The 72,089-nt window shown below is 44.1% G+C and overlaps 3 protein-coding genes across 4 annotated transcripts; 2 read left to right on the forward strand and 1 right to left on the reverse strand.

Moving 5' to 3' along the window:
* Positions 1-8,381: 8,381 nt before the first annotated feature.
* mtch2 (mitochondrial carrier homolog 2) lies at positions 8,382-48,309 on the forward strand. 2 transcript variants are annotated; one of them, XM_054735274.2, is made up of 13 exons: positions 8,382-8,508; positions 10,299-10,383; positions 22,229-22,335; positions 22,462-22,488; positions 22,606-22,662; positions 22,743-22,800; positions 22,890-22,941; positions 23,015-23,074; positions 37,951-38,044; positions 47,201-47,248; positions 47,312-47,379; positions 47,449-47,524; positions 47,782-48,309. In XM_054735274.2, exons 1-13 carry the CDS (start codon positions 8,422-8,424, stop codon positions 47,866-47,868), a joined length of 906 nt encoding a protein of 301 aa, XP_054591249.1. In that variant the 5' UTR covers positions 8,382-8,421; the 3' UTR covers positions 47,869-48,309. The 2 variants fall into 2 exon arrangements, with proteins under 2 accessions (XP_054591249.1, XP_054591250.1); XM_054735275.2 differs by lacking the exons at positions 8,382-8,508; positions 10,299-10,383 and adding an exon at positions 22,009-22,147.
* Positions 48,310-48,576: 267 nt separating this feature from the next.
* On the reverse strand, positions 48,577-50,706 carry LOC107395948 (zinc finger protein 414). The gene is made up of 5 exons (XM_015975416.3): positions 50,432-50,706; positions 50,092-50,202; positions 49,770-49,875; positions 49,269-49,702; positions 48,577-48,966 (listed from the first exon to the last, which is right to left on the reverse strand). The coding sequence occupies exons 1-5, from the start codon at positions 50,481-50,483 to the stop codon at positions 48,809-48,811; spliced, it is 861 nt and encodes a 286-aa protein (XP_015830902.3). The 5' UTR covers positions 50,484-50,706; the 3' UTR covers positions 48,577-48,808.
* Positions 50,707-63,958: 13,252 nt separating this feature from the next.
* On the forward strand, positions 63,959-66,440 carry LOC129155102 (uncharacterized). The gene is made up of 3 exons (XM_054735278.2): positions 63,959-64,042; positions 64,807-64,960; positions 65,545-66,440. The coding sequence occupies exon 3, from the start codon at positions 65,685-65,687 to the stop codon at positions 66,312-66,314; it is 630 nt and encodes a 209-aa protein (XP_054591253.2). The 5' UTR covers positions 63,959-64,042; positions 64,807-64,960; positions 65,545-65,684; the 3' UTR covers positions 66,315-66,440.
* The last annotated feature ends 5,649 nt before the right edge of the window (positions 66,441-72,089 follow it).

Here is a 72,089-nt window from a genome sequence, read left to right on the forward strand (position 1 = left end):
GTGGCCGACTCCAAGTTTAGGTCCTCCACTACCTCTCTTACCCATGGTGTCCCACAAGGTTCTGTGCTGGGGCCTCTGCTCTTCCTCCTCTATCTGCGTCCTCTTCAGCACATCCTGAGCTCCTTCAAAGGAATCTCCTACCATCTTTATGCAGATGACTTCCAACTGTACATCTCCTTTAAGCCCCATGAGATGTCTAAGCTGCAGCTGTTACACACCTGCTTAGACTCTATCAAAACCTGGATGGCTGGGAGCTATCTACAGCTGAATGAAGATAAGACTGAGATCCTCATCTGTGCCCCAGACAAGCTGGTTCCCAAAGTCAGAGACTCTCTTGGCCAGCTTGCTTCTCACACCAGACCTTTGACCCAGCTCTCACCCTGGATTCTCATGTCAGTTCTCTTGTTCGCTCTTCCTTCTTCCATCTCAGGAACATTGCAAAGCTGAGTCCCATTCTGTCTCGCTCTGAACTTGAGACAGTTCTCCACATCTTCATCTCCTCACGCTTAGACTACTGCAACTCTCTTTTCACGTGTCTGAGCAGAACCTCCCTGAACCTTCTACAGGTGGTTCAGAATGCCTGTGCTCGGCTTCTGACCAAGTCCTCCAAACACACCCACATCACCCCGCTTCTCCTCCAGCTTCACTGGCTGCCAGTCAACTTCAGGGTTCATTTCAAGAACTTGGTTCTGGTCTATAGGGCCTTACATGGACAAGCACCATCTTACATTGGTGATCTTCTTAGTCCCTACACCCCCAGCAGGTCCCTGAGGTCCAGTAATCAAAGCCTACTGGTTGTGCAGCACCAGGCTAAAGACCAAAGGTGACAGATCATTTGCTGCTGTGGCCCCCAGACTCTGGAACTCTCTCCCCCTGAGCCTGAGATCAGTGGACTCAGTGGTCTCCTTTAAACTCACCTGTTCAGACTGGTTTAGGTATGACCTTCTTCACCCTCTCTTTATTCTGCTCTCCCCACCTATTCCACCTTCCTCAGGATCCACTAATTTCCCTCTTTCCTATTCACTCTCTCTCTTTCTTAACATTTTTTAATCACAATTGTCTATTATTTGCTGATTTAAAATATATTTTTAACCATTTTCTAAATTTTTTTTAATATTTTACATTTTTTGTTTTCGTGAAGCGCCTCATGATTTTTATCTTGAGAGGCGCTACAGAAATGATCTTTTCTTCTTCATCCGCTAGCACACTGCTGCTAACCACTTAAACATTCTCCCTCTCCCGATAATAACACTTTACTCTCTTTGACCTTGAATGTGCTACTACTAGTTTACCCGTTTAATTATAGATCCACTAGGATAAATAAAACAAAGTTTATCTCTCACCAAATGGAATATTTACTAAGACATCACAATGTAACCATAGAAACACTACTTGGTAGGTATGTTGTGTGTGTGTGTGTGTGTGTGTGTGTGTGTGTGTGTGTGTGTGTGTGTGCGTGTGCGTGTGTAGGTGTGTGTGTGTGCGTGTGTGTGCGCGCGCGCTTGTGTGTGTGTGTGTGTGTGCGTGTGCGTGTGCGTGTGTGTGTGTGTGTGTGTGTGTGTGTGTGTGCGTGTGCGTGTGTAGGTGTGTGTGTGTGCGTGTGTGTGCGCGCGCTTGTGTGTGTGTGTGTGTGTGTGTGCGTGTGCGTGTGTGTGTGTGTGTGTGTGTGTGTGTGTGTGTGTGTGTGTGTGTGTGTGTGTGTGTGTGTGTGTGTGTGTGTGTGTGTGTGTGTGTGTGTGTGTGTGTGTGTGTGTGTGTGTGTGTGTGTGCTGTCTTCTCCATCCCCAGTGAGTCGTGGAGGATGGCTGCTTATACTGAGCCAGGATCTTCTGGAGGTTTCTTCCTGTTAAAAGGGAGTTTTCCTCTCCACTGTCGCTGCATGCTTGCTTAGTATGAGGATTGCTGTAAAGACTCTGACACTAGTCAGTGACTCGATGCAACCTGCTGGGTTCCTTATATAGGAAACTTTGTACTGATTGGCTTAATGACCTGACCTGTGTTGGAATGTTTATTATGTGAAGGTCCTTGAGACGACTTTTCGTGATTTGGCGCTTTATAAATAAACTTGTATTGAATGCAACTCATTATCAGAAACTGCCTCTTCCATGTTGGACTGTAACATCTGTGGTATTCTCACAGGTGAACCTGCTGAGTCCCACGTTCAGATCTGAACCAGCTAGAAGCTAATCTCCACCAGCGTCCTCAGCTCCATATGTCAGAGTTTGTCCAGCTGCTGAGAGGATCAGTCAGGCTGTGTGTGTGTGTGTGTGTGTGGCCTCTGGTTCTGGTGTTTTATTTTTTTCTCATGAACATATTTTTAATCGCTTTTTGAAATCTTGTTTTATGTCTGAATATTGTTTTTGTGAAGCGCCTCGTGATTCTCATCTTGAGAGGCGCTATAGAAAAGATAGTTGTCTCTCTTTCAAACACAAACACACTGGACGTGTAAATGGCACAGTAGACCTTTAATAGTTATAGTTTTGCATTGGGCCAAAGAGCAGCTCTTCACGCAGCGGTTCTGAAGCTTCTGTTCCTGTCCCATCGGATCAGAACAAAGCTCGGAAATCAGAGATTCCATCTGTGGGCAAGCCATGGAATAAAGCACAGCGATGTCGTCCCAGCTTCCTGTTGGTGACACAAACACAAAATAACAGAAAAGAGGGAATCTTCAGCTACTTGGCACTGAAACCTCCAACAGAGGAAAACAGGAGGCCAAGCTCTCTGGTGTTCAGGCTTCACACACGCTGCAGCGCAACGCTTCACGGGAAACAGGAAGCATCGTACGAAGGCAGAACCACAGGGTCAGCTGTTCAGGTCCAGATGCACTTGTACTAAATGTATCAGTACAAGCTGCCCCACCCAGAACCTGAACTGGTACCAGTGTGAAGTTACAGAAACACTTACTAGTGATTCCTGTAACCCCGGAACATCTTCAAAGGTTTCATCTGAGGAACGTTTGAATCTGGAAAAAAACGTTAAAAGGCTTTTTGATGTCTCCTGTTAGCTGGTGATCCGGGCAGCTGAAGCACTGAGATCCTGGACCAGGCTTCACCGCTTCTGTTCCCATTTCTCTGGGACGGCTAGTTCTGTATTTCTACTGGGACTCTGAGACCTACAGATGCATTCATTCCCTCGGTTTCTTCATGCTGTGGTTCCTGCTCCAGGCCACAGGGAACTGGTCCTCTACCAGGACCAGGGTCCTGACCGGGCAGGTCTGTGACAAATCTGAATGTAAACCAGGGAGGAGGGGGCATCTCTGGGGGGTGTTGAGTGACTTTTACGTAAACCACTGAAAATGGAAGTCTTCATCAAGACTGAAGTGTGGTACGTTTCAGGTATTTCCACTGCTTAGTCTTCACCATGGGCCCTGGCCTGTGGGCTTCTGCCACGCAGGTGTTCTCCTTAGTCGGTCGTAGTTAGAAGGTACGTTCACTGATGCGTCCCAAGCCTCACAAGGACACGAGAACTTGAAGTGATTTAAATAAAGAAAAAGCAAACATAAGAAAACATTCTGTTAATACAAATCAGTTGACCGAGTCCAGCCTCAGAACCATCAGGTCCACGCTCCCTGCAGCAGAGTGCCAGGTGATGGACAGAAGTCCTCCACCGGTGGAAACAACACCGGTCCATCCAGCTGATCCTTGGTCTTCACACAGGTCTGGAGTTCTGGGAGCCTATAAAACCTCAGAGACACTTCCCTAAGACAGGCTGGTGTGCTCCCATCACCAATCTCATATTCCATCATAAATATTCCAGCTCTGTTGCCACCATGCTGCTCTTCTCTTGGTGTTGTGTGGTCCTGGTGCTGGCGTCTTCCTGCTGGGCTGAGGTAAAAGCCTTCAGAGCCAAGTTGTTTACAGGTAGAGGGTGTGGACTTAGAGCAGAGGGGTCTGGAACCTGCTGACCTGCTCAGGGTTAGGGTTAGGGCTAGGGTAACCCTAACCTAAGCCAGCACAGATGGGAGTAGCGACCCTGAAGGTTGTTAATGAACAGATTCTCTAGGAAACACCGCCACTTTGAGCTTCTAAAACATGCTTCTTTTTCTGTCCTGCTGCTGACGGAGCATCAAGGTAAGGAGTCTGGATTCTTAGATGAGGTTGTTTTTCTCTGAATTGTCCTTTTGTGTAGTTTGGTGAGTGGTAGCTGACTACATCCTGACAGAGCTTTAAGGCAGTCTTGTGCAACCTGTTGGAGCAGTGGATGATGGTTGGAGAGCACAGCTTCACGGCAACCGGGAGAATGCGCCATGCAACTTTCCTGGAAGTCATCAGATGGTTTGACAAAGCGTGGGCGTCAGTGACAACCGAGACCATCCTGTCGGGGTTCAGGAAGGCCGGTATAATTGGACCTGGAGCTGATGCCGAGTCTGTCGACAGTCATGCAGAGGAAGAGGTGCTTCGTCTTCCTCCAGAGTTGGCCGAGTTGTGCAGAAGTGACACCGAAGATGAAGAATTCAATGGATTTTAGTGATTTGGAGTTAGATGAAGATTTTGGTTAACTTGTTATGTTTTGTATGCTACAGTTATCTTAACAACTGTTATGTCAGACGCAATTCAGTCTGTTGTTTATGCCTTGTGCAGCTGAACAACAAATGTTGTTCTGTTATTGTTACTTGCCTTGCAACGTGAAATGCTTGGTCTCAGATTTAGTACAAAAAAATTAAAAATTTCCCCCAAAATGCGACTTATATGTGTTTTTTTTCTTAGTTTTTTTTACAAGTAAAATTAATTCTATTAGAAACAAAATCTTTAGCATCCTCCCTAATGCGATTTCTTCTTCCTCAGTAAGTGAGGCAGCATCAGAGGTGACTGTAGAACCTCATCTGTGCTTGAACCGTTTTGATCCAGTTGAGTTTTCAGTTATCAAAAATATTAGCTTCATCTAAACCTTCCACTTGCATTTTAGATCCAATCCCAACCAAATTATTTAAAGATGCATTTCCTTTGGTTACTGCTCCCATTATAGATATATTATTATTATAGATATAATCAATCTATCCTTAGTAAATGGATATGTACCACAAGATTTTAAGGTTGCTGTAATCAAACTTAAGAAGCCTTCTCTGGATCCAGATGACCCAATGAATTATAGACCAATATCTAATCTTCCATTTTTATCCAAAGTCAGTTAGGTAGATTACAGGCTTGTCTTGAAGACATAAAAAATTGGATGACTCAAAACTTTTTGCTTTTAAATCAAGACAAGACTGAAGTTCTCATCTGTGGACCTGAAATTCAGAAAAGGAAATTGCTTAGCCAATCACCTGACCTGAATGGCATTAAATTAGTCTCAGAGAACAAAGTAAGGAACCTTGGTGTTATCTTTGATCAGGACATGCCATTCAAATCCCAGGTTAAACAGGTTTGTAGGATTTCCTGTTTCCACCTTCGGAATGTTGCTAAGATTAGAAGCATCCTTTCCAGGAGTGATGCTGAAAAACTAGTTCATGCATTTATTACATCAAGACTGGATTACTGTAATTCATTACTCTCAGGAAGTCCACAGAATGTAGTTAAAAGTCTTCAGCTTGTTCAAAATGCTGCAGCTAGAGTTCTGATGAGAATTAAAAAGAGAGATCATATCTCTCCTGTCTTAGCTTCCCTACAATGGCTACCTGTTAAATTCTGAATAGATTTTAAGATCCTTCTTCTCACATATAAAGCTCTTAATAATGAAGCCCCATCATACATCAGTGATCTGATTGTTCCATACGTTCCTAACTGAGCACTTCGCTCTCAGACTGCAGGTTTACTGGTGGTTCCCAGAATATCTAAAAATAGAATGGGAGGCAGATCTTTTAGTTATCAGGCTCCTCTCCTGTGGAACCAGCTCCCAGCTTTAGTCCGTGAGGCAGACACTTTGTCTACTTTTAAGAATAGGCTTAAAACATTTTTATTTGATAGGGCTTATGGTTAAAATTTGATGTTAGTCTAGATCTGGACAAGTGGGGGAGTAGAGGGAGGTGAAGTGTACAGTCTGTAAAGACGGCTCTCCCTTGCCCTGCCTCCAACATGCCTCCATCTAAATAGGATAGATTATCCAGAGTTATCTCTGAAGTTATGCTGCTATAGGCTTATGGGCTCGACACACGGGAGGCGACAAACGACCGCGATCAGCGAAATTTGTCGCAGTCGCTTTTATTACCTGACACACGGGAGGCGATCTGCGGTAGCGGCCAGCGGCAAAGCCGTCTACGCGTTCTGTTCCATGGCGAAATCGAAACTTCCGTTGTTTTGTTTGGCTGTGTCAGGTTGGAGGGAATTAAGGTTATTTAAGCGGTTCAGAGTTAATAAAGTGGTAGATATGATGTTTCACAAGGTGCTGCTAGAGTTATGTGAAATCTTACTTCAGATTTTACTATATAAAACATAATAATAATCAACTTCTCCTTCATGTTTGCTCGGAGATGTGCGGAGCATTATGTCCGCTCATTGGTCAGTGAATGAAACCTCCGCTGATTGGTCCTCGCCCGAGCGACAGCGATGAAAAGTTGAAAATGTTTCAACTTTCTGGGATCGCGTCACTGGGTCGTTCGTGCACGACACGTGCACGAGTGCAAACTTTCACACGCACGTTTTTTGCGTTTCGCTTGGTAGGAGAGAGACCCGCGATTATCGCTTTGTCGCGCATGTCTCATTGAAAATGAATGGAGGAGAGGCGATGTCGTCTCCCGTGTGTCGAGCCCATAAGACTGCTGGAGGATACACTGACCACTTCTCACACTCTACTACTTTCTTCTACTATCTGCTCTTTAACTGTACTATTTTCTGCAATTTCAGCTGTTAACTTTATTTTTTCTCTAAGTGTTTTTCTCCCCAGAAGAAGCTACAATGATGTTCTGCTGAGCTGTGGTGGCCTCATGGAGGGGGCCATCGTCTAGCACACTGCTGCTAACCACTTAAACATTCTCCCTCTCCTGATAATAACTTTTTACTCATTTTGACATTGAATGTGCTACTACTAGTTTACCCATTTAATTATAGATCCACAAGCAAATACAATAAAGTTTAGCTCTCACCAAATAGAATACTTACTAAGGCTTGTGACTATAACCTAATTTATGTTACTAGTTTGCAGTGTAACTGCCTTTGTACTTCAATATGCATATTTGTTCATTTAATAAAAAAATGGCCACTTTGACATTTATACCCCATTGTCTTTTTTTTAACTATTCAGAAGAGCCCGTCCTTGCAGTCAAAAAAGTAACTAAGTAACTTTTACTCTGACTACATTTGAAATAAGCTACTTTTTACTTTTACTTGAGTACATTATGAGGTAGGTAATTTTACTTGTACTTGAGTAAAATTTCATGAAAGTAATTATACTTGTACTTAATTACAACATTTTAGTACTCTTTCCACCTCTGCGGACAACAGTGTAAGAAAAAAACTCTGCCAGGCCTGGCTGAGTCTTAGTTTCTACAAATGATTTGTTTATGTGTATGTTTATGTATTTAGCAGACATTTTTGTCCAAAGCGACTTACAAGTGATAATCGCCATGTTGCCCTTGAGGCTAACAACAACAATAACAACAACAACTTGACATCGATCATGGAGAGGAGGGAATAAGGAGTGGATGGTAGAGAGCGGGACGGGTGCAGGGAGGGTGCTAGTTTAGAAGATGCTCTCTGAAGAGCAGGGTCTTCAGGAGTTTCTTGAAGATTGAAAAGGAAGCTCCTGTTCTGGTAGAGCTTGGAAGGTCATTCCACATTTGTGGAACGATGCATGAGAAGAGTCTGGATTGTCCTGAGCGTGGTAGGCACTGCTAGCCGACGATCCTGTGATGACCGGAGCGGCCGGGCAGAGACGTACGCCTTTGCAAGAGGATTCAGGTAGATGGGAGCCGTACCATCTCGGACTTTGTATGCTAGTGTTAGCAATTTGAATTTGATGCGTGCTGCTAGCGGTAGCCAGTGGAGCTCAAAAGTTTTGAATTTTAAATGTTATTAAAATAGCATTTCATACTTGTTAGAGTTATTTGTTCTGCTCAAATTCATCTGGTATTTTCATTTAATTTGACATAAGTAAACAGAAGACGAGAATATATTGTGATATAGATCGTTATCGCACCTGCTTTAAACTATGTGGCGATATGGATTTTGCTTTTTCTGACTTTACTAATTTACCGTTTGCTGTCATAATGTTAAGAGCATTTCATGCAACGTCGTAAGAATGCTCTACAAAACTATCTCACACCCCACTCTTTGTTTCTGTGTCTGGTTGTTTTTCTCCAGAAATAATAACGTAATAAATAGTTTTAACCCGATTCTGCGGTCTCTGTTTACATCAGGGGTTTTACACGAGGAGGTCTTCTTGACCTTACCTGTGAATAACTCCTATGAACGATAGAGGGCAGTACCGGTTCACAACACGTCTCTGTTTCAAGAAGAAACGCATTTCCGGTTTCTGCTGTCTCCAAAAATGGCGGACACGTGCGGCCAGGTCTTGCTGGGATCGGGGCTTACCGTCCTCTCCCACCCTCTGATGTACATTAAAGTCTTGATCCAGGTGAGAGCAGAGACCAGCCAAGCGGAACCGTGATGACTGGGTCGGTCCCGGTCCCACTGTCTGTTAATGATTTAGTGGCCTGAGAGGAAAGTACCGTCAAACAGCGTCTACTTTTCTCTGCCCAGTAGACACCGGTTGTCGGACACCTTACAGTAGTTACTTGTCGGGTCTGTGATTTTGAACGTGTAAATGCACACGTGCCGGTGACCGTGAGACGGTTCTGGTTAATAATGTCCCCGTGACCTTCTGGTTCAAACACCGAGCTTTGCGGAAGTGGCGTTTGGACCGAAGTTCACTGAGCTGCGCTGGTGTTGTGAAAGCAGACACACGGAATCATCCGATGCCAGACCCAAGAGGTCTCCCGGACTAGTCGCTCCCGCTCCCCCAGAGATAGCTAATTCTGCTAACTGTGGTCATTAGCTGCCTCCAGCGTAGCTAGCTAGCTGCACTAATGTTTACTGTTATTATGACGTTAGTGGCCCTACATCCGGGTTTGTTAGGGATGTGACAGTGTGAGCATCCTGCCACAATGTCCCGATTGATCATGCGCCCTGGCTACTTGGCCAAGGGGATGTCCCTTTGGCTGACTGGTTAGAGCGTATGACTCTCACCCGGAGTCTGGGGATCGAATCCCGCCCGGGCCCTCGTTTCTCCACCCTGCCACAGGGACGTGGGAGTATTCCAGAGAGCGAAATTTTCCCAAAACCAGGTTTTTCTTGTGAGATTTCTGGTGTAACCGCCCCTAAATCGGTTCTCAGAACGTGGCTAGACTGAAATCCTCCCAGTCACCATGGTAACACATGATGGAGAACACACCTGGTCCGTGGGAGGCTAGAAGCTAGGCTTCAGACGCTTTGTGATTGGATGAGGCCAGTGACGTCACCCCTTTTCTAGTCGGTGGCCCACAGCGGTAGCAGCAGCTGCAGCTTTGTTGTTGGCTAAATAATTAATAAATGTGGAGTTCAATCATGAGCTCTAATTGGATTAACATTTATCAGCTTTAGTCTGGGATGGGCCCATATCATTAACATGCTGTCCTCTTTATAAATTTGTTAAATAGCCTTAAACTACTTACAGCTGCTAACCACACATGTACAAGGAAATACTTTATTGGTGTGACATATATTTACTCTGGTCACACGTGTCAGACTAATATTTATTTATACGTGATGTTTTTTCCTGGGTGTGTAATATGTGTACTAAACGGTTTCCAGCGTTAATTTTAGGGTCATGTGACCACCACGAACGTCTAATCTTAAAACTCACTGCTGCTCAGCAAACACAAAGTCCTCCAGTCTCTAAACATCCAGACTCTGGAGCAGAACATGAAAACGACATATAAATGATGAAAGTTGGATAAAATAAGTGGAGAGACAAGAGCTGAAGCGGACTTCCGGTGTTGCCATGGAAACATGTAAACTGTGTGTTCTAACTGAACAGCGCCGGCTACACAGATTTAATCAAACAGCTCATGGTCTCTATCTTAGTTCTGATATCTCTGTAATCCTCGTGGACATGAATGAATAACTATTGCTCCGTCTGGATGAAGAAGGAGGGTCTGTCCTTTACTTCCATTCTCATTTATCTAGCATCGATTAATGGGGTCTGCCTGTGGACGCGTGTGAGCCTCGATTCCTGATAGAGGATCGGAGCCGGCAAAACCTGGAGGGGAGCGCTTTGTCAAGCAGGGATTTATCAGGAGGTCCCCGATGGTCTAAACTCGCTTTCTGGAATACCCCTGGTTAATCCACAAACTAACAGTGTGTGTGTGTGTGTGTGTGTGTTATCAGGTGGGACATGAGCCGCTGCCCCCTACCTTGGGTCGGAACCTCTTTGGCAGACCGGTCCACCAGCTGCCCGGCCTGTTTGCTTATGGTAAGTATGTCCCCGCTCTCATGCCCCAGTGTGCTGAATGTTCTGGTTTTGGTGGACGCACGCACGCACACACACACACACACACAGGTCAGTTGAAGTGTAGAACCGGTCCAGTCTGCTGTTGATTCTTGGCGGTATTCTTGGGCCTGGTCTGAAGCGAACACGGTGCTGGTGGAGCTAGAGGAGCTAACTGGTACTAGAGCAGCTGTGAACCTCAGCTGAAGGGCCTTCTGCAGACCCACCTGGAGGTGACCACTGCTTCACCTGTAATCCTCGGTCTGGTTTCCTGAAGGCTGTTCCACAAAGCCGTGTAATTCCAAAAGCCAGGCTCTATTTGAAAATCTCAGCTAAATTTCTCCAATTCTGTTTCCATAAACGTGGCTAACCCGAAGCCCCTCTCAGTCACCATGGTAACACATACTGGAGGACAGACCTGCTCCATGGCATGCTAGCAGCAAGGCTGGTTGAAGATTGGTCAATATGATTGGACGAGGCATGTGACACATATTACATCCCATTTTCTCGTCAGTGGTTGGAAGAAGTAGCACCAAGTCATTGTTTTGCAAGTCTCAAGTTATTATCCTCTAGTCCGCGTGAAGTTAGAAGTCATATTTTAAAACGTTGCAATAATGTGTTCACTAAGTTATAGACCATGTGTTCTTTTGGAAATCTGTATTTACTAACTGAACTTGGTTAAGTGAAACTTAGCTGATGAGCGTGGTTTTCCTTTAACGGTGTTGCGTGTGCTGTGGTCTCTAGTAGGAATGAATGCCTTGTCCTCTGGGTACAAAATCCCTGATGCTGTTTCAGGATCTAGATCAGGAAGAGATTCACACAACAGGATTCTTATTTCCTGGTATTTTGACATCTTGCCTCTGATTGGCTAACAGAAATGCGACTCTACCACAGACTCTTGTCTGCTCTGCAACGTTGATGTTTGATCTCTACAAATTAGTGTTGTCAAAAAAATCGATACGACTTTTAGTATCGATTTATATCTAGGTATCTAAATTAGATATTCCATCCCTGTGGTATTGATATTATGGACTATTATACACAGCCTTCTTCAAGTACACCGACACGCACGACAGCCAGATGCAGCCTCCGCCTCCCGGACAAACAGAAGAAGAAGACGCCGCATGGCTACATAGCAATTTCCCACGCGAGTTGTCTTCGATCCAAGTTTTGTCTGCCAAGTAAACAAAAACGTAAACAGCGAATTTGGGAGGCGCTTCACAGCCCAACTTCATTAGCATACCAAGTCCGACATGTAGTTGTATATTCACGCTTATGTGCTTAAAGGAAACTCCCGTTTATTGCAACCCGGACTTAATTTCTAGCATGCAGTACGTTTGTTTACTCACACTGACAACTTTGGTGCTACTTGGATTCCCCGGGGTATTTAGATCCATCGGCGAATCGCCATCAGTGTACATCCATATAACGGGTGCGGACGGGAACCCATGGTGCAGCCTCGAAATAAGACATTATCTGCACCAAAACATCTCAATGTCGAAAGGTTTTGTTAGGAATAATTAACATGATTCCCCTGTTCGTTTGGAGCTAGTCTGGGATTTCTAGGCGTGAACAGACTGGCCGCGGCTAATCTAACCAGCGCTTTAAATGACGTCACTGCCGTGCGCCAATCTGTTTTTATTAAGATTACCGGTAGATGTACCTTTGTCCTACTGTGGAGAAATGTGTTTTCTCCCTTTATTGACCAACAGAGTTGTTCAAAAGTACAGAACAAAACATTTGGCATTACATCTTATGACAAAAATGCACCTTAAACAGAGTTTAAGCAGCAGAACATCACTCTGCAAATAGTGTATATATAGTGAGACAATTCATGATTTAAAGTGTTAACTTTTGCCAGTTTTTGTATGCACGCTTTAAAAAATGCTGATACTTGAAATGTTTAAGCACTTTACACACTTAATTCTTAACATTGAATTTTTGCAATATAAATTGAGGAATGTTATTTTTTTAATATACTTGTTCAATAAATTGGTGTTTTTAAATAGTATCGAAATCGAGTTTGAAACTTTAGTATCGTGACAACCCTACTACAAATTACACAAGGCTGAAGGAGTTTTGCTGTGTGGTGGGCTTGCTAATGCTGATGCCGTGTTGGTTTTGGCAGGCTTTTAGTTTTAATCTTAGTCTTAGGTTTAGTCGACTCAAACTTGACCGGTTGCCATGGTAACCAGAGTGAATGACAGCTAAATCAAATCAAATCAACTTTATTTATAGAGCGCTTTCACATGGCCAGAATGGACAAACAAAGCGCTGTACATCAATAAAATGCCACACAATAGGACAGAGATATGACCATTAAAATACATTAATAAATCCATTAAAATACACTAAAAAATCCCTGTAAAATACCGTAATAAATCCTATAAAAATACAATAAGAAATCCATTTTAAAATACAGTACAAAAACCTGAGTGCCAGTTCACAGTCCATATCCGGCCTACTTCCCCCAACTTCAACGTCCAAAAGCCAGCGAGAACAGATGTGTTTTCAGTCTTCCTTTAAAGGTTTCTAATGACTTGGCCTGTTTTACATCGGCTGGCAGCTCATTCCAGAGACTTGGTCCAAGTACTGAAAAAGCTCGACTACCACGAGACTTCAGGCTGTACCTAGGCACAGTTAGTAATCTCTGGTCAGCTGACCTAAGGGAACGCACCGGGACATGCTGGTGGATGACATCGGAAAGATATTTAGGAGCCCCTGTGTTTAACGCCTTGAACACAAACATGAGGACCTTAAACCTGATGCGATAAAAAACATCTAAGCTAAGAGGCTGCACTCTCAGACAACATGTCCAAATAAAACTAACTCCATCCAGAACGACTCCTTAATGGTAAATGAAAACCCGTTACTCTGTGATTTATCAGATGAAAGTTTTTATTTATTCCCGACAGGAACCTCTCCTCTGTCCCGACTGCGTTCGTAACCTCTGCACTTTGGCGGCCAGTGTCTCAGTCTTGCAACAGAGGTTTTTTTTCTCTCTGGGTAGAAAGCAGGGAATCCCTCACGAGCTCAGGACATAGCGTGACCAAATATGGGTAATTGAGGGAGTTCCTGTATATAAACGACTGAGAACGGACACGAGCTCCTGGGTATGCACAGGTGAGATTTATCATCATACGAGAGGCCACCGCAGGTTTCATACGTCAGGTTTTTGACATTTTACATAAAATCGCTGATCCATACATGTGAAATCATTTTCACCCAGACATAACTTTGTTTTAGAATAGAATAGAGTTTATTCATCCCACAAATTCACTTACTAGGGATGCACCGATCAGGTTTTTTGCTGCCGATCACCAATACAGATATCAAAGAATGCTGATCACCGATACCGATCACGTGGATTGGCCAGAAATTTTCTACAACATTATAATGAGTGCTACAAACTACATAATCTGGGAATAAAGGAAATGTAACCTAATCTAAAATGGTCCGTATTAGGGTTGTCACGGTGTGAAAATTTAACCTCACGGTTATTGTGACCAAAATAACCAAGGTTTTCGGTATTATCGCGGTATTTTTTTAAACGTGCTACATTTTCACACAACTAAATAAACCCTGTATGTCAGGAAAAATTGTCCTCAGTTTGTGTCTAAATTTAGCCTAAAATGTGTTATTTTGTAATTATGTTGTTTATTTGTTTACATTTTTCCCCTTTAGTCTTTAAAATACCAATATTTGCCCATAACCTCTTATTTTATGGCTGTTTGATGTCATCATTTAAAAATATTAGATCAGATGATACTCAGTACTCAAGTAGCCTTCTAATCAGATACTTTTTTACCCTTACTTGAGTAATAAACCCTATATCAGGAAAATATTGTCCTCAGTTTGTGTCCTTCCAGTGAGCTTTGCAGATGTGGGAAAATGTCATCAGGCAGTAATCGTTGTTAAATTCATAATTATTCTCGGAGAGAGACCAACTCTTATCTGCCCCTGGGAGCCCCATAATGCATAGCGTCATTTCAACATGGCGGTGTCCGCGACACGGTTTATATGCAGGTAGCGGCGCTGCGGCTGCTTTATATAGCGACTCGTTGCGTTCTCCCTCAACCCAAATCCTCGGATCACGCATTTTAACTAAAACGCTAACGTTAGCTTGCCTTGCGTTGACTGCAGAGTTGTGGGTGATGGTCACGCAGATGTGTCATGAGATTTGAAGCGTTGCGGCCTTTCACAGACACTTTTTGCCTATATGAGGATTGCTGTATAGTCACTGACACTAGTCAGTGACTTGATGCAATTTGCTGGGTTCCTTATAAAGGAAACATTATTTCTGATTGGCTTAATGAACTGTGAATTAGAATGTTTATTATGTGAAGTGCCTTGAGACGACTCTTGTCGTGATTTGGCGCTATATAAATAAACTTGAATTGAATTTTTCTGCACGTGCTGCAAACAGGATAGTCGTCTTCTATCAACTGTCCCTCGGCATTCTTCAAATATCCAAAAGATGCCCGTACTTCCCACTTTGTCTTCTTTGAGGGATAAAAATTGTCCTCCTTAGCGCTGCCGTCCCCTCCTTTGGTCATTATTTCAGCTTTAGCTTCAAGAAAGTTTTGGTTGTAAACAACAAAGTGCACATGTGCCGCCGGCAACTTCAGCAGATGATATGGTGGCTGGTAAGGGTCACCGCGCCTACACCGCAGCCACGGTAAACCCACCGAGATAATATAGTTTTTGTAAAAACAAGATGTTTATTATTATTGTCAACTTTTTTACCGGGGTTTACTGCTACACCGGTTACCGTGACAACCCTACCTGATCGGTCTGCTTTGATCTATTTTGAAAACTCCGAAGAAAACCGATAGGGGCGCTATCGGCCGATTGGGATCAAATGCCGATCCATCGGTGCATCCCTAATTTTGTGTTTAGTATTCAGCCAGCCCTCAAGATCATCTGATGTCCATCATTGCTATGTGAAGTACGGACCGGCCATCTGTACGTTTTACTTTTAAGCCACAAACTGTCAAGCTGGAAAATCCTGTCTTTGTTACCAACAAAACAATGGTTCCTTCAGAATAAAAGCTGAACTCGCTGACCCAAAGTGGGGGTCACCTGCCGTTTTTACCTGGAGACTATCCATAGACTGGCTTGTCGTGCTGAGGACGCTGCTTCGTTCGGTTCCAGTACCAGAGGGTCCGTGGACGTGGCAGCCTGATCTGTACGGGAGTCTCCCTGACGGGTAAAGTAGAACAGCACAGATAGCGTCTCATGTCTTTCCTAACTAAAGTTCAAACGTCGTTCAGTTAGGAACAAAACAACATCTCCCACTCAGACTCGCTTCTCCAGACGGAGGTTCTGATCCGACATCGCACCAACACACACTCCACCTCATTACATTCCATTCGCATCCATCTCTAGAGATTCCTGTTAATTGTTTAAAATTACTTAGATAATACATTTTTCTTAAACGTTCCAAGGTCTCTCTCTCTCTTCTCTTGTCTCTCAGTGCATGCAAAGTGTTTAATTTAAATTTCCCCGTAATAAAAAGAACCACTCTTCTGATTTAAGAAAGGCCCAGTGTCCAGAGATGGGACCCATGCCAGGTATGGATCATTAATATCTCTGGGCATTAATTAAATTGTAATACCCTTCATTTCCATTACAACTGCGACTCTCTATATCATGGGCTCGAGCAGTCGTCAATTCACCGCTTGCAGGTGGCTCAGCCCGTTTGCTGACAGGTAGGAGGCGCAGGGATCACATAACACCAGTCTTACAAGCTCTTCACTGGCTCCCGATCACTTTAAAGTGCTACTGATCTGTTTTAAGGCACAATACAATTTGGCCCCTCCTTATCTGTCGGAACTGTTAAACACTCATGTCCCCAAACGAAACCTCCGATCATCCTCTCTACATCTACTTTCTGTTCCCAAGTCTAGGCTGAAGTCCAGAGGCGACAGAGCCTTTTTTGTGGCCGCTCCTAAGCTCTGGAACAGCCTTCCCCTACAGATTAGGTCTGCTAACAGCCTTTCTGCTTTTATGTCTCTTTTAAAAACCTACCTTTTTACCCTTGCTTTTAACTGATTTTAACGTAAAGTAATTTTATGGTCAACTGGAAGGCTCTCGGTGTTTTATCATTTTACTTTTTACTGCTTGTCTGTGTACAGCACTTTGTGCAGTCTCTGATTGTTGGAAATGTGCTTTATAAATAAACTTGACATTGACAAACTAATAAAATCTTTTCAATTCAATTCAAATTTACTTATATAGCGCCTAATCACGACAAGAGTCGTCTCAACGCACTTCACATAGTCAACCACAGCTGGCGGACAGCTGTTCAGTGTGAGGAAAAAGCAGTGTGTATACAGTGAACAACTGTCAGCCTGTGTGTGTGTGTGTGTGTGTGTGTGTGTGTGTGTGTGTGTGTGTGTGTGTGTGTGTGTGTGTGTGTGTGTGTGTGTGTGTGTGTGTGTGTGTGTGTCCCACAGCAGCAGAGGAGGTTTTGAGGACACGCCATCGACATATATAATGGACAATGCATGTCCATTAGCTTGAATTATAAGGTTTTGTTTCCATTTGGGAGGTTACCACCACCGCCATTTTGACCATTTCACACGCCCAGACAATCCAAAAATGGGAAAAGAGGTGGAGCTGGTGGTTGGGCTGTTACGGTTGGAACAAATCAACAAATGTAGTTACTTTTAATTCAATACAAGTTTATTTATAAAGCGCCAAATCACGACAAGAGTCGCCTCAAGGACCTTCACATAATAAACATTCCAATACAGGTCAGTTCATTAAGCCAATCAGTACAAAGTTTCCTATATAAGGAACCCAGCAGGTTGCATCGAGTCACTGACTAGAGTCAGAGTCTTTACAGCAATCCTCATACTAAGCAAGCATGCAGCGACAGTGGAGAGGAAAACTCCCTTTTAACAGGAAGAAACCTCCAGAGGATCCTGGCTCAGAATAAGCAGACACACACACACGCACACACACACACACACACACACACACACACACACACACACACACACACACACACACACACACACACCAAGTAGTGTTTCTATGGTTACATTGTGATTTCTTAGTAAATATTCTATTTGGTGAAAGATAAACTTTATTGTATTTATCCTAGTGAATCTATAATTAAACGGGTAAACTAGTAGTAGTGCATTCAATGTCAAAGAAAGTAAAATATTGTTATCAGGAGAGGGAGAATGTTTAAGTGGTTATCAGCAGTGTGCTAGCCGATGGTCCCCTCCATGAGGCCACCACAGCTCAGCAGAACATCGTTGTAGCTTCTTCTGGGGAGAAAAACACTTAGAGAAAAAATAAAGTTAACAGCTGAAATTGCAGAAAATAATACAGTTAAAGAGCAGATTGTAGAAGAAAGTAGTCGAGTGTGGAAAGTGGTCAGTGTGTCCTCCAGCAGTCTAAGCCTATAGCAGCATACAGGTGCTGGCCAGTAAATTAGAATATCATCAAAAGGTTGAAAATATTTCAGTAATTCCATTCAAAACGTGAAACTTGTACATTATATTCATGCAATGCACACAGACCAATGTATTTCCAATGTTCATTACATTTAAATTTGATATTCATAAGTGACAACTAATGAAAACTCCAAATTTGGTATCTCAAAACATTAGAATATTCTGAAAAGGCTGAATATAGAAGACACCTGCTGCCACTCTAATCAGCTGATTTACTCAAAACACCTGCAAAGGCCTTTAAAAGGTCCCTCAGTCTTGTTTTGAAGGCACCACAATCATGGGGAAGACTTCTGACTTAACAGCTGTCCAAAAGACAATCATTGACACCTTGCACAAGGAGGGCAAGACACAAAAGGTGATTGCTAAAGAAGCTGGCTGTTCGCAGAGCTCTGTGTCCAAGCACATTAACAGACAGGCGAAGGGACGGAAAAAATGTGGTAGAAAAAAGTGTACAAGCTCTAGGGATAACCGCACCCTGCAGAGAATTGTGACGACAAACCCATTCAAAAATGTGGGGGAGATCCACAAAGAGTGGACTGCAGCTGGAGTCAGCGCTTCAAGAACCACCACGAGGAGACTCATGAAAGACATGGGATTCAGGTGTCGCATTCCGTGTGTCAAGCCACTCTTGAACAAGAAACAGCGCAAGAAGCGTCTCGCCTGGGCCAAGGACAAAAAGGACTGGACTGATGCTGAGTGGTCCAAAGTTATGTTTTCTGATGAAAGCAAGTTCTGCATTTCCTTTGGAAATCAAGGACCCAGAGTCTGGAGGAAGAGCGGAGAAGCACAGAATCCACGTTGCATGAGGTCCAGTGTAAAGTTTCCACCGTCAGTGATGGTGTGGGGTGCCATGTCATCTGCCGGTGTTGGCCCACTCTGTTTCCTGAGGTCCAGGGTCAATGCAGCCGTCTACCAGGAAGTTTTAGAGCACTTCATGCTTCCTGCTGCTGACCAACTTTATGGGGATGCAGACTTCACCTTTCAACAGGACTTGGCACCTGCACACAGTGCCAAAACCACCAGCACCTGGTTCAAGGACCATGGTATCCCTGTCCTTGATTGGCCAGCAAACTCGCCTGACCTTAACCCCATAGAAAATCTATGGGGTATTGTGAAGCGGAGGATGCAATACGCTAGACCCAACAATGCAGAGGAGCTGAAGACGACTATCAGAGCAACCTGGGCTCTCATAACACCTGAGCAGTGCCACAGACTGATCGAGTCCATGCCACGCCGCATTACTGCAGTTATTGAGGCAAAAGGAGCCCCGACTAAGTATTGAGTGCTATACATGCACATTCTTTTCATGTTCATTCTTTTCAGTTGGCCAACATTAGAGAAACAAACATTTTTTCATTGGCCTTTAGAATATTCTAATTTTCTGAGATACCAGATTTGATGTTTTCATTGGTTGTCACCTATAAATATCAAAATTAAACGTAATAAACATCGGAAATACATTGGTCTGTGTGCATTGCATGAATATAATGTACAAGTTTCACGTTTTGAATGGAATTACTGAAATATTTTCAACCTTTTGATGATATTCTAATTTACTGGCCAGCACCTGTAACTACAGAGATAACTCTGGATAACCTAGCCTTTTAGATGGAGGCATGTTGGAGGCAGAGCAAGGGAGAGCTGTCTTTACCGACTGTACACTCCACCTCCCTGTACTCCCCCACTTGTCCAGATTTAGGCTAACATCAGATTTTAACCATAGACCCTATCAAATAAAAATGTTTTGAGCCTATTCTTAAAAGTATACAAGGTGTCTGCCTCACGGACTAAAGCTGGGAGCTGGTTCCGTAAGAGAGGAGCCTGATAACTAAAAGACACCACCAGTGTCATGGGTGGCACACTGATGCAGCAGGCCGTTTCTACGTTGATGGAGATTGAAGTTCCCTAAGTTATAACGAGGCTTTCTCTTTCTGCTGATAACAAGTGTAGACTTTAGTTAAATTCCTGAGGTTCGCCGGTAACTAACTCTTACAATAACATACTTCCCATTTAAAACATTAGGGTTCCAGAAAGAGATTCCACATCATCCACATCTGCTTTTAAAGCAAGGTTGTCTCTTAAAATCAAACTGAGCATGAACAAATGTACACTCCTCCCCCACATCTAGTTGTTGTTTAACGGTGTACTGAGTTATAGTTTGGGATATTAAATATTTCTTTCAAATTCTCTGAAAGCCAAGATTCAGAACAGAAAATGCATCATTGCATGATGAAAGAAAATAGATCTTGCGCTCCGTCTTTCTCTCACTTGTGAACAAGACCCAGAGATACTTAAATTCCTGCACTTGAGGCAGGACCTCATCCATGACCCGCAGAAGGCATTCTACCTTTTCTGATTCAAGGCCATGGTCTCAGATTTAGAGGAGCTGGTTCTCTTCCTAGCCACTTAACACTCCACTGCAAACTGCTTCAGCAAAAGCTGGAGATCACTTTCTGATGAAGCCAACAGGACCACATCATCTGCAAAAAGCTGAGACCCAATCTTCAGCCACCAAAACAGATCCTCTCCACACCTTGGCGGCTCCTAGAAATCCTGTCCATAAAGGTTATGAACAGAATCTGTGACAAAGGGCAGCCTTGGTGACTTTAGGCAACTCCTTACCGGTTCATGTTGCCCATTCTGTGTGCATATTGACTTTCCCACGACTCAGTATCCCTTCCAACACCATTTAAATAATCCCTCTCTTGACAGCCAGCATCAGGTGTTGCGGTTAGCTCAAAATTATATGGTTGTGGTCCTTCAGCACCGAAATTGTGGGCGAATTCCTGCTCCGATTCTGACGACATCTCCCGTTAAAGCTCCGTGTAAACAGCCACTGATAAAGCCAACGTCTTCTCCCTCCTATTGGCTCGGTTCGAAATCTCAGGGGGTGGTGGTATCTGCATGGGCGAGTTACCAGACTGTGCAGAATTAAACAGAGGACGAGTCTGGCAGGCCAGGCTAGAAAAGAGCTGCCCAGCAGAAGTAAAGGGCTCAAGTCTCTAAACATCCAATAACATAAAAATGAAAAAGACACAAACTATGAAAACTATAAAATATGTGGAGAAACAGAGCTGATGCGGACCTCTGGCATTGCTATGGAAACATGTAAGCGCTGAGCATTCTTACTAAATGGCGTTACACAGCTTTAATCAAACAGGCAGTCTCTGTTGTAGTTCTGATAGCTTTGTAGTCCTCGTAGGCACGAATGAATAATTCTTCCTACATCTGGGAGATGAACGAGGCTCTGTCCTTTCCTTCCATTCTCATTTATCTAGCATCGATTAGCAGGGTCTGCCTGTGGATGCGCCCAAGGCTCGTCACTCCTCACTTGACTCGGTGAGGACTGAATCCGCCTGAGCTTCGTTTGGGAAACCGAATCAGGACACCTGCAGTGAACTGGCACACAGATTGAAGTAACAAGCCTCGGTTTTCTGAGCTTGCTTGTGGAACAGCCCTCTGGACCACATAGTTTAGTAACGCATAGTGCGACGCTCGTTACATTGATGATTGAAGACGTCTCGCCGGATGATGTTTTCAGCTCAGGTTGAGGTTCTGCTGGATCCAGTCATCTGTTTTAGAGTAGAACCAACGTTGTGGTCACGTTACACTGAACAGCTTGTCAGCGGCTGTAGAAACCTGATTGTGTTTATTTACTTTGCTGAGCCATCTCATACTTGGTATTTTCCAGGTCCAGGTCTAAGAGGCAGCAGCCCTAGCAGGCAGGTCCAGGCTGTCCTCCCCTCCACCAGCTCCTCAGGTGGTGTCCCACAGCATTTCCTGGCCTAGGTTGAGATATAAGCCCTCCAACATGTCCTAGGAGACTTGGGTTCCTGCTGCTGACAGCAAAAGCCTGAAACACTTCCCCAGACCTCGACGTGGAGGAGGAGCGACTCTACTCCAAGTCTCCCACTTGTCTGAGCTCCTCGCCCTATCTAAGGCTAAGCGCAGCCGTCCTACAGACAAAACACATTTTGTTAGCAATCTTTTCTTTGGGTCATTACCAAAGGTCGTGACCATATGCGATGGCTTGTGGTTGGACCTCTACCCTGACCTGGAGTTGGCAAGTAGTCAGTAGCCATGGACTCTGATTTGGAGGTGCTGACCTTCATCCCAGCAGCTTCACACTCGGTTCTCAGAACGAGCTGAAGGTCACAGACTGATGGAGCTCAGAGGAACTTATCATCCACAGATCTTCTAGCCACTAAATCTGGGCCTAGAAACTCTGTCCTGTGGTTCTGAAGAGAACCCCGGTGGAGTCCGACCCTGACCTGCAATAGGTCCGATTCACTGCTGGCTGCACAGCTCCCTGTGCTTCACGACCGTTCCGACCTAACCTGTGGTTTCTGTTTGTGTTCCAGCAAAGCACATCGTTAGGGTTGATGGAAAAGGTGGTCTCTTCAAAGGACTCAGCTCGAGGCTCTGCGCAAGCGCCATTGGCACTGTTGTACACAGCAAAGTTGTGCAGGTAGGCCAGGGTGGATTAGACCTTAACGGGTGTAGGTGTGTGTATCAGCTGAGAGTGACTCGTTCCAGCTTTAAATAAGTAATCACATTACATAAATGAGCTAATGTTTTTGTTTGCTTCTTACAGAAGTGTCAGGAACATGGCACACCTCAGGTAGGAGACCTACCCGACTGAAGCAGTGTCACTAGAGAATCCTGCAGTCGCCTGCTGGGTTTCCTCTCCACTTACCTCTGACCTTTAGACCCTGCTGAGGTTTCTCTCTGATTTCAGGTCCTGGGGGGGCAGCAGAAGGCTGTGGATGGCTCCCTGCAGCACGTGATCAACGAGGTAATGTTGTAACCAGGTCCCAGGAGAGGATTTTTGTAGCTTTGTGGTGTTGTCTCGGCTGATTTCTCTAGTTTTTTCAGACCACCAGAGAGATGATCGCCCGTTCCTGCGCCGCCGTCGTCACACACCCGTTCCACGGTACGCCCAGCCTGCTCGGGTACTGGTTCTGGTTGCTCGGGTTGAATCCAGCCAGCATGTTGAGTGTTTTTCTCTGACTTGTCTTCTAGTGATCACTTTGCGATGTATGGTCCAGTTCATTGGGAGGGAAACCAAATACAGGTGAAGACAGACTCTAGTGTGTTTTTAATGTTTGGAGAGTGTAACCGGTGTGTAACGCTGAGTTTGTTCCCAGCGGAGTGTTTGATTCCATCGTCACCGTCTACAGAGAAGAAGGCCTCCTGGGTTTCTTTGCGTGAGTGACTTCAATGTTTGTCTCATGTTTGCTATTGAAGTTCCTGTGCTGCAGGATGTTTGCTCCTCCTGCTGCATGTTTCTCTGCTCCAACCAGCGGCGTAGTCAGACACTCATCTGCGGCTGGGCTGAAGAAAATGCAATTAAAAGCAAGTGTGTGTGTGTGTGTGCGTGCGTGCGTGCGTGCGGGTGCAGGGTCCGAAATAAAATGTTTTACTCACAGGCCAAGTTGGCCGGTAGATGATGAAAATCTACCGGCCAAGCATATTTTTTACCGGCCAAAATTCTAAATGATTTAGATCTACCTAAAGCATGTAATTCTATATTATGTTGATTCCAAACAGAGTGACAAAATAATTAAAACATCAATTAATAAGGAAAACAACTCTTTTGTCATTTTTACTATTTATTTATTTATTTATTTATTTTTAGAGATGTTTTTATGAACTCTTTCATTGAAATCTAGTCAGACTCCTTGTTTTCTCTGTCCATGAAGTCTGGCCTCCTGCTTCTGACACCGTCTTTGTGCCAAAGCATTACAGCCTCATTTGGGTCCTAGTCCTTGATCTCTGGAGAACACAGCTGCACCATGAGAATATCTGAAAGTGTGTCAGGGCTAGGGTTGTCACGGTAACCGGTGTAGCGGTAAACCCCGATAAATGAGTTGACAATAAATAATAACAGTCTTGTTTAAATATATATATATATATATATATATATATATTATCTCAGTGGATTACCGTGGCTGCGGTGTAGGCGCGGTGACCCTTACCAGCCACCGTATCATCTGCTAGAAGTTGCCAGCGGCACATGCGCACTTTGTTGTTTACGACCAAAACTTTCTTTAAGCTAAAGCTGAAATAATGGCAGGAGGAGACGGCAGCACTCTGGACATTTATTATCCCTCAAAGAAGACAAAGTCGGAAGTACGGGCATTTTTTGGATATTTGAAGAATGCCGAGGGACAGTTGTCTGTGAAAGGCAGCAACGCTACGTGGCCATCATAATGTAGCCTGTCTCACGACTCCGCCGTCTCCAGTTCACCACTTTTCACAAAATCTTCTGGTTGCCACTGGTCCTGGTGGTTTTTCTTCCAGTTCGACGAGTTTTCTTTTGGAAGGCTGGCTGACTCCAGTTAAAAACCGCCACATTTTACCGCTAGTTTTAACACGAAGCTAACTGCTAACTTGATAAACTGCTTGAATGGGATAGGTGGAAATGTCGTTGGATGCGGCGTTCACGTTTCGCGTACGTTTGTGTACGCTGCATGCAGGCGGGAGGAGTATCAGAAATCCATGGAAGATGACTGATAAACATAACCAATTTGGTGCAAACATTTACTCGCCAGGTGGCAGGTAGAGCTCAAAAATTTACTCGCCAAATGGAGCAATTTACTCGCATTTGGCGAGTGGCGAGTGTTAATTTCGGACCCTGTGTGTGTGTGTGTGTGTGTGTGTGTGTGTGTGTAATCTCCTGCATTTGCTCTTGTGTCTTAATTCTGCATCCTAACAAGTTTCTGTTGCACCTGTGAACCACAACTGTTCTCCGAGCTTCAGCGCTCTGACCTGTGCACGCTGTCAGTTAGCAAGATTTAGTCGTTTTTTCTAACGGAGAAATCTGAAGGCGTTTGTCATTTTGACCTGTTGCATTGAAAACCCCCGACCCATGCACGTGTGCAGACATTGAAAACGTCACATACAGAGAACGTCGTGGAGGTAACAGATGAATCAAGAAAAGATTCCCATCTGAGCATTGCTACATTAGCACACTGGTTGAAATAGAACATTAAATGTTCTATTTCAACCAAAGTTGCAAAATCACTTCTTTAGAGGGAAAACCAGAACACCGCAGACCACGGCCTCGCTGTGTGAGGATCTAAACACATTCTATGCCACAGCGAACACCATGAGACCGGACAGTGAGCGCACCGCGGATGACGTCAGTGCGCACACGGTGTCTGAAGAGGATGTGCGGAGGTGCTTCAGGAGGGTGAACGCACGCAAAGCTACTGGTCTGGACGGGATTCCCGGCGGCGTCCTCAGGTCACGCGCGGCTCAGCTGGCTGGAGTGTTTACACACGTCTTCAACCTTTCCCTCTCTCCGTCTGTAGTCCCAGCCTGCTTCAAAATGGCCACCATTGTCCCTGTACCCAAATCCTCCGCCATCTCCTCACTGAATGACTGGCGACCTGTAGTCCTGACACCCATCGTGAGCAAATGCTTCGAGAAGTTGGTCAGGGACTTCATCTGCTCTGCACTGCCCGATTCACTGGACCCTCTACAGTTTGCATACCGCCACAACAGGTCCACTGATGATGCCATAGCCCTGACACTCCATGCTGCCCTGTCACGCCTGGAGAAAAAGGACACGTATGTGAGAATGCTGTTTGTAGATTACAGCTCAGCATTCAACACCATTGTTCCCTCGAAGCTGGACAGGAAACTGCAGGATCTAGGACTGAGCAGCTCCCTCTGCAGCTGGATCCTGAACTTTCTGTCTGACAGACGCCAGGTGGTCAGACTGGGCGGCACCACCTCATCCCCCGTAACACTGAACACTGGTGCACCGCAGGGGTGTGTGCTGAGCCCTCTCCTGTAGTCACTGTACGCCCACGACTGCACGGCCACGAGAAACTCCAACATCATTGTGAAGTTTGGGGACGACACCACAGTGGTGGGTCTCATCACCAACGGCGATGAGACGGCCTACAGGGAGGAGATCAGCGCCCTGACCCACTGGTGTCAGGACAACCGTCTCACCCTCAACGTCACAAAGACAAAGGAGATGATAGTGGACTTCCGGAGGTGCAGAGGAATACACATCATCATCAACGGCGACGCTGTGGAGAGGGTGAGCAGCTTCCGTTTCCTTGGAGTTCATCTGGCTGAGGATCTTATGTGGTCAGTGCACACGAACAATACAGTGAAGAAGGCACAGCAGCGCCTCTTCTTTCTCAGGAGACTGAAAAGATTTGGCATGAGCCACCGCATCCTCAGGACCTTCTATCGCTGTGCCATTGAGAGCATCCTCACTGGATGCATCTCCGCCTGGTATGGCAACAGCACCGCTTACAACCGCAAAGCTCTCCAGAGAGTAGTGCGGTGTGCAGAAAGGATAATTGGAGGTGAGCTGCCCTCCCTCCAAGACATCTACAGGAAGCGGTGCCTGAGGAAAGCGGGGAGGATCATCAAGGACTCAAGTCACCCCAGCCATAAACTGTTCAGACTACTTCCATCAGGAAGGAGGTTCTGCAGCATCCGGTCCAGAACCAGCAGACTGACAGACAGCTTTTTCCATCAGGCCATCAGACTGCTGAACACTTCGCAGACACCTCACCCTCACTACTGAAACTCCAACATTACACACTCCATACTGTACATTGATGCCACTGTTTTACACATACCAGCCTCTGTATATTTTATATCTCATCTTATTGTTTACTTTATTCATTTGTAAAACATGCATATACACACTATACACACGCTCACACACGTAGAAAAAAAAAATACTAGCACACACATTAGTAATGTATATACCTTACATACTATACATATTATTACTTAGATTAGCCATTTTTTATTTTATATTTTGCTTGTTTCTACGTTACTATATTTTTTCACAACTCTGTTGCTGTGAAGCTCGCACACAAGAATTTCACTCGCATGTACTGTACCAGTGTACCTGCCCATGTGACGTGACAATAGAAGTGATTTGATTTGGGACGGCATTATCAACGCGTCACTCTTAACAGCGTGCTGAAGATCTGGAGTTCAGAGTGCGTCTGTCACAGATGCGTTCCAGCGGACACTTGGCCCACGGGCACACAGGAGCGCATTTGGGAGTGAGTGATTTTGTAACTTTGGTTGAAATAGAACATATAATGAGACGCAGTGACAGGAGCAGTCTTCGCTGTCATGGAGCCGTGTTGGGCACACACACATGGATTCAATCAGAGCGCACACTGCACCAACTCCAGCGCTGCCTCCTCCGTGATTAAAGCATATGAGATGTTAGAAAAGTTCTTCATTCAAGGTCAAAATAAATATTACCTTACATTTTGAGATCACGTTAGATGAACCACACCGCAACTCACGGATTGCATATTCAGCCAGAACATAAAACGGCAATAAGTCTCCATCCGTCCATCCATCCATCTATTGTCGGCCGCTTATCCGGGGTTGGGTCACAGGTGCATTAGCCTAAGCAGGGAGGCCCAGACTTCCCCCTCCCCAGCCACTTGGGCCAGCTCATCCGGGGTAATCCTAAGGCGTTCCATGGCCAGCTGAGAGACATAGTCCCTCCAGCGTGTCCTGGGTCTTCCTTTAGGTCTCCTCTCGGTTGGACGTGCCCAGAAAACCTCACCAGGAAGGCGTCCTAACTAGATGGCCGAGCCCCTTCAACTGGCTCCTTTCAATGTGGAGGAGCAGCGGGTGTACCCCGAGCCCCTCCCGAATGACAGAGCTTCTCACTATCTCTAAGCGAGAGCCCAGCCACCCTGCAAACCAGCAGCAGGGGTGGGCATACTAGTTGCCCCGCATTATGATGCTTGTATGTTGGGGTTTACCCAGGTGAATGAGAGGGTAGCCTCCCTCCACTTGCGTGAGGGAGGACAGGTTCTGACTGTTGTCTGTGCTTATGCACCAAACTACAGTCCAGATTAGCCAATCTTTTTGGAGTCCTTGGCGAGGGTGCTGGAGAGCGCTCCTTCCAGTGACTCCCTCTTACTGCTGGGGGACTTTAACGCTTACATGGGAAACCACTGTGAGACCTGGAGAGGTGTATTGGAGAATACCCCCCCCCCCCCCCCCCCCCGAATCTCAGTCCGAGCTGTGCTTTGTAATTGGACTTCTGTGCTTGACATGGATTGTCCATAATGAACACCATGCTCAGAGGATTAGGGATGCCGTCAAGCTGAACAAGCCCTATTGGGTCTTTTTGGCCTGTGAGACTTCAGAGGAAGCTGATCAGTGCCGGCAGGCCAGGCAAAATGCAGCTCAGGTGGTCACAGAGGCAACAATCTGGGCATAGCAGGAGTTTGATGAAACGGTGGAGCAAGGGTTAGATTGCCCACAATAAAAGGCCACCCTAGAATGTGCAGTTTTGTCTCACAGCAAAATGCCACAGATCCCACAAGCATTGAGGGAGTGTGCAATTGGCATACTGACAGCAGGAATGTCAACCAGATCTGTTGCTCGTGCATTGAATGTTCATTTCTCCACCACAAGCCGTCTCCAAATGCGTTTCAGAGAATATGGCAGTACATCCAACCGGCCTCACAACCGCAGACGACGTGTAACCACACCAGCCCAGGACCTCCACATCCAGCAGGTTCACCTCCAAGATCGTCTGAGACCAGCCACTCAGACAGCTGCTGAAACAATTGGAGGGCATAACCAAACAATTTCTGCACAAACTGTCAGAAACCGTCTCAAGGAAGCTCAACTGCATGCTTGTCGTCCTCATCGGGGTCTTGACCTGACTCCAGCTCGTCGCCGTAACAGACTTGAGTGGGCAAATGCTCACATTCGATGGCGTCTGGCACGTTGGAGAGGTGTCTTCACGGATGAATCTCGGTTTACATTGTTCAGGGAAGATGGCAGACAGTGTGTGTGGCGTTGTGTGGGTGAGTGCTTTACTGATGTCAATGTTGTGGATCGAGTGGCCCATGGTGGTGGTGGGGTTATGGTATGGGCAGGCATCTGTTTTGGACGAAGAACACAGGTGCATTTTATTGATGGCATTTTGAATGCACAGAGATACCGTGATGAGATCCTGAGGCCCATTGTTGTGCCGTACATCCATGAACATCACCTCATGTTTCAGCAAGATAATGCACGGCCCCATGATGCAAGGATCTGTACACAATTCTTGGAAGCTGAAAATGTCCCAGTTCTTGCATGGCCAGCATACTCACCGGACATGTCACCCGTTGAGCATGTTTGGGATGTGCTTGACCGGCGTATATGACAGCGTGTACCAGTTCCCACTAATATCCAACAACTTCGCACAGCCATTGAAGAGGACTGGACCAACATTCCACAGGTCACAATTGACAATCTGATAAACTCTGCAAAGAAGATGTGTTGCACTGCATGAGGCAAATGGTGGTCACACCAGATACTGACCGTTTCTGAGTCCTCAGACCCCCAATAAAGCAAAAAACTGCACAATCCAGGGTGGCCTTTTATTGTGGGCAGTCTAAGGTACACCTGTGCACTACTCATGATGTCAGATCAGCATCTTGATGTGGCACACCTGTGAGGTGGGATGGATTATCTCAGCAAAGCAGAAGTGATCACTATCACACATTTAGACTGATTTGTGAATAATGTTTGAGAGAAATGGTAATATTGTGTCTCTGGAATGAATTTTAAATCTTTAAGTCCATCTCATGAAAAATAGGAGCAGAAACAAAGGTGTTGCGTTTATATTTTTGTTGAGTGTATATATGTGTATGTAGGGCTGCAGCTATCGAATATTTTTGTAATCGAGTACTCTGTCGAATCTTTTATCGATTAATCGAGTACTCTAATAAATTACTCTTTTGCGTTTTTAAACCATTTAATCAAATAGCATTTTATAAAAGAAGAAAGACCTCTTGAAATGAGAAAGCAATTGCCAGTTATTCTTCAAGTTTTATTCAAAGTTAGTTTTCAAAACTTCAGCACTTCAACTTTACTTCACAGTAAACAAATGCGAGCGGCTGCGGCCCAAACAGCACCAGAACCGCTCACAGCGCATGTGCAAACATCGCTCGCCAGCTGTTTCCCTATTAACACACGTTCGTTTTTAATTCCTACACTTTTTTTTGTCTAACACTAACAAGGATTGTCGAAAGCATGTTTGCCGTGATTATGTCAAATTATACTGATCACAAAACATTTATTTACTTTCTTTCGTTTTCCTCCGCCACTCATAAATACCTGTGTCCTCCTGCAGCAATCCTGAGGGACAACAGACATCAATAACTACACAGTAAAAAGTCCGACGTGTTGTAAAAACTGCTATTTTTAGCACATTTTAAGTCCGACGTGTTGCTACCAGACGTACGGTGTGAGCTGAAACTGAGTGCTACAAATGAAAAAGTTGCACAGTGTCCGCAGAATATACAGAAATACAGGCTAAAATGCATTATCTTGTAGAGGCTCCGAGTCCGCTTGCAGAAGTGACATTTACATGTGGATGTTTCCTGGTCAGGTTGCAGCATCGAGGAATGTGGTGTTGTGGTAGGCTAAATCCATTTTACAGTATTTACACTGGAGTACATTTTCCGCCTTACGACGTGAAAAATGGTCCCACACCTTTGACATTTTCTGTCTTTTTCGCACACCACCGGGGTCCACGTTGTCCGCCATGGCTTAAAAGAAAGTTAAGTTGCGTTCGCTACTCGCGTGTGCATTCAGTGCAGTGTGTATGTGCGTCACTTATTTCGGTCCGGGTGAAACATGACCACGGGCGATTGCAAAGCCATTAATTAATTAAACATGAATTAAACGAAGCTACGAGGCAGATAATTTCACTCGAGGATTTTTTGTACTCGAATTATTCGAGGTACTCGAGGAATCGTTTCAGCCCTATGTGTATGTATGTATATGTATATTTATAAATACAGTGGGGCAAAAAAGTATTTAGTCAGCCACCGATCAGGTGGCTGACTAAAGGTCAGTAATTTTCATCATAGGTACACTTCAACTCTCCCTCTCCTGATAATAACTTTTTGCTTTACTTGACGTTGGATGTGCTACTACTAGTTTATCAGTTTAATTATAGATCTACTAGGATAAATACAATAAAGTTTATCTCTCACCAAATAGAATATTTACTAAGACATCACAATATAACTGTAGACACATTACTTTGTCTTTGTGTGCGTGTGTGTGTGTGCGCGCGCGTGTGCGTGCGTGCGTGTGCCTGCTCTGTCTTCTCGATCCCCAGTGAGTCGTGGAGGATGGCTGCTTATACTGAGCCAGGATTCTCTGGAGGTTTCTTCCTGTTAAAAGGGAGTTTTCCTCCACTGTCGCTGCATGCTTGCTTAGTATGAGGATTGCTGTATAGTCACTGACACTAGTCAGTGACTTGATGCAATTTGCTGGGTTCCTTATATAGGAAACATTATGTCTGATTGGCTTAATGAACTGTGAATTGGAATGTTTATTATGTGAAGTGCCTTGAGACGACTCTTGTCGTGATTTGGCGCTACAGTGGGGCAAAAAAGTATTTAGTCAGCCACCGATTGTGCAAGTTCTCCCACTTAAAATGATGACAGAGGTCAGTAATTTTCATCATAGGTACACTTCAACTGTGAGAGACAGATTGTGAAAAAAAATCCATGAATTCACATGGCAGGATTTTTAAAGAATTTATTTGTAAATCAGGGTGGAAAATAAGTATTTGGTCAATAACAAAAATTCAACTCAATACTTTGTAACATAAACTTTGTTGGCAATAACAGAGGTCAAACGATTACTATAGGTCTTTACCAGGTTTGCACACACAGTAGCTGGTATTTTGGCCCATTCCTCCATGCAGATCTTCTCGAGAGCAGTGATGTTTTGGGGCTGTCGCCGAGCAACAGGGACTTTCAACTCCCTCCACAGATTTTCTATGGGGTTGAGGTCTGGAGACTGGCTAGGCCACTCCAGGACTTTCAAATGCTTCTTACGGAGCCACTCCTTTGTTGCTCGGGCGGTGTGTTTGGGATCATTGTCGTGTTGGAAGACCCAGCCACGTTTCATCTTCAAAGCTCTCACTGATGGAAGGAGGTTTTGGCTCAGAATCTCATGATACATGGCCCCATTCATTCTGTCCTTAACACGGATCAGTCGTCCTGTCCCCTTAGCAGAAAAACAGCCCCAAAGCATGATGTTCCCACCCCCATGCTTCACAGTAGGTATGGTGTTCTTGAGATGCAACTCAGTATTCTTCTTCCTCCAAAGATGACGAGTTGAGTTTATACCAAAAAGTTCTACTTTGGTTTCATCTGACCACATGACATTCTCCCAATCCCCTGCTGTATCATCCATGTGCTCTCTGGCAAACTTCAGACGGGCCTGGACATGCACTGGCTTCAGCAGCGGAACACGTCTGGCACTGCAGGATTTGATTCCCTGACGTTGTAGTGTGTTACTGATGGTGACCTTTGTTACTGTGGTCCCAGCTCTCTGCAGGTCATTCACCAGGTCCCCCGTGTGGTTCTTGGATTCTTGCTCACCGTTCTCATGATCATTTTAACCCCACGGGATGAGATCTTGTGTGGAGCCCCAGATCGAGGGAGATTATCAATGGTCTTGTATGTCTTCCATTTTCTGATAATTGCTCCCACAGTTGATTTTTTCACACCAAGCTGCTTGCCTATTGCCTTGTAGATTCACTCTTCCCAGTCTGGTGCAGGTCTACAATTCTTTTCCTGGTGTCCTTCGAAAGCTCTTTGGTCTTGGCCATAGTGGAGTTTGGAGTCTGACTGTTTGAGGCTGTGGACAGGTGTCTTTTATACAGATAGAGTTCAAACAGGTGCCATTAATACAGGTAACAAGTGGAGGACAGAAAAGCTTCTTAAAGAAGACATTACAGGTCTGTGAGAGCCAGAGATTTTCCTTGTTTGAAGTGACCAAATACTTATTTTCCACCCTGATCTACAAATAAATTCTTTAAAAATCCTGCCATGTGAATTCATGGATTTTTTTTTCACATTCTGTCTCTCACAGTTGAAGTGTACCTATGATGTAAATTACTGACCTCTGTCATCATTTTAAGTGGGAGAACTTGTACAATCGGTGGCTGACTAAATACTTTTTTGCCCCACATATATATACACATACATATAAATGCATATATATATATATATATATATATATATATATATATATTGTAGTGACTATCAAGTCCCACTTTTAGTCACCCTTGGGTGCGGGTGGAGGCAACGACTCGCTTCAACAATATTGTTCAGGCAGAAAGCGGGTTTGGGTTTATTGTCCCATTTATTGAATATGTTGACCATCTCAGTTATGCAGGGTCCAGAATGGCTATTTCTTGTCCAGGTGTATGTAAATGATGAAAATTATAACAGCAAATTAGAAGTGGCATATGAAACCAAACTAAGCGGTAAAAACCGTGTGACCTCCCGTCACACCTCAACACCTTTATAGGCTCCGCAGACCATAATATAATCTAAACCAAAACAATATTGGCTCCTACGTATATATATATATATATATAATATATATGTGTGTGTGTGTGAATATGTGTGTGTGTGTATATATGTATGTGTGTATATATATATGCGTGTGTATGTAAGTATGCATATATCTGAAATATTGTTAGTTGAAATTTAGTTCTGTTTAATGTCATTGCATGATGGCCTGAAGAGACACCCCTCCAAAATAAAATAAATTTACAAATAATTTTTAGGGAAGCCGTTTGAGTGGGTGGGCTCAGGTAAAATTTAGCCATGCCCTTGGCGCCAACCCAAGACAGTCACCACTTCAGCAGGTGTGCAGCTACTGATCTGTTGGTTTGAGCAGAGAAACAATTCCAGCCTGCAGGGTAGCAGACCTGAGATCCTGGACTGGACCATGCTGGTCTGTAAGATCCTTGTTCCCAGCAGCAGGAGTTTAACTAAACCACTGTATGCCATCAGGGTGGAGAACCTCCCAACACCAGGTTTATTAAACCTTCTGAAGTTAAACATACAGTAGATGTGCTTTTTTGCACTAAGGCTCAAAGAGAAGCTGGAAGAGATCCAAGCCTTTTTCAAACCTCCGATATGAAGCAGATAGTTTTCCCAAGAGGTTCAGAAGAAGGCAACTGGACTGCTTTGGTTTCTTGAAGACAAATCACTTCTCATCTGAGGAGCTGTGTCAATTCTTATTGGAATATGGGAGAGTCCAGCTTATGAACTGTAGCTATTCATTGTTACTTAACAAGCACAAACTACCTAATAATACCCCTTCTCCCTATTAGTTGTTGTGTCGTTAGCCTCTTTTGTGAAGAAACCTTTGTGTTAATTAGATGCAGGAGGATGTGCCCTAAACTGAAAGAGCTTAGGAATAGTTTCAGAGCTGCATTCTAGGTGCTGAAAGGAGGGAATCTAAGTCCTACTCCCCTGTTTAATGTAGGTTTATCCAGTTTGACAAAGATGGCTTTGTGTACCCCTCTCTCACTCTATCTTCTCTGTCCAGAATAAACCATACCAGTTAATTTATCAAGCACATTTAAAAACCACATGTGAGCTGGCCAAAGTGTGATTATACTAGGCCAACAAGCCATGACAACGAAGAATTAAACATTACAGATAAAACAAATAACATCCAATCAGCTGATTGAAATAGTCAAGGAAACCAGATAAAACACTAATACAACAAAAAAAAAGCCACTGTTGCATAGTGGAGATGGTTAGGATCAGTAAAACGAATAAAAAAACCTGAAAGTTAAAATGTAAAATATAACTCGGTTCATAAAAGCGAGATCATAAACGTGGGTTTTAAGCCTGGATTTAAAAACTGCAACTGGTTGGTGGATCTGGTTGGGCAGAGCATTCCCTAGTTCAGGGGTAGCGTGCACAAAAGCCCGTTCTCCTCTCGCGTTTAGATCATTGTGGGGTACAGAGCAGCCGGCGCATCGGCACATCTGGCTAAAGCAGCTCAGACAGATATTTGGGTGCCAGATCATTCAGTGCTTTAAAGGCAAACAGCAATACAGTATCTTGATTCTTATCCTGAAAATAACAGGAAGCCAATGGAGACGAGCCAAAACCGGTGTGATATGATTATGCCTGCTTGTATTAGTTAAAAAATGTGCCAATGCGCCACCAAAGACATAAAGAGAGCTGAGGATATCTTGCGGCAGACACGGAGAAGAATGAATAACCCCTCACAGAAAAACTCTAAAGATATGAACGCTTTATTCCCCCGTGACTGGAGGAGTTAAAAGATGCAGCAAGCGCTTTCTTCATGGATGGAAATGACAGGAAATGTGGGTTTAGAGGAGATGAACACATGAAGAGGTGGACGAGAATGATGGACAAATGTGTCTGTGTTAAAAAGTCTCTGAAATACAAAAAACACAATATAAACACACTATTATGGACCGGATACCTGACAGGACACCACAGAACAGCACTACGCCCCCTAGTGCCCAGGCGGGGAATTGCTTTGCAACGTTCCCCAGGAGATGGAGAATTATGAGAGCTTAGTGTCTCCGTCCGTGCGTGTCTCCCACGTAGAGATGAAGGAGACTTATAAGCAGTGTTGGGAGTAACGCCGTTTAAATATAACAGCGTTCTTTTTTAGGTAACGGAATAATTTAATTACTTTTCCCGCCGTTGCAACGCCGTTACCGTTACTGGGGACGGAAGGTTGTGCGTTACTATGTGCTTGTCGAATGTTGAGCAACAGCGTGAGGCTTTCTGACCGCCACACTTCAGCTGCAGCCAGGGAGAGAGAGGTGTCGGTAACGCACTTACAAACACGATGATGATTGGCCGGGTGGGCGGAGACCCTCACGGTCTCAGTCGCTGCTGCTGTAGACCAAACAGAGCAGTGATGGGAATAACGCAGTTTAAAATAACCACGTTAATAAATTATTTCTTTCTGTAACGAGCAAACTAATTAATTACGTCTTTTAACAAAACGATCGTTTCTGTTACTGATAAGGAAATGCGTGCGTTAAGCAGCGCGGTGTGTTGAAGCTGTCATCAGCTGATCAGGAGCTAAAGGTAGATGTTTTCATCCAAGAGCATCACGGCCCGTGAAGAACGAGGAAGACGTGATGAATATCTACGGCTGCAGACCCCCCGCAGATTCGTTGCGGCATTCGTTGATAGGTAATTTTAATCTATGTTCTCTAAGTTAATTTACTTTAGCATTATTCACTATTATCATGATAGGTAATTTTAATCTATGTTCAGTAATTTACTTTAGCATTATTCACTATTATGTTGCGTATTTTAATTTAGCATTGTTCTTATAATACCTTAAACTTATATTACCTTAAAGGAAGTCAGAACACACACACAGAGGGATTAGATTCTTAATTTGGTAAACTGTAACAAACCTATTAAACAGACAGACAAACTCTGCAAAGTGTAAACTCTGTAGAGGGTGAGAGAATCAGACCATACAACACGGAAGCCATTTTCCTCTCACCCAGGAGCCCGAGCTCATGGAGGGGGTTTTATTGAATCCAAAATGTTCACACCCACAAATTCCACAATCACAAGAGAAGTTTCTAGATTTGAGCTAATTTTCCTACCTGACCAGTTTGCTTTTAACTAATGGAAAACACTGGTCTTAGAATGCACAGGACAAAGGAAAACTTCAGATACTGGATCAAAATGCCTAAAGCAGAAAGGAGTTTCCTAAAACACCCAAACGTAAAAACAAGTAAGGTCAGGTTTTTCCCCAACACATTTAACAAAAGATTTCACAACAAAGATGAATAAATAAAAATACCTAACATTCGTGCCCTTAGCGTGACAGCGGGACGCCCAGAAGGTCCGCTCACCTGTTCACCGCTCAGACGTCCTGATCTCCTACCTTCCTAGATCATCCAGCTGTAACCTGTTTCTGATCATGTCTTTAGTCCCGCTGTAACACTGATGCATCAGTCTCAGACGTCATGGAGCTCAGGTGTTATCAGAACTACCTGTGTGTGTTTACCACCCAGCTTCAGCTCTTCTATGTTTGGGTCTGACCCAAGTTAGTAAATGTAAGTCCTCCATCAGGCTTGTGCCTCTTCTAGTGTCATTTTAAAGGTTTTATTAATTTATTTAACCATTACTAGATTATCAGCAACAGAAATGCTACTAAAAACACACAATTATGTGAAGCAAAATGTTGTGCAAAATTACATTTATTTCTGTAATTTAACTAGACTGAGAGACCATTTAAAGGCTTGGGAACCTTTACAGGTGTTTCTATTTGCAATTTTAAATTCTAGCTGATTGGGGTCTTGTTAAATATCACACAGTGACCTTTTAATAGTCTAGATAAGTGTAATGTTCCTATTAGTAGTTCCTCCTGTTAAGTGCTTTTTTATTTAAATTATTCAGGTTTATAAAAAACATTTGGACATACATTTTATTATGTTCCAGTCATTAGTCATTTATATTTTACTATTGTAATAATTCTTGCATGCTTTAATGAAAAAAGTAACTAAGTAGTTACTTTTCTTGGTAATTAGTTACTTTTATAATCTTGTAACTCAGTTAGAAACTGAGTTACTTTTTTGACGAAGTAATCAGTAACTATAACTAATTGCTTTTTTAAAGTAACGTTCCCAACACTGCTTATAAGTTGGGCTTTAGCCTGACGAGGCCACCAACTGCAGGAGTCGATGAGCTCTTCCCTCCCTCGATCTCCCTCCCACCTGTGTTTCAACAGCGATCGAGCGCTCGAGGCTGCTGCTCCCTCTTGTTCCTGCAGAGACACATTTCTGTGCTTCAGGATGCTGGGGCACTGACCATAAAGTTGGTTCTGATTCTGTCCAGCACCTATAATGCAGCTTTAAAATTGATTCCCAAACAGTTACAGTCTAGGTCACACCCTCCAGCATCTAATCAATACAACAACTCCTTCACAATAAAGAAAACTGACCCTGATGACTCAGAAGGTAGACAGAAGAGGTGTTTATAGGCAGTTTCTGCTCATTAAGCCACAACAGACAGCTGCAGCTTAGAAGCTTGACTCTCCCATATGTATGTCAGAGTTGACAAATCTCCTCAGATGACAAGCAAAAAGTCTTCAAGTGACCAAAGAAGCCCAGCTGCCTTCATGTGAACCCGTTTGAACCACCATGAGCTGGATGACTGGGAGCCTTCACCAGAGATGAATGCTTTTGTTTTCCTGTCACTCATGATGTCTGTTGCTGTTTTTTTCCCAGTGGTTTGGTCCCTCGGCTACTGGGAGACATCCTGTCCTTGTGGATTTGTAACCTGCTGGCTCATGTCATCAACACGTACGCCATCGATGACTCCGTATGTCCCGCCTCAAACACTCAGTTCAGCTAAATGGGGGGGGGGGGGGGGGATCTGTAGAGGGGCAGTTACGAATCATTGCACTTTCACCTGGAACTGGTGGGTCTGAGCAGTCGCATGTCCCTGGTGCCAACAGCTAGATGCAGTGCTGCCCATACTTATCCATACCCCTTCAGTTACTTTTATTCAACCAGCAAGTTAACAGGAAATGACATGGGCGTCTCCCAAAGAGATAAGACGATGTACAAGCAAGCCCCCACAATGCGGCTCAGAAATTGGTCTCAACCAGGAAGTACCAAACATTGCAGTTCCACCCTCATCCACTAGGGGCTGGTGTCAGAAGTGAGCAAATCCTCATTGACTCCCATGTTAAAAATACCAATTTCACAGCAGAAATAAACATGTTTACAGCCTGGTACCAAAACATGTTTTTGGTTTAAATGATCTAGTTTACACTCATGACAACTCTGAGGGGGGTGAATTTTTTTCTCACTCTTCTGTTTAAGTGTATTAAAAGCGTAAAATTCTGTATAATTAATGAGCATCCGACCCACGTGACCACAGAGCTAGCTCCGTGGAAAGGCCTCAGTAGAGCCTCGGTCTGGCTTGGAAACTGCTCCGGGATTTTGAGTCTCTGTGTGTGTGTATTCTTTTTTGGATATTATTTGTGCAATTGTTGGACGAAATGACTTGCTGGGGCATTAATTGCACTAATAGAGCGTCCAAGGAGTCTCCACTTCATTATTTTCGGGAAGTAAAATTATATTTATGTATTTTAGGTCACTGCCAAGCTGAGCTTAGATTTTAACATGTACTGTTTAACCATGAAATTTAAATGTAATAGGGTAAACCCAGTGCATTTAACATAATGCTGCACTTTAGAAAATGGGTTGAAATATAACATGTTGGTGGAGCTGGGCACCGACTATCGGCTTGTGGAGCTCTCAGGAGACCGATGTTTTCCACCTGCTCTCCCCTCCCCGCAGCTCGGCGCATCTCAGTCTGATAGCGGCTTCTGTTTGATGCGCGGGCTTCCGGCTTGTGGAGTTCTGGGATGGAAACCTTTCCACCCGGTTCTCCCCAGCGGCAGCTCTGCGCATCTCAGATCGCAGCGGTGTTTGTCTGCTGTGCGGCTGCCGGCTTGTGGAGCTCTCGGAGACCTCTGTGTTCCACCTGGTTTTACCCAGCGGTCAGCCCGGCGTACCTCTGACTCCGAAGCTCTGGTGTTGTGCACAGTTAACTCCGGTTGTAGCTAGGTTGCTACCTCCGTTAGCTTAGCTCCCACCTCCGCATTAGCTTTGGGTTAGCTTCAGGTTAGCTTGTAGCTAGTTCGACCGGGTGTCGTCAGTTGATCCCAGCCTTACAGCCCCACCCTCAGCTCCTCCTCTCTTCCCTTTTATGGAATTGTCTGGGCTTGACGGAACCTGTGACACGGTCAAAATGGCGATGGTGGCCACCTCCCATTTTAGCACAAAAACTTTTTATTAGAGCTATGGAAACCCATTGTCCATATATGTATGTCGATGTGTACAAGAGGCATTATTGTGCCAAAAAACATTCCTCTGCTTTTGTTTACATTTGAGCAAAAGGTGTCATGTTTGCTGTTTTTCACCTGTTGGGTTGATTAAAACAGCTGTTCCCAGGGAATCTGGGTAACTGAGATGCTTTAGAACAGCTTGGACCATTTGGAATGGTTTAGAACTTTAGATCTTCCCAGAGACCATGGGCATCGCACCCGTAGGGGATGTGGGGGTTTCTTATGAGGAGGGTAAACACTCACATTTTACCCGCAGTTTAGTTTCTGGTTGGTCCATGGCGTCTGTGACATCATCAATGCATTTTTCAGTGGCAGTGCCTGAATATTCCTGGATATTAATGGTAGGCCTCATTATAAAACTTTGTGTAGAATCCTTACTAAAGCCCTCCTTAAAGAACAAGTTACCCCTACCGGAGTCTTACTCCGCTCCCACTTCCTGTTTGAAAAATGCAACAAATGCTGTTGCCTAGCAGACCGAGAGGGCAGAGCCACTAACAAATACACACACACAGGCTCACAACGACATTGTGACATCAAATGGTACCTGCTAACGTTCTAGGGTACCTCTTAGCCAATAGCGATGGCAGCTTTAAATTCAAATGCAGTGCAGAGTTTTTACCTGACGACAGCACAACACTGACAGTTTTAAGCAGAAAATAAACATTAATAAAATGCACTAAAGTGCAAAACTATTGACTACACGTGTCTGCAGCATGATTAGACACACATTTATGTAGTGTTTCAGGGAAAATTTTGATTTGGGGGTGACTTGCTCTTTAAAGGGACATGTTGCTACTTTTTCATTTTGTTACATCTTTTCCTTGAGCCACTATGTGCTACAAAGGCCGCCCAGCCTCTAGCGCCTCCGGCGGCCACAATATTCCACTTGCAACTTCAGAATAGCGAGCCGCTTTGTTGGGACATTAAAAAACTGAGCTGACATACCTGGTGCTGCAGTCTGCTTTCAGCACATTTCCTGCAAGGTTTGGATCATGAACACAGCTGATTTGTTTAATTTAGTGATGAATCCTTTCTCTAGATGCTTTGGAAGGCTGGGAGACGTTTAAGCTGTTGGATAAAAGACAAACTCAGCAAGGAGATAGGTTTGGGTTCAACAATTGGACACTAGGGGGTGCTAAAAGCAAGCCAAAACTGTCTAGTCTCCCTTTAAGCTCAGCAAAAGAAAAAACTGATGTGACCTAAAAACGCTGCTTACAGCTGCAGCACCTGTCATTAAAAAGGATCATACCCCCCTCCTACACACACTTCTGCCATCAATGGTCAAAGTACCATATGAATAATCTGCAAGTAAATAATCCAGTTGATTCTGTGGCATTTCACGGGTAATCTCGGCAACAGGCGGAAGTCCAGGCGCTCGTTTTATTGCCTTTGAGTGGCACAGCGTAGTTGCAGCAGGAGCTAGCATGGTTGAGCCACAGAGATGGCAGCAGACATAAAAATAAAATATAGTTTGTTATTTCCAGTCCAGAGATGGGTGAGGGTTTAAAAGTCAAGTTGTTGCATTTATTCACCATTTCATCATCTTGTTTGAATTCAGTTTATTTACAAGGAGCCAAATCAGTACAAGTTGTCATACAGTTCAGGTCATTAGGTCAATCAGTAAAAGGTTTCCTGTATAAGGAACCCAGCAGGTTGCATCTTTGCTACAGCACTCCTCATACCAAGCACTGGCCGCGGTGCCAGACTCCTCTCTAGGGCTTACGCCAGCTTGGAACTTGGTACATATTTGCAACATTTTCCTTTCAAGACAAGTTTTCCTTTGTAAGTCCGTTTGTAAAAATGACTTGTGCGTTTTCCAGACCCTGTTTAATGTGGGAGCCTAACGAGGCTGCTGGTAGGGACCAGTCTGTGGTTCTAACGGTGCGTCCCTTTTAACGTGGAAGTCCCTAATCAGAATGACATCACACCTGTTAACAACATTCCAGTTAACATGGTTAAGTTTACCAGCTGTAGCACTGCCTGTGTATATTCAGTGTCCCACAGGGGTGGGTGGGGGTGTGTGTGTGTGTGTGTGTGTGTGTGTGTGTGTGTGTGTGTCTTGAGATGGAAACGCATCCACCCATCCATTTTCATCCGTGTATCCGGAGTCGGGTCGCGGGTGCAGTAGCCTAAGGCGAGAGGCCCAGACTTCCCTCTCCCCAGCCACTTGGGCCAGCTCCTCCGGGGTAATCCCAAGGTGTTCCCTGGCCAGTTGAGAGACATAGTCCCTCCACCGTGTCCTGGGTCTACCTTTAGGTCTCCTCCAAGTTGGACGTGCACGGAAAACCTCACCAGGGAGCCGTCCAGGAGGCATCCTGACCAGATGCCCGAGATACCTCAACTGGCTCCTTTCGATGTGGAGGAGCAGCGGGTCTACTCCGAGCCCCTCTTGAATGACTGAGCTTCTCACCCTATCTCTAAGGAAGAGCCCAGCCACTCTTCGGAGAAAACTCATTTCGGCCGATTGTATCCATGATCTCGTTCTTTCGGTCACTACCCAAAGCTCATGACCATAGGTGAGGGTAGGAACGTAGATCGACCAGTAAATCGAGAGCTTTGCCTTCTGACTCAGCTCTCTCTTCACCACGACAGACCGGTACAACGCCCACATCATTGCAGATGCAGCACCAATCCATCTATCAATCTCACGCTCCAGTTTTCCCTCACTCGTGAACAAGACCCTGAGATACTTAAACTCCTCCACTTGGAGCAGGACCTCATCCCTGACCCGGAGAAGGCATTCTACCCTTTTCTTACTCAAGACCATGGTCTCAGATTTAGGAATTGATTCTCATCCCAGCTGCTTCACACTCGGCTGCGAACTACTCTAGCGAAAGCCGAAGATCACGTTCTGATGAAGCCAACAGGACCTAGGGCTGGGCGATATGACGATTTTAGACCGTTTTACGATCTACACATCTGACGGTCTGTCATTTTTGAGAGACCTTTTTATCACGATTCACAGCTCTGCTGTTGAATTTCTGCCTCTGAATGAAAAGGGAACTTACCCTAGGCGAATGACACGCCTTTGTTTGACCCTTAACCAATCAGAGTGAGTCATAGTAATACATTAGTGTCCCGCTTGTTTTCACCTTCACCTGTGTGTGAACAAACATGGCTTCGCCGCGGCTGAGCGACAACGAGGTTTTCGTTCCGAAGAGGAACGCAGGGTTTCCTTAGCGCGCGGCGCTAACAACTTAGCGACGTGACATGTCTCGGAGAAAGCGTAAAAACACGTTGGACGCTTCTTCTGAAGCAGGAAAATAACACCGCTTCTTAAGCAGAGCACGACGCCGCCTCGGCTCGTCCACCCGAGCTGGTGTCGGTACCGGACTGAGCTCGGTCACTGGGTCGATGGAGCTGCCCCGTGACTGCCTGATGGAAAACCAACGGGTTTCATCAGACTCGTAGTTTCTTGTTTTTGCTGGGACCCCCTGTATTTTACCGCTCCCTCCTGCAGTCTTCCCCTATTACAATTTAAAATGATTCTGTAAACTCCGTGTATCAATAGAAACAATCTCTGCCTCTGCCAGCTGCAGTAAATGTAGTCTCCAAATAATAAGAGGTGCATTCATCTGTGCATCTCCTTTGATCCGCATTAGTGATATTTTCAGCACCAGAACAGTGAAGCAAAGAAAGATTCCTGAGTTTGTTAGTAATTTTATTTATTAGGAGCATCTAACCTGTTCTATTTTTCTCTGAAATGAGATCAAATCAGTGCTTCTATGGGTTTTCTCCAATCTGCACTGGAAAATTTTACTTTATTTAGAGACTTGTTGCAGAAAATATTCAGAATGCGTAGTTATTTGCTACCACAAGCGATCTCTGGTCCAGCCGCACATCAGAGCCGTATTTGAGCTTAACTATCCACTACATGAGCAACTGGGAGCTACATAGTATTTTGAACAAGTTAATGTTTGCACAATACGTTTGCAATTGACATGTTTGCACTTTAAATATGTTTACGATTTTAATTTATGTTAAGTAACTTGAAAAACGAGAAAACTGATTTTTGTAATTGTTTCTCTCAGGGCTTTTATCATCTCTGGTGTGAGTTTAAAATATAAGTGTGTTAGCACTGTGCTGATTATCCCTAATATGAATAAATGTTTATTTATTCAATGTTTCTCTTCTTTAATACGCAGTTGAAGTTATGCTATTCATGGATAAAAAAATCGTGATAAAATCGAAATCGTGATAAAATATTGGAAAAATCGTGATATTCTATTTTTGCCATATCGCCCAGCCCTAACAGGACCACATCATCTGCAAAAAGCAGAGACCTGATCCTCAGGCCACCAAAACGGATGCCCTCCACACCTTGGCTGTGCCTAGAAATCCTGTCCATAAAGGTTATGAACAGAATCGGTGACAAGGGGCAGCCTTGGCGGAGTCCAAGTCTCACTGGGAACGGGTCCGTCTTACTGCTGGCAGTGCAGACCAAGCTCTGACACCGGTCATACAGGGACCTAACAGCCCGTATCAGAGAGCCTGGTACCCCATACTCCCAGAGTACCCCCCACAGAGCCACCCGAGGGACGCGATCAAGCGCCTTCTCCAAATCCACAAAACACGTGTAGACTGGTTGGGCAAATTCCCATGCAGCCTCCAGGATCCCCCTATGGGTATAGAGCTGGTCCAGTGTTCCACGGCCAGGACGAAAACCACATTGCTCCTCCTGAATCTGAGGTTCAACAATCCGACGGACCCTCCTCTTCAGAACCCCTGAACAGACCTACCAGGAAGGCTCAGGAGTGTGATCCTCATGTAGTTGGAACACACCCTGCGGCCCCCCTTTTTAAATAAGGGGACCACCACCACGGTCTGCCAGTCCAGTGGGACTGCCCCCGATGTCCACGCGATATTGCAGAGCCGCGTCAGCCAACACATCCCCACAACATCCAAAGCCTTAAGGAACTCCGGGCGGATCATATCCACCCCTGGAGCCTTGCCACAGAGGAGCTTTTTAACCACCTCATTGACCTCAGCACCAGAGATTTCAGAGGCAAACCCAAAGTCCCCAGACTCTGCTTCCTCACTGGAAGACGTGTCGGTGGGATTGAGGAGGTCTTCGAAGTATTCTGCCCACCGATCCACAACGTCCTGAGTTGAGGTCAGCAGCACACCGTCCCCACTATAGTGTTGGTAGCACACTGCTTTCTCCCTTCCTGAGGAGCTGTATGGTGGACCAGAATCTCCTCGAAGCCGTACAGAAGTCTTGCTCCATGGTCTCACCGAGCTCCTCCCATGCCCGGGTTTTTGCCTTGGCGACCACCCGAGCCGCGTTCCTCTTGGACTGCTGGTACCCGTCAGCTTTCTCTGGAGTCCCACAGGCAAAAAAGACCTGATAGGACTCTTTCTTCAGCTTGACAGCATCCCTAACCGCCTGTGTCCACCAGGGGGTTGCCACCATGACAGGCACAGACGATCCTGCGACCACAGCTCCGGTGGGCCGCCTCAACAATGGAGGCACGGAACAGGGTCCATTCAGACTCAATGTCGCCCCCCGCCGGAACATTTACGAAGTACTGTCGGAGGTGGGAATTGAAGCTCCTTCTGACAGGAGACTCTGCGAGACGTTCCCAGCAGACCCTCGCGATTCGTTTGGGCCTGCCTGGTCTGACCAGCATCCTCCCCCACCATCTGAGCCAACCATCTACATAAATATATGGACAATGGGTTTCCATAGACTCCAATAACAAGGTCTCTGGAACCTCCACAAGCCAGCAGCTGCACAGCAGACGAGCGCCGCTGCAATCTGAGATGCGCAGAGCTGCCGCTGGGGAGAACCGGGTGGAAAGGTTTCCATCCCAGAGCTCCACAAGCCGTCAGCCCGCGCAGCAGTCAGAAGCCGCGATCAGACAGAGATGCGCCGAGCTGCGGGGAGAAGTGGCGTATTTTGGCGGTTCTGGCTTGCCATAAGAACCAGCCGTCAGCCCGCGCAGCTAACAGAAAGCGCGATCAGACAGAGATAGACGGGCAAACGTCGGTCTCCCGAGAGCTCCACAAGCCGATAGTCGGAACCCAGCTCCACCAACATGTTATATTTCAGGGGTCGGCAACCTGTTCCCATCAAAGAGCCATTATTACCCGTTACCCACAGTAAAGAAAACACTGGGAGTCAAAGTTATCTTTCATAAGACGATAATCAATAAAACGATTTATATAAAATGGATCCAGAAGCTGTAGCCCGTCTCTGCCGACAATATTTTTATATTTTTCACCCTGTTGGTGGTTTTACTGAGCAGGTGCCACGTTTGTCATACGTTTCTTTTTAAAACATGTTTAGACTGTTCAGAATACAAATCCAGGCTCTGTCACGTTTGATTGTTGTAATTAAACTTTGTAGGTGGGGAAGGTCAGAAAAGGATCCGATCAATTTGTTTTTCCCTCATTTACAGTGACGGAGATAACGGCACAGTGCGCCTGGCTCTGTTATATTTCAGCCCATTTTCTAAAGTGCAGCATTATGTTAAATGCACTGGGTTTTACTCTATTACATTTAAATTTCATGGTTAAACAGTACATGTTAAAATCTAAGCTCAGCTCGGCAGTGACCTAAAATACATAAATATAATTTTACTTACCGAAAAAAATGAAGTGGAGACTCCTTGGACGCTCTATTAGTGCAATTAATGCCCCAGCAAGTCATTTCGTCCAACAATTGCACAAAAAATATCCAAAAAAGAATACACACACACAGAGACTCAAAATCCCGGAGCAGTTTCCAAGCCAGGCCGAGGCTCTACTGAGGCCTTTCCACGGAGCTAGCTTTGTGGTCACGTGGGTCTGATGCTCATTATACAGAATTTTGGGGTTTTAATACACTTAAACAGAAGAGTGAGAAAAAAATTCACCCCCCTCAGAGTGTAAACTAGATCATTTAAACCAAAAACATGTTTTGGTACCAGGCTGTAAACATGTTTATTTCTGCTGTGAAATTGGTATTTTTAACATGGGAGTCAATAAGGATTTGCTCGTTTCTGACACCAGCCCCTAGTGGATGAAGGTGGAACTGCAATTTATTTCACTTCCGGGTTTGACTCAATTTCAGAGCTGCATTGTGGGGGCCTGGAGCCAACTCACCACCAGGTAGTGGTCAGTTGACAGCTCCGCCCCTCTCTTCACCCGAGTGTCCAAGACATGCGGCCGCAGGTCAGATGAAACAACAAAGTCGATCATCGAGCTGCGGCCTAAGGTATCCTGGTGCCAAGAGCAGATATGGACACCTTTATGTCTGATCATGGTGTTCATTATGGACAATCCATGACTGGCACAGAAGTCCAATAACAAAACACCACTCGAATTCAGATGGAAACGCAATGAGGACATGAAATCAGTAAGGCACACTGACACGTGAATGACATCGGGACAGACGAGTCGCTGCATCTAGATGGGGTCGGTCAGCGGTCTGTTCCAGAGGGCAGACCTGTAACATGTGGGTGTCAGTATAAACATACAAAATCCACCCGACTTACAAACGTTCCTTTTGAGGGGTCTAGCCCCGCCCACCTACTGTCCATGGGTCTGGGACTAGGATCCTCATCGGGGAGAGGGACACACACACACACGCACACACACACACACTCTGTGTTAACGCTATGCCTCTGACTCTACAGATGAGTCACACGGGGGAGATAAAGAACTGCTCCCAGGCGGTGACAGGGGTGAGTGTCACACATCTGCACTTCTCTGCAGCATCTTTAGTCTGATCACTTCCTTCTCCTCAGTTCTTTGCCAGCATGCTCACATACCCCTTTGTTCTGGTGTCCAACCTCATGGCGGTCAACAACTGCGGGTGAGTGTGTGTTGGGTGATACACTCCGGTCTGTCTAATCTGAAAAACTCACTCGTGTTGTCCTGCCAGGCTTGCTGGGGGCTTGCCTCCTTATGCGTCTGTGTATCCCACCTGGGTGGACTGCTGGAGGCATCTAAGCAGAGAGGTAATCAGATTACATCCCACCCATGTTCCTGTTGGTTCTGGGGTGTGTTCATAACCAGTCAGGTCCCTCATAACGCACATAACCAGGAGTGTTGGGTTCATTCCTGGACATAAAACAGTAATCGGATTACATCTTCTGGTTCTGCATCACACCCAGGACCAGCTCCTAGTTCAGGACACGTGTTTGGTTGGAGGAGAACAGAACTGTGTGTGTGTTGGTCTGATCCACAAGGACCAACGTGTTCTCTCTCATTCCAGGGTGACCTGAGCCGAGGCAACAGTGTGTTTTTTCGGAAGCTTCCTGCAGGAAAGACTTACACATCTGAGCAGAAGAGGTTCTGTTAAAGCTGCAGAACCGAAGCTGCGGAGAACCCGGGGCGGACAGCGTCGACTCAACTGTTTATCAGTGTGCTGTCGTCTGAAACCACGACAGGGTGACCGCCCCTAATGTTTGCTAGATAAGGTGGTGACACGTTGCATGTGGTAGTGTGTAGTAACGGGTGGAGGAGCGGAGTAAATGCCGGGATGAGACTGCTCCCTCTGACGGAGCCAGCTGTGCTCCTCTTGTTCACGACTGTGTAAAACACGGGTTGGTAACTAATTCTCCTTTCCTAGAAGTCACAAACCTTACTGGTCTTCTACTGGGCCGCTGCAGACCAGTCCTTTGTAATGGAAATCTTTTCAGTTAATAACACATTTTGCATTTACAACACGTACAAGAGAAAAAGGTTGTATTTTTTGTGATGAATCTGAATAAATCTGGACCAGTAAAGGTTTCAACAACAAGCTTTTATTCTGTGGGCTCCTTTAGGTTCTCACACCTGCCGATGGGTCTCAGGGTTGGGGCAGCTTTACAGGGACAGGCCACCCATATTAACCTGGCTGTACGCCGTTAGCTTTAGCTTAGTATAAACACCGTTAAACTAGATATGCCAAAGCAGTAAGGTTCAATCTAAAATGGCGCCTGTGATGATTTTCACCTGCAGTCCGTCTGATTTAGGTCACCAAGCAGAACTGGGATCACTACGGAGGGATTTGAAGGGCTCACGATGCTAGTTGGATCATTTAATTACGGTGCTTTATGCTAAGCTAAAGGAGAGCAGAATGACCGGGCTGCTCTCTCCCACTTATCTAGCTCTGGGAAATAAGTACAGACAAGATTTCAGTTTCGGGTGGAGAAACTCTTTTAGCAGTCGGTCCCTAATATCCAAGAGTCCCAACAGGATGTTTATCAAGTTTACTTTCTCAGAAAAGCTGACGGTAAACCAGGGCCCGGACCGCGGCGTCAGCTGTTTCCTGGGTCCCGTGCCACCTTGGTGCCGCTGTGGTGACTGTTGATGTGCTGGGTCATTTCCTTACGGTTAGTCACCGTGTGTCCACATTGCACGCAGGTGTAGCGCCCCCTAGTGTGTTCCCAGAGGACACGTCTGTTGCAGGACGTCCCTAAAGAAAAGCGACAGTTGCAGCGGTTATTCAGACAGGCCGGTGAGAGGTAACTGCTGTCAGCGACAACTCTGACCAGTAGATGTAGTACATTAGTGTCGTGTTCTGAGGTTTTAATGGCCTTCTTCAACCTCATCTAAAGAGCCAAAGGGACAGGCTGAAGAGGACCAGGGTCATCTAGCGCAGTCTCCTGGTTAATGAAGATATTGTGGGAATACTGGAGCTTACCAGGAGAACATGGATGCCCCACAGAGCAGGCTGAGGGGAGGGAGCCGGTTTCAGAAAACTAGAAAAAGTCTCACCTTGGTTCTTCTTCCAGACAGCGGAGGAGCCAGGAGGAGAGTGAAGAGCAGGTGGGAAAGGCCCCGTGGTCCTGCTCTGGGCTTCAGGAGTATCAGAGTCATGAGAGGGGGTGGGACAGGGGCCCGAAGGGAGGGGGACAGGCTCCTGGAGAGGCAGGATGGGGGGGCCTAGCACAGGGGGGTCAGCGGAGTCCAGCAGAGGAGCAGCAGAGAGGGACTCCTGTGGGTCGGAGACCTGCTGGGTTGAACAAACTGACTCTAAGTGGGGGGGCTGCTGCTCTGCAGCATTAGTGGTCAGATTTGGACCAGCAGCAGCAGACAGAGGGGGGGTTGGTTCAGTAGCCTTTGATTTGCTTCGGGGCACTTTGGAACAGGTGTGCAGGTGTGCCAGGAGGCCACGGTAGGACCGCAGCTTTGTGCGACAGCTCTCACACCTGAAGGAGCAGAAGCTTCATGGAGTTAACCAGAACAAAAACAGCAACGCTGAGCAGCAGCACTCACTGGAAGTAGATGTTGGGCTTATGGTGATGCCTCATGTGTTCCATCAGCTTCTGCATGTTGGGGAAGGACCTGCCACAGCCAGCGGAGGAGCACAGCAGCACCTTACCTGTGGACAGCAGACACCTTGTTCACCTGATGACATCACCTCACCTCCTGTCACACACGAACCACCTGGGTCAGACTGCCAGCTGCCCCGACCACGGGGGCTTTAATAACTCACGGTCAACCTAATCAGACATCATCTAAGGATGATCCAGGCTCTCTCTCTGACTTATCCCGCTCTGAGATGATATTTTATGGACCAAGCAGGATATGGACTCACCTGGGAGGGACTGTGCCGCGATCTCGTGGTCCTTGATGTGATTCTGCAGGACGCTCATCTCTGTGTAAGCCCGCTTACACCCGTGGAGCGGACAGGCCACCCTCTTCGGGGCTAAAACAGGGAAGTGATGTTTAAACAAACGACACATGTTCAACGTAAACGGAAAAGCTGGCTATTTAATTGAAGAAATCCAGTTTCAGATATGTATCAATCATTTCGAACCTCCTCTTCTATGCTAGCTGCTATGCTAACTGCAATGTAAGTTGGTTAGCAATCGTTAGCTTTGTTACGAACTGGAATAACAAAACCAACTACGAGGACGTCAACGCAAAACACAAACCTCCGTTCTCATCTTCAGGTGCTGGCAAGGCGGGGAACACCGGAGACATCATAACTGTAGGTTGAGCTCAACCACAGCAGCGGAAGCTGTGTGGTGTGTTTCCGGTAGTGATGGAACAAACGAAGCGAGGCTTCGAGCAGGAAGGGGGCGTGTCGCTTGCTTCATTTTGGAGTAAGTTTTTTTTTTTGCACAAAATTTAATCTACAACAATTATGGCAATCTCTACAATGAATCAGTTTTACCAACATGAGATAGTATCAGAACAGACTGAATTCCAACGTATAGAAGAAGGATAATGAACAGGAAGTACAAACAACAACAAATAAATAAATAAAATAAAAACAAACCCCAAACAGAATCAAAGTAAACAAATGAGCAAAAAGACAAAAAGCTTCATTTTGGAGTAAGGTCTAGCTGCAGCCGCAGCCACTACAAACCACGCCCCTGTGGCCCCTACAAAATACGCCTGCGTGTTCGAAGACGAACTCGCATGCGTGTTGCTACACCAGGTGGAAATGACGGTTCAGGTAAAGACAGATTTATATTTTTACAACATGCAACGATTTTTTACGTTAAATTTGAACGTTTAAGACATAGTTTGATAGATAGCGCCTTAGTGATTTTTTTTCTGAAACACTTTTCTATAAAGTTAAGCATTATTGGCAGTGGGGGAAGACGTCATGGACGCAAAATATTTTTTATATAATTTTTAATGGGCTACATGCAAGCCTTTTGGCCAAAATAAATGTAACAATAGGGCTATTTATTTGACCATTTATGACTCCTCATCTAATAAGCAGCAAACTCACCATGGCAATGTGGTAGGCCAAAAATTGTCGCGCTCAGACGTGTAAAATTTGTTAAAATATGTAACAGAGAATTCCCTTAAAATCCATTCAGATATATTTTTATATGTCAACATTTATTATAGTTATTTTGACAAGTAGTTGCATGTATAGCATCCAGTAAATATTAGTCTGACGGTAATGTGTCCACGATAAAAAATGGTCTTGGAAGTGTGGTGTATTGTACTGTAATGTACATGCTGTTATGACGGTGATCACTAGGGGGCACTAGTGTCACATGTGTTGCTGTTGGGGTTGAAGAGTTGAGGCTGAAAGTAAAAGTTCGCTGGACCTAAACAGCTGTGTCTCAGTGTTTAATTACCTAGTAGAAACCCTACAGAAGACCTAAGGAGACCAGTAACACAACATGGTGTCAGAAGTTTGGCTGCCAAGAGAACAGAGACGACGGTTTGAGTAAGCTAGATGAATAAGCATCGGGGCTAACGTCTGCTACCAAGAAGATAAAATGGAGCAGTTTTGGCCGCCGTCTTCACTCAGTCTCGTCGGCAATCTGTCTGAGGCATGGCGCAGGTGGGAACAGAGGTTCCAGCTCTACATGATAGCCACTGGCGCATCAGAAAAGGAGGAAGAGGTAAAAATAGCCTCTTCACACTATCGGCGAGGAGGCCTTAGAAGTGTACAACACACTCAACATTACCCCAGCCGGAGATGCACTCACAGTGGAGGAGGTCCTGAAAGCATTTAAAACATACTGTAGCCCGCAGAGGAATGTGGTTTTTGAACGTCATCAATTCTGGTCATACCCAATGTCACCAGGAATTGTGGTGGACAGGTACATTACTGAACTGCATCAAAAAAGCAAGGACTGTGAGTTTGGTCAAAATGTAGATGATATGATCAGAGATAAGCTGGTGTTCAGCATAAATGACTCATGTCTGAAAGAGAGACTGCTTCGCGACAAAAGACCTTACTCTGAACAAAGCCATTGAAATCTGCAGGTCAGCGGAAGCAGCAAAGACACAGATCCAAGCAATGCATTTGAACCCAGTAGTCCAGGACGCTTCAGTGGACACATTGAAGAAACCCCCCCCATAACCTAAGACCAGGACAAGGTAGAATTAAAGCCAGCAACAAACATACAGTTTGTAACAAGTGCGGAATTAAACATGAACCAAGAAAATGTCCGGCGTATGGAGAAACATGCCACAAGTGCAAGAAAAAAAAATCACTTCTCAAAGTTGTGCAGATCTAACATTGACAAGGACAAGCCATACACAAAAACAAAGATGGTGAGTAACTTGGAAGCTGACATGGACACCCTGTACATAGGTGTGGTGAGCAGTGACAAAAACGAGACAAATTGTTAGAAAGAAACAGTCACAATAAGGAAAGTACCAATCATTTTCAAGCAAGACACAGGTGCTGATGCAAATATGCTTCCCATGCAGGTTTACCACAAAATACCAGGTCCTGTTCAGCTTCGATCTACAAAGACTGTGCTGATAGCTTTTGGTGGAGCTCGTATATGTGCTGAAGGTATTGTGTCTCTTGATTGTGTAACTAGCAAAGGTAGTGCTGTGCTCGACTTCCTTGTGTCCAGGCAAGCAGACAAAGCCATCTTAGGTGGACAGGCATGTGAGGAGCTGCAACTGGTGAAAAGAGTGGATGTGCTCACACCCAAGTCACACAAGCTGGACAAGCTACCAGCAACAAAAGAAGAATTGGTGGAAAAATATGCTGAGGTGTTCACAGGTTTAGGTGAGTTCCCTGGACTTCATCACATATACATCGACCCAGAAGCTACACCTGTCATTCATGCATGCAGAAATGTGCCTCTCTCTATAATGGACTCACTCAAAAAGACACTAAAAGGCTTACAGGACAGAGAAGTAATAACACCTGTCAATGAGCCCACAGATTGGGTGAATAGTCTAGATGCCACTCAAAAGAAGAATGGTACACTTAGGGTGTGTTTGGACCCAGGTAGCCTGAATCGGGCAATCAAACGCCAGCATTACTCCATCCCCACATATGAGGATGTCCGGAGCAGGCTGGCAGGTACATCTATTGGGCTATTCCCATCTGTACCGGGTCGGCCCGGGCCGGGTAGCCCCAGTCGGCCCCAGCCTGGCCCGGTTGATTCCACACATCCTTGCCTTAAGCCCATGTGGGCTGATTCTACCCACCAATCAGAGGCTTGCTCTAATGGAAGGTGTGAATTTGCTGTCAGCAGTGGGTGTGTTGGCCCTGGTCGGCCTGAAGCAGACCCCCTCGAGAAGAGGGCTGAGAATGAGCCTCGGTTGGCCCGGAAAAATACCAGGCCACCCAGATATGTAAACAACCTACGCTACCCGGCCCGGGCCGACCCGGTACAGGTGGGAATGGTCCATATCTTCACCATTTTGGATGAGAAGGACGGATACTGGCAGATTAAGCTAGATGAGTCATCTTCAAAGCTATGCACCTTCAACACGCCATGGGGCCGGTACCGCTTCCTAAGGCCTCCATTTGGAATCAATTCAGCTAGTGAAGTTTTTCAGCAAAAGAACTGTGAAACATTTGGTGACATACCTGGTGTTTTCATTATTGCTGATGATATGATTATAGCAGCGGAAACAGAATCAGAACATGACAACATCTTACAAACGGTCATGGAGAGGGCGAAAGATGTGAATGTGAGGTTCAACAAGGATAAGATCCAGTTCAAAGTGGACACTGTGAAATACATGGGGCACATCATCACAGCAGCAGGTCAGAAAGCTGATGACACAAAGATCAAAGCCATCGTTGACATGCCCACTCCAGAGGACAATCAATGTCTCCAACGTTTGCTAGGAATGACCAAGTTTTTGGCACAATACATTCCAAATGAGGCAACACTCACGGCACCATTAAGAGAGCTACTAAAAAAAGAACACTGTCTGGCAGTGGCAAGCACACCACAGTGAGGCGCTGCAAACACTCAAGACTGCCCTCACACAGGCACCCGTTCTACACTTCTTTGACAGCAAGAAACCGTTAACTCTACAAGCAGATTCCTCAAAGGATGGACTGGGAGCATGCTTGCTACAAGAAGGTCACCCTGTGTGCTACGCATTTCGTGCATTAACAGACACTGAGAAAAGATGTGCACAAATAGAAAAAGCGTTGTTGGCAATAGTGTTTGCCACTAAGAGATTTCACCAAATATGTGTATGGAAGGCCAGTGATGGTTCAGTCAGATCACAAACCTCTTGAAGTGATCATGCGCAAACCGTTATGAAAAGCCCCAGCACGGCTGCAAGGAATGCTACTTCAACTACAGAGGTACAATCTCACTGTGACTTACACACCTGGCAAACAGATGCACATTGCAGATACCCTCTCGCGTGCCACCACAAACAGTGCAAGTGACATCACTGATGAGAATCTCTGTGAAGAGAGAGTTGTATATGCTTTGGAGGCAACAGAAGCTTTAAGTGAAGAGACCCTCAACCAGCTGAAAATGGCGACAGCAGCGGACAAAGTGCTACAGGCTGTGCGTGAAAAACACATGAACGGCTGGCCCACAAAGAGGAGAAATTTGGATAAGACACTCCACAGCTACTGGCCAATGAGACATGATATTAGCATCCACAAAGACATCGTTATGTGTGGGAACAAAATCATGATACCACAAAACTTCAGGAATGTAATCTTGGAAAAGCTGCGCATTGCACATCAGGGAGTACAACGCACTAAGTCTAAAGCACGCAAAGTACTTTGAACATCTTAGGTGTGTTCTTGCTGTGTCTTTGTACAGGTGCTGGCCAGTAAATTAGAATATCATCAAAAGGTTGAAAATATTTCAGTAATTCCATTCAAAACGTGAAACTTGTACATTATATTCATGCAATGCACACAGACCAATGTATTTCCGATGTTTATTACGTTTAATTTTGATATTTATAGGTGACAACCAATGAAAACATCAAATCTGGTATCTCAGAAAATTAGAATATTCTAAAGGCCAATGAAAAAATGTTTGTTTCTCTAATGTTGGCCAACTGAAAAGAATGAACATGAAAAGAATGTGCATGTATAGCACTCAATACTTAGTCGGGGCTCCTTTTGCCTCAATAACTGCAGTAATGCTGCGTGGCATGGACTCGATCAGTCTGTGGCACTGCTCAGGTGTTATGAGAGCCCAGGTTGCTCTGATAGTCGTCTTCAGCTCCTCTGCATTGTTGGGTCTAGCGTATTGCATCCTCCGCTTCACAATACCCCATAGATTTTCTATGGGGTTAAGGTCAGGCGAGTTTGCTGGCCAATCAAGGACAGGGATACCATGGTCCTTGAACCAGGTGCTGGTGGTTTTGGCACTGTGTGCAGGTGCCAAGTCCTGTTGAAAGGTGAAGTCTGCATCCCCATAAAGTTGGTCAGCAGCAGGAAGCATGAAGTGCTCTAAAACTTCCTGGTAGACGGCTGCATTGACCCTGGACCTCAGGAAACAGAGTGGGCCAACACCGGCAGATGACATGGCACCCCACACCATCACTGACGGTGGAAACTTTACACTGGACCTCATGCAACGTGGATTCTGTGCTTCTCCGCTCTTCCTCCAGACTCTGGGTCCTTGATTTCCAAAGGAAATGCAGAACTTGCTTTCATCAGAAAACATAACTTTGGACCAGTCAGCATCAGTCCAGTCCTTTTTGTCCTTGGCCCAGGCGAGACGCTTCTTGCGCTGTTTCATGTTCAAGAGTGGCTTGACACACGGAATGCGACACCTGAATCCCATGTCTTTCATGAGTCTCCTCGTGGTGGTTCTTGAAGCGCTGACTCCAGCTGCAGTCCACTCTTTGTGGATCTCCCCCACATTTTTGAATGGGTTTGTCGTCACAATTCTCTGCAGGGTGCGGTTATCCCTAGAGCTTGTACACTTTTTTCTACCACATTTTTTCCGTCCCTTCGCCTGTCTGTTAATGTGCTTGGACACAGAGCTCTGCGAACAGCCAGCTTCTTTAGCAATCACCTTTTGTGTCTTGCCCTCCTTGTGCAAGGTGTCAGTGATTGTCTTTTGGACAGCTGTTAAGTCAGAAGTCTTCCCCATGATTGTGGTGCCTTCAAAACAAGACTGAGGGACCTTTTAAAGGCCTTTGCAGGTGTTTTGAGTAAATCAGCTGATTAGAGTGGCAGCAGGTGTCTTCTATATTCAGCCTTTTCAGAATATTCTAATTTTTTGAGATACCAAATTTGGAGTTTTCATTAGTTGTCACTTATGAATATCAAATTTAAATGTAATGAACATTGGAAATACATTGGTCTGTGTGCATTGCATGAATATAATGTACAAGTTTCACGTTTTGAATGGAATTACTGAAATATTTTCAACCTTTTGATGATATTCTAATTTACTGGCCAGCACCTGTAAATCCATGCTTTCGTTCTTTTTTAAACACAGAAACAGTTTTGTTTACCTGTTTGTAGCATACAAACAGGTAAACAAAACTGTTTCTGTGTTTAAAAAAGAACGAAAGCATGGACGCAAAGTACTGTACTGGCCAGGGATGGGACATGACATTCAGAACATGGTCGAGAAATGCTCACAGTGCCAACAAATGCAACCAAAGCAACAGGTTGAACCGCTTGTTCCCCATTCGATCCCAGAGCTTCCGTGGATGAAGTTGGGAGCGGACATTTTTGAGTTGCATGGTCAGTCATACTTGCTGACCAAGTATCCAGAGGTACTGAACCTTTCACAATAATACAATAATATTATTGTTAGGCTTGCACAATAATACAAAGGATGAAATCTGTATTTGCGAGACATGGGATCCCCATGGAGATTGTGAGTGATCACGTTCCTTTTGCGAGTCATGAGATGAAATCATTTGCAACGAAGTGGGAAATAAAGCTTACTTTCTCCAGCCCAGGTTTTCCATCCTCAAATGGAATGGCTGAGAGAGCCATAAAGACGGTCAAACATGCTCTGAAGAAAGCATTGCAAACTGGTACAGAACCACATCTGGTACTGCTGTCTCTGAGGAATACACCAATTACAGGACTGAACATGTCACCTGTACAAATGTTGATGGGAAGAGTCCTCCGCAGCACACTGCTATGTTCCAGTGCTGTGCTCCAACAATCATCCCTACACAACATCCATAACAAAATAAGAGACATGCAGTTACGCCAGAAACAACACTTTGATAAACGTGCAAAAGCGTTGCCAGTGTTATCCCCAGGTGACACAGTGCACATGCACACACAGCAGGGATTCGAACCAGCCGTTGTTGTCCATCAAAGGAAGGATTCGAGATCCCACATGGTTCAAACCCCAGAAGGAAAGATGCTCAGGAGAAACAGGAGACACTTGAGGAATATCCACCCCAGTTTGTTCAAGGAGGTTCCTGAGGATGAACAGTGTAGCGTTATGAATCTTATAATGGTCTGCCCTTAACAGCTGCCCCTTCACACAGTAACATCGCCAAGGTCAGACGCTTGGTTCAGTATGTTTACATTCCAGGAGAAGAGACAGAAGAAGAGAAGAACGCTTTTCATTGATTAATCAAAGTACTTTATTTGTGATAAGCTAATCAAAGCATATGTTGATCATTAATAATCAGATGAATGATCTGTGAAATAAAGATGTCATGAGTTATGTGTTTAAATGAATAAACAGGGCTGCACCAGACAGACTGATCTACATTACCATGGAAACGCATGACACATTGTTTTCAACCAATCAGAACTTTCGTCTGTCGTAGGGCAGAATCTGGGTTGTTTAATGAAAGTCGTCCAATCCGGTTTACTAAGATTTGTAAACAATGAGGGGATATAAAATAAGGCAACGCCATTTTATAGTCAGTTCCATGTTAACCTCAGTTCCGTTCATGTGGAGGTCCTAAGGATTTCCATCGTCATCATTAAGAAAGTTGCAGGCTGGCCAGCTGTACTTTCTACTTTAAGCTGAGAACTGTCAAGCTGGAGATTTCCTTCGTTTGAACCAACTAGACGACGTTCCTTCAAAATAAGAGTGAACTTGTGGACGCCTGCCGATGCTACCTGAGTCGACCCTTCAGACGGGCGTTGTGTGCTGTGACCGCTGTTTCAACCAGCTCCAGTACCTCTGAAGGTCCGAGGACCTGGCAATTCCTGATCTAACACGGGAGGCTCCACTGGGTACGTAGATACGGCAATATGGCGGCTCATGTCATCAGCTTCTGAAGCCTCGTGGTAGCCTAGTCATAACAACCAGATTCGCTACGTCAGCCTAGAGATTCTGAACAAAACACACACACACACACACACACCAACACGAAACATCCAAATCTATATGCATTCAACATCCAAATCCATATGCATTCATCATTGAGTTAGTCCTGGTAGATTGTAAGAATTTATAATTATAGAAATTAAAGATTCTTAAACGATCCCAACGCTCTCTTTTCTTGTCTCTCAATCAATACAGAGTGTTTAAGTAAACTCCCTGATGATAAAAACAGTCACTTCTGATTATAATATTTAGATCTAATTATTGAGTATAAATATACAACTTCAGATCATTACATTTGGCGAGCTTAGCTGATATCTGCACAGTTTATTACACTTTGTGCCGATTTTGAGACATATTTGGGATTTTTGTTCAGTGTGAGTTCAGAGGACAAAGGAAAAAGCGAGTTTTTCCTCACTCAGCTAGTGAGACAGCTTTTATCTTGAAGGGGGGTTGCACATTCATCACCCTCCACAGGAGGCGCTGTTTCATCAAAAAACCTTAAAGCTGACGTGGCTAGCGGCCATCTTGGGGCCTACATATGAAGGTATATTTTTCCTGTCTTAGTACGTTGAAAACTGTCTGTTTTATTGTTTGTCGCTGTGTTTGTGACACTGTGTGAACATTTTTGTAAAATCGGAGATATTAATCCACGTCGGAATTACTTCCGTTCGGAGGGCGACTGATCAACGCCTTTCCTTTACCGGTGGACCTCGCGTGCATAATAGTTTGCTTAACTTGCGAATATTATCCGCTGTAAGCCGTGGTTAGAGACCGCAGACCGCATCTGCACGCCAGAGTGCAGACACTGAAGTCCCTAAATACCTCGTCGCTAAAGACGTTTGGTTGATCGGGCATTTTTGGTTCTGGTCGCTCCAGACACTAGCTAGCATTAGCCGGAGAGCTAACTAGCCACCTTGGTTTGGCCTCGGGTGCGCGTCCCGATAAGCTGTCAAACCGTTCCGACGCAGCGATTCTGCGTCCTAAAATCCGCTAAACCTTCCGGTACAGAGTACAGTTGGTTACATTAGCGGCGGTTCTTGTCAAACGCTCCGGTGTGTAGAACCGTGATTTTGCTACCAGGATAAACGCCGATTGACGGACGGCGCATGCGCGACGAGCCGCCATCTTAGGTAACCCGACATGTAGCTCGACCCGCCATCTTGGGTAGGTCAAAAGAGAATGTTATTTTTGGCATTACTAAACGATTTTGCCCAAAATATTCATTCAAAAGCCAAGCTTCCCTGTAACTAATTCTTTAATAAGTCTGCAGGTAAGGTTGTTTCTGGAAAAATTAGTAAATTAAAGAACAAATTACTAATTTGGAAGATGGGCTCAGAAGAAACAATGCAATTTCCATCACAACTTCAGGCGGCGATGCAAAGTGCTTTCCTACCGATGATGACTGAGATGAGGAACATGATGAACATGATCTGCGCTCTTCAGAAAGACGGCGAGGACGTCAAACAGTTTATGCGTGATTTTCAGGCGACACGGGCAGCAACCCCGTGTTTGGCCGAGAAGCCGCCAGATGAGACGAGGATGCTGCAGGCTGATGTTTTCACAGGTTCTGACTCGCATGAAACCAATAACACCTCAAAGGAAAGCCACAATACCTCACTGGTCGTTCCATCCGTGGCGATGTTAGGCGATGCACCCATGGACGACGACCCCGGTACCGCTATCGCCGTGACTGACAAAGTTTTGCTCGCACCTCTGGTCGTGAGGAAAGAGTCTGATAGGCCTGCAGTTGAGGTCACTGTACATCAGGGACATCGCTGTGTCACGTTACTGGACACAGGTGCGGACATTACGCTCATGAGCGGAGGTTTTTACAACAGCATGTGCGACAAAAGGGGGGAGGGCCTCTCACCCCCCCCCCCCCCCACACACACACACACACACTCATTACAGGCCCGATGATTTTCACTGATTTCGGTGGCGCTCCGGCAACCGCGTCTTCGAAGACTGAGGTGAACATCTCGATAGGGACCATGTCCTTAAAACACCCCGTCGGACGCTTGGTTCAGTATGTTTACATTCCAGGAGAAGAGACGGAAGAAGAGAAGAAGAACGCTTTTCATTAATTAATCAAAGTACTTTATTTGTGATAAGCTAATCAAAGCATATGTTGATCGTTAATAATCAGATGAATGATCTGTGAAATAAAGATGTCATGAGTTATGTGTTTAAATGAATAAACAGGGCTGCACCAGACAGACTGATCTACATTACCATGGAAACGCATGACACATTGTATTCAACCAATCAGAACTTTCGTCTGTCGTAGGGCAGAATCTGGGTTGTTTAATGAAAGTAGTCCAATCCGGTTTACTAAGATTTGTAAACAATGAGGGGATATAAAATAAGGCAACGCCATTTTATAATCAGTTCCATGTTAACCTCAGTTCCGTTCATGTGGAGGTCCTAAGGATTTCCATCGTCATCATTAAGAAAGTTACAGGCTGGCCAGCTGTACTTTCTACTTTAAGCTGAGAACTGTCAAGCTGGAGATTTCCTTCGTTTGAACCAACTAGACGACGTTCCTTCAAAATAAGAGTGAACTTGTGGACGCCTGCCGATGCTACCTGAGTCGACCCTTCAGACGGGCGTTGTGTGCTGTGACCGCTGTTTCAACCAGCTCCAGTACATCTGAAGGTCCGAGGACCTGGCAATTCCTGATCTAACACGGGAGGCTCCACTGGGTACGTAGATACGGCAAAATGGCGGCTCATGTCATCAGCTTCTGAAGCCTCGTGGTAGCCTAGTCATAACAACCAGATTCGCTACGTCAGCCTAGAGATTCTGAACAAAACACACACACACACACACACACACACACACACACACCAACACGAAACATCCAAATCTATATGCATTCAACATCCAAATCCATATGCATTCATCATTGAGATAGTCCTGGTAGTTTGTAAGAATTTATAATTATAGACTCGAAGTAGAACCGCTGCTCCTCCGGATCGAAAGGAGCCAGTTGAGGTGGTTTGGGCATCTGGTCAGGATGCCTCCTGGACGCCTCCCCGGGGAGGTGTTTCGGGCATGTCCTGCCGGCAGAAGGCCCCCGGGTCGACCCAGGACACGTTGGAGAGGTTACATCTCCAATCTGGTCCGGGAACGCCTTGGGGTCCTGCCGGAGGAGCTGGTGGACAAGGCCGGGGAGAGGACGGCCTGGAGCTCCCTAATTGGGATGCTGCCCCCGCGACCCGGACCCGGATAAGCGGAGGAAGACGAAGACGAAGACGAAGAAATTAAAGATTCTTAAACGATCCCAACTCTCTCTTTTCTTGTCTCTCAATCAATACAGAGTGTTTAAGTAAACTCCCTGATGATAAAAACAGTCACTTCTGATTATAATATTTAGATCTAATTATTGAGTATAAATATACAACTTCAGATCATTACATTAGTATGACCCAGAAGAACATTTCCCTGATGAGCCACTTAGGGAACAAAATGTCCCTCCTCCTGCAGCTGGAGAACGTATGCCAACTTGTTATACACGCAGTGGCCGGGCAGTTAGGCATCCTGCCAGGTTTGACGAGTGAGCTGACATTTATCAGAAATATGTTGCAAGTTTGCTTAGTTATGTTAAAGAAAAAAAAAAGGTCAACTCTGAGAGGAATTATAGGAAGTGAACTAGTAAAATGCAGTTAATAAGAGAATGTAATGTTTTGACGTTTGTTGAAATACTTAAATGGAACATAATGACTGCAGAAAATACACATGTGAGTTAACGCTTAAAGAAGTTAATGGATGGTTATAAACTGAAGTTATTCTAAGCAAGTTCATTCTGGAAAAGAGGGATGTGGTGTATTGTACTGTAATGTACATGCTGTTATGACGGTGATCACTGGGGGGCACTAGTGTCACATGTGTTGCTGTTGGGTTGAAGAGTTGAGGATGAAAGTAAAAGTTCGCTGGACCTAAACAGCTGTGTCTCAGTGTTTAATTACCTATGTAGCGTAATGGATTTATGCTCTTTTATGAAAGAGGAACCATGCTACGTATTAATTCGGAATATTAATTTTAATAAATCAATAACCAAATTTTATATTGTTCAGAAGACTCAAAGGTTGTTTTCATCGATAAACTGACGATAATATCTGAGTGTCTGTGTTTCAGTTCAATGAGGAAACCAGTTTCACAATTAAAAGTTTTAATTCATCAAATTAAACTAATGATTTTGAAATTGACAAACAGGAAATACAATCAACATTGGTAACTTTGTGGGACAATCTTTTTAACAGTTGATATGCTGTTCTGGCTCAAATAGACCTTCTGATGAATTTATGAAGATTGAGAATGTTGTGAGTTGTGCTGGTGATATGAGATGAGATGGATGCGTGTGTGCATCTGATTTTGCTTCAGGAAGAAACAGGTGTCTGAGTGAAAAGTGATGGTTTGAATAAACTTAGGTTTAGTGGAAAAGATGCATCAAAACGCTATCTGTCGTGTTTTGCCTCACCGAAAATCGGACCCTCTGTTGGACCCGGGACGTCACCTTAGGATGTTTCATCCAGGGCACCTTGGCTGGCAAAGAAGACAAAGATGCGCTGCGAACCGGTCCAGAGTTGCCCTCGGTACACGTTGATGGTAAAGCGTTTTGTCGACGCGCTTTCTTAAGTTAATTCACTCAGAAACCAAAAGACTCGGTAATGAGTCTGCGTTAGAAGTTGCGATTCAGCTATTCGGCCTGGCTTGGCAGAAACAGCGTGAAATGGGGGGGAGAAACGAGCCAGCCGGCTCTGCCCCCCTTTCGGTTTTCAGGTCCACACTCTTTCGTTGTCCAACACGAACTGAACTAAAAGACTGAAAACTTACCAAAAACCTTTCTCTTCTCAAAGCAAAACATGTGCGTCATCAAATGTGTCTGGAGTTTACTGTGGGAAGGTGTGTGTGGGTGTGTGTGAATGTTTGTGTGCTTGAGTGTGAAGGTCAGTACCAAACATTCTCAACACTATCTAATTATAGATTCATTAAGCCATTATAATTACCCCAAAGCATGAGAACCATTCATTTGATTAAACACATTTATAATGAGCAAAATGATAATGGTTATTCTAACATTAAAATCAAGAAAAAGAAGTTTAAACTTTATGTTTTGACTTGGTCTGGGTACAACTCATGTAAACACATCTTCTGGTAGACTGCAGGTGGCTGATGTTATGGTTTCCTCCCAGACTCGCTGGCGTTCAGGTCTTAAACTGTGGGTGAAAGTTCTCAGCGACCCAGCTATGACCCAGCTGCGTCCAACACCACCATTGTGACAGAAAACCCATATTTCCTCACGTTACACCTAGTAGAAAACCTACAGAAGACCTAAGGAGACGAGGTAACACAACAGGAAGGACGGCTTAAATAGGTAAAAATAAATTGTAACCGAACTTTTCCCTAAAATTAATTCAGATATATTTGTACATGCCTACAGTTACATGTAAAATTGTTATTTGACAATTACATGTGTAGTTCAACAGAAAGCATCCCAGCAAATATTGGTCGGACACGACGTCACGTCCATTGCCGAAAGCTGTCGCCATAGAACGGCTTAAATTGGTAAAAAAAAAAAATGTCACTGAACATTTCCTAGAATCCATTCAGATACATCTATGCCTACAGTTATCCGGGGTTACGCTATCTTGACGACTTGTCACATGTAGTTCAACATATAGCATAACTCCACTGGGTGACATAAGCATACCATGTCAAAGAGTTAGCTCAGCTGGGAATGTGTCTACCTGAAATGCAGAGGGTCTGAGTTCGGAACCAGTTAGGAACATTCGATTTTCCGTCTCCGCTTGTGATTTGTTATTTTTCTTTTACTATCGATATTTTTTTACAATAATGATATTTTTTACATTAATACAGTAAAAAGAAGCCTAAATTTTCATTATAAAATGTCCAAATGAGACGCGCTGAAAGATGTTGATGTCACGGCCAGAAAAGACGTTGGTTCAACTTTCATATTGGAACTATTTTTCAACCATGACGGAACGTGTCGGTTTGACGTTGTTTCATCGGTCATTAAACGTTCAAATGTTTGCTAGGACAGTAAGATTGTTTCTAATTGCAGCTGCCTCTTCCTAGTAGACCCATTCATAATTTTTTCCCTGTTTTGTCATTTAGACACAAAAACATTAGAAAATAGGGTCCTGTGTTTTAACTTAACAAGGGAAGAATGCAAAAGCTTAAATTGACCATGGTTTGGTAGACACACATGTATTCAGATTTGAAGTGAAATAGGTTACGGATATAATTTTGGCTCTAATCTTGTATTTTTTTTAAAGTTTGAGTTTTAATAGTGTTTTGTTCTCTTATAGACCAGCACCACAACATTTAAAGAGGGCACATGGCCCAAATTAATAGAACAATCAGCAGACACCTATCGGTGCCCACTGTGCCACAAGGTGGGGCCATACCATGCCCTAATACCCCATTTACAAGGACACCAGAAATCTGTAGTTAAATATGGAGGTAAGTCCAACCACAGGTATTGATAAGGTTTTGTTAATACCATTGGCATTATCAGTTCCCCTTATGGATCTGATTCTTTGTCAACTGTGTTATAAATATATGGTCAGTGTTCTGTGTGGGGAAACTTAACTGTCCTTTTGTTGTCACTGTTAATCTTTAGGCTTCCTATGTACAGTTTGAAGGCTGCACTGCTCCGCACTAGAGGTCTGCCTTTGATATTTGTTGTTTTTTTAACTGGAAATTGTTCTTAATTTCCCATCCCTAATTGTAATGCTGCATCATAATTAGAGATTATCATGAAGCATGATAATACTTTTAACTGGTATATGTCACCAAGCTCATCAATTACACTACTCACTGCCAAGGCATCCGATGAACCAAAGAGGCAGAACTCAACTGTTGGACAGTGCAGCCTTTAGACTGTAGTAAGATAAATGATCAACACTGAAAAGAAAACAGCTTTAAGTTCTTAGAGCTACTTTTCTATAAATATTATTGAAAATATTTTTATCTGTTGTGTACAAAATATTTTCTTGAATTTCACATTCATTATCTTCCATATTTTCTTTCTGTCATGCTTTCAGAATATAACATCGACAAATGCCACCTGCATTGTGTCCCAAGCAGCCATTATCATTGCAGCTTCTGTCAAAAAATTATTGTTAGAAAGGAGCTGTTCTTGAATCACTTCAAGTCTCGCCTAACGTCAGGTACGACTGGAGCAATGACTGCAGCTCCACCACTAGTGCCGGCATTGACGCGTCCACCGACGGCATCGGCAGTGCAGGCGGTTCCACCGACGGGGTCGGCAGTGCCGGCGGTTCCTCCACCAACGGCGTCGGCACGTCCATCACTGGCAACAGCAGTGACAAAAAAGATGTTTCCAGCAGTACCAGTGACAGCCCCCAAAATATTGCTGTCAAAGCTCATAAAAACATGTTGTTTTTGCCACTTGGTATGGCAGAAGAAAAACCTCAAAGCTCACATTCAAAGACGGCACTCCTCAATAACACAAGACATCACAGCCAATCGCTATCTACAGTCTGTGTGTACTGATAACAAAAGGGGCATTTTTGCAGTTGTAATGACATTCAAGGGTCCTGCCCATTACATCCATGTCCAAAAGTGTACCTGGGGCGAGAAGCCACAGATTACCTGTCAACTAGATAAATGCAACAGGCAATATAAGTATGCACACAGAAGTGGGCAAGTAGGTTTTGACTGCCAACATATTCAGTCATTGGTGTACTGTCCTGTGGCCACTAATTTACCTGTTGCCCATAACGAAGGGACTAACAGATATGGTAAGCAAGGACACAGAGAGGGAGTGTTTGAGAAGAAAGCTGGCTGCTGATGCAGATGGTGCACCATTGAGCTTTGAAGTAAATCTGAGGCAAGAACAAAGACAGTACTTTATTTCTGTGTTTGAGCCACACATCTCCTCATACTGTATGTTTGGAAGGCTCACGGTCCACTACAATGGTGTCAAAAATAACTGGCATTGCCTTTGCACAAAGGCTAGAAAATCCTGCCCACACAAAGCTATAGCTAAGTGGCACCTGCACCAGCTTAAACAAGAGATTTTCACAAATCCGGAAAGTTTTCACAAAGACCCCCCCCCCCTGAGACATTTTCAGTTGAGACAGATCCTGGAGTGGACAAACAAGCAGGGATCATTTCCCTTTATCCCCCAGAGGGGAAAGCACTTGTGGAAATAGTGGAGAACCTTAAATCACACAAGGCCCTGCCAGCAAATCTCCCAAAAGACTTGACATTGTTAAGGTTGTCTTCAGACATGCCTAGGAAGTTGGTCCCTAGTGAGATCTATTGCCATGCTTTATATTGACAAAAATCTTAATTACAAAAAAGTAGAAATGATGACGACTACTATTGAGGGAGTGATGGAATGTGTAACAGTAGAAATAAGCATGAAAAAGAAGACGAACATATTAGTAAGCTGTATATATAGAACGCCAGGCTCTAAGATTGAAACATTTAAGAATAAAATGGAGGAGATGTTTACAAATTTGTACCAGAAGGGAGTGTTTATTTGTGGAGATTTCAATATAGACTTGCTAAATCCAAATAAAAACAAAAGTACAGAGGAATTTATTGATATAATGTACAGTCTAGGTTTATTTCCATTGATAACCAGACCGACTAGAATAACATTACACTGCACTACTTTAATAGATAATATATTCACTAATATAATGGAAGAAAAGGTGGAAAGTGGGTTATTAATAAGCGATATCAGTGACCATCTACCGGTTTTTGCTTCTTATGACTGTCATTATAAAAATGAAACAGAAGGAACTAACTATATGTATAAAAGAATGAAAACAGAACAGAGGTTAAATAGTCTTAAAAATGATCTATTAGAACAAGATTGGAATATTGTTTATGAAAAAAATGAAGTAGACCAAGCATATGATACCTTTTTAAATATATTTAAAAGTAAATTTGACAGAAACTGTCCAGTTATCAAAAATATTCAGAGGAATAAGTATAAAGAAAAACCGTGGATGACCAAAGGTCTACAAAATGCATGCAATAAAAAAAACACACTTTACAGAGAATTTATAAAAAACAGAACGACAGAAGCAGAACAAAAGTACAAAAGATATAAAAACAAACTCATAAATATAGTGAGAAGCTGTAAACGTGAATATTTTATTAAAAAGTTAGAGCACAATAGAAACAACATAAAAGGCATCTGGAAAGTATTAAATGGCGTAATTAGGAAAGAGACAGGGAATAATAACTATCCACAACATTTTATAGAGAGAAAAAATAATATTACAAACATGAATGAAGCAGTGGATGAATTCAACAAATATTTTGTAAACATAGGATCTAAATTGGAGGAAAAAATAATAGTTGATGAGATACAAACGGATGCCACAGAGTATGTTGAAAGAAATAAAAAGTCTGTTTTTTTAAGAGCAGTTGATGAGAAGGAGATTTATGAGATAGTTAGAAATATGAAGAATAAAACCAGTACAGACTGGAACGATATTGACATGAAAACACTGAAATATGTGATTGAGGGCATTGTAAAACCATTAACACACATTTGTAATCTTTCTTTTCAAAAGGGGTTTTTTCCAAATAACATGAAAGTAGCAAGGGTAATTCCTATTTACAAGACAGGAGATAAGCATCAATTTACAAATTATAGACCTGTGTCAATACTATCACAATTTTCCAAAATATTAGAAAAACTGTTTGTTAAAAGATTCGATAATTTTGTTGATCAATGTGAGTTGCTGACGGAATGCCAGTATGGCTTCAGGAATAATAGGTCAACAGTCCAGGCACTGATTGATCTTAATGAGGAAATAACAGAATGCATTGACAAAAAGAAGCATGCAATAGGGTTGTTTTTAGATCTGAAGAAAGCTTTCGATACAGTAAACCATGATGTATTGATGAGAAAAATGGAAAAATATGGTTTCAGGGGTATAGTATTGGACTGGATAAAAAGTTATTTATCAAATAGACAACAATACGTGCAAATAAATCAACATAAATCAGGACTAAGACAGATACAATGTGGGGTGCCTCAAGGATCAGTCTTAGGACCTAAACTATTCATAATGTACATAAATGACATTTATAGGGTTTCACAAGTTTTGAAGTTTGTATTGTTTGCAGATGACACAAATGTTTTTTGCTCGGGGGTGGAATTGCAACAGGTCCTGGATGTGGTCACACAGGAAATAAATAAATTAAAAAAATGGTTTGATGTAAATAAACTGTCACTAAATTTAGAGAAAACAAAATTTATGTTGTTTGGTAATGAAAGAAGACACAATGAATTAGATATAGTAATTAATAATGTAAAAATTGAGAGAGTATATGAAATAAAATTTCTTGGGGTGGTCATAGACAGCAGAATCTGTTGGAAGCCACACATCAAATATGTTAGGGGGAAGCTTGCACGGGGCATTGCTTTATTGGGGAAAGCTAAGTATATTTTTAATCAGAAAGCACTTTATATGTTATACAATACGATGCTACTGCCATATTTGAGCTATTGTGTAGAGGTCTGGGGAAACACGTACAAAAGTCATTTACAGACATTAACAACAATGCAGAAAAGGGCTATCAGATTAATAACAAATGCAGGATATTTGGATCACACAAATGAACTTTTTATTAAAACACGGATAATGAAGTTCCAGGACTTGGTTAAATACAAAACAGCACAAATAATGTATAAAGTAAGAAATAAATTAATGCCTGATAAAATACAGAAACTGTTCACAGAGAGAGAAGGAGGATATAACCTGAGAGGAACACTAAACTTAAAGATACATAAGTTTAGAACAACATTAAAACAGATGTGTATCACAATAATTGGGGTTAAATTATGGAACAATTTAGAAGAAGAAATTAAAGTAAGTACAAATATAAATGTGTTTAAAATGAATTATAAAAAACATATTCTGAACAAGTATATAGTAGAAAATAGATGATTTATGTGAGTGTCCTTTATTCTAAGGAAAAGTAAATTGTATCAATTGTAAAAAGATGTTTTTTTTTCTTTTGTTGTTTTTTTTCCATATAATTTGGTGGTTTTTGGTGACTTGTACCATTTTGTTTGTTTTAATGTCGGTTTTGTGTTAGATTTAGTAAACAAGTAAAAATTACTTGTATAAAGGGGTAGGGACATATAAGTTTCCACTTCAGCCTACTCCTTTTCAAACACAGAAGAAGGGATGATATGTATTTTTTCTGTTTGTGGTATTTTTTTAAAAAAATGTATGTTTTCTTTGTTTGAAATAAACTAAACTAAGTGTCCAGGAACAGTTCCTCTGTCAGATCCGATAGCCATATCGAACAAAGCCAAGATCGTCACAATCACTGAAGTCGTGGGTAGGTTGCAGTACCTGATAGCATTAGTATTTGCTGTTTTTAAGTTTAACTCATGATAAATATGAATACTCTGTAATTCTTGAAACATTGACAAGACTTTGAATGCGCCTTTTCCTTGTTTTTAACGTGTAACAACACATTGTAAAAAATGTGCTGAATGTGGCACATTTTACCCTTACCAGGGGTGGGCAGAGGGGCTACATAACTTCAATGATCATATCATTTTGACACATCATTTCTGTCTCTTTCTGAGGAACTCCATACAGGTAAAACACACACACACACGCAAAAGCCCTAACCAAAAAGAGCTTTAACTTTTGTTGTTTTCTAATAGGTACAACCAAGGTTTGTACTCATCTCAAAGATGATGAAGAAAATAGCAAAGGGTCTGATTATACTCCAAGTGATGTTTCTGTTTCTTCTTTTTTAAATTAATTTTGTAAATAGCATAATGGGGTGTAGATTTAGTTTTAAACTGAATTTTAAACAATTTTAGCTAAAGGCTGGAACGTGATCTGAATGAGTCTGAATATTTCCTCAACCCACTTTATCTGACAAGTTGATATTCATATCCATTTCTATAACCATACAGCTGTGGCGAGAGTTGTGAAGGCTTTGCAGAGTACAAACAATCAAAAGTATCCAGATCCTGATCCCCCCCCCCCCCCCCCTGTTGTGATTATGGATTTGCACAAGAAAGGAGTGTTCAGTATGCCAAGTATGTACTTAATCATTTTCATATATTTTTTTGTCCCACAACCTATTAGAATTGCCAATCATTGTTTGTTGTGTTTTACATTTTCAGTGTGTGACCTCCAACAACCACCACCTGAATTTGATGGCCAAGTGGATGTTGATGACTTCTGGCATTCTGTGAGCCAAGAGATTCTTTGTCGAGGCTTTGTGAAGAGTAGATGACGATTTTCAATTTTCAATTATTGAAAAGGAATGATGAGGACAAGCTTCTGTGGGAGAAAGGGTTTGTAGTGATCCCAATAGTTAAAGGGGAAGAAAAAATAGCATAGGTGGAAGTGGAACTTGTGGGACCCCAGCAAAATGCATTGTAAAACTTTAATCTCTGTTAAATTTTGTTATTTTCACTGATACATTTTTGTATAGTGCCAGACAATCATGCTCTCATGATGCTCTGTGGATTGACGTTATGTTCATACTGGAAGCAGACGACAGTCATAGAGCACCCTATATGCCTCTTTTTCTGCGTTGTAATCTAAGAAATTCCCATGGCAGGATTTTTAAAGAATTGTAAATGAGGGTGGAAAATAAGTATTTGGTCACTTCAAACAAGGAAAATCTCTGGCACTCACAGACCTGTAACGTCTTCTTTAAGAAGCGTTTCTGTCCTCCACTCGTTACCTGTATTAATGGCACCTGTTTGAACTCTATCTGTATAAAAAACACTTGTCCACAGCCTAAAACAGTCAGACTCCAAACTCCACTATGGCCAAGACCAAAGAGCCTTCGAAGGACACCAGGAAAAGAATTGTAGACCTGCACCAGACTGGGAAGAGTGAATCTACAATAGACAAGCAGCTTGGTGTGAAAAAATCAACTGTGGGAGCAATTATCAGAAAATGGAAGACATATTACAAGACCACTGATAATCTCCCTCGATCTGGGGCTCCATGCAAGATCTCATCCCGTGGGGTCAAAATGATCATGAGAACGGTGAGCAAGAATCCAAGAACCACACGGGGGACCTGGTGAATGACCTGCAGAGAGCTGGGACCACAGTAACAAAGGTCACCATCAGTAACACACTACAACGGCAGGGAATCAAATCCTGCAGTGCCAGACGTGTTCCACTGCTGAAGCCAGTGCATGTCCAGGCCCGTCTGAAGTTTGCCAGAGAGCACATGGATGATACAGCACAGGATTGGGAGAATGTCATGTGGTCAGATGAAACCAAAGTAGAACTTTTTGGTATAAACTCAACTCGTCATGTTTGGATGAAGAAGAATACTGAGTTGCATCTCAAGAACACCATACCTACTGTGAAGCATGGGGGTGGGAACATCATGCTTTGGGGCTGTTTTTCTGCTAAGGGGACAGGACGACTGATCCGTGTTAAGGACAGAATGAATGGGGCCATGTATCATGAGATTCTGAGCCAAAACCTCCTTCCATCAGTGAGAGCTTTGAAGATGAAACGTGGCTGGGTCTTCCAACACGACAATGATCCCAAACACACTGCCCAGGCAACAAAGGAGTGGTGCCGTAAGAAGCATTT

This window comes from Nothobranchius furzeri, chromosome 9 (genome assembly GCF_043380555.1).
Source record: "Nothobranchius furzeri strain GRZ-AD chromosome 9, NfurGRZ-RIMD1, whole genome shotgun sequence".
Lineage (NCBI taxonomy): Eukaryota > Metazoa > Chordata > Actinopteri > Cyprinodontiformes > Nothobranchiidae > Nothobranchius > Nothobranchius furzeri.

Bases quoted from the DNA above. Each gene is read 5' to 3' on its own strand.
- mtch2 (XM_054735274.2), top strand. From the start codon at position 8,422: ATGGCGGACACGTGCGGCCAGGTCTTGCTGGGATCGGGGCTTACCGTC. The intron at 8,509-10,298 runs GTGAGAGCAGAG...GTGTGTTATCAG, and splicing joins ACATTAAAGTCTTGATCCAG to GTGGGACATGAGCCGCTGCC. The intron at 22,942-23,014 runs GTGAAGACAGAC...GTTTGTTCCCAG, and splicing joins GGGAGGGAAACCAAATACAG to CGGAGTGTTTGATTCCATCG.
- LOC107395948 (XM_015975416.3), bottom strand. From the start codon at position 50,483: ATGATGTCTCCGGTGTTCCCCGCCTTGCCAGCACCTGAAGATGAGAAC. The intron at 50,203-50,431 runs GTTTGTGTTTTG...TCCCTGTTTTAG, and splicing joins ACCTGAAGATGAGAACGGAG to CCCCGAAGAGGGTGGCCTGT. The intron at 48,967-49,268 runs GTGAGACTTTTT...GCTTTTCTTTAG, and splicing joins TGTCTGGAAGAAGAACCAAG to GGACGTCCTGCAACAGACGT.
- LOC129155102 (XM_054735278.2), top strand. From the start codon at position 65,685: ATGACTGCAGCTCCACCACTAGTGCCGGCATTGACGCGTCCACCGACG.